The following is a 72089-nucleotide window of genomic DNA, read 5'->3' on the forward strand; positions in this document are numbered from 1 at the left end:
CAAGGGTGAGAGAGACAGGCGGGGCAAGGGTGAGAGAGACAGGCGGGGCAAGGGTGAGAGAGACAGGCGGGGCAAGGGGAGAGACTGTGGGAGAGCTGCAGGGCCCACAGCTAGTGAACAGGGGGGTAGAAGCAGACCATGAGAGCAGTGACTCACCACACACTGTTTCACATGCAATAAGCCGCTCTGCCGGAGATGGACACACACACACACACACACACACGGGCGTGCACGTACACACACAACATCATAAATAGACTCCCTGACACGCACACCCTTACAGACATTTACTCTCTTGTCCTCTCCTCTCGGTTTCTATATTTAATAGTGGTGAGGTTGAGGAGGAAGAGGGGGTGGATGCTGATGCTCCAGTGCTGTTCTGACTGACCCCCTGAGGGTTCAAGCCAGGGCTGTGTCAGGTGACGTCTCCCCTCCCTCGCTCTACTTTCCCCTTGACTGACTAACGCCTAGCCTGTCGGCCCCAGGCTCACTGAGCAGCACGAGACAGAGAAGCATCGCTGAAGACGTGTGTCATAGACTAACCATCTCTACCATTCCACTGTACTACACCCCTACTACCGTCCAGTTCCTCTGCTGTCTGAACCTGCCACACACACACACACCTTTAACAGGCCCCATGTAGACACACCTTCCAGCCAGCCTCACCCTGTGGAAGCAGGAGAGACATGAAACAGAATGGTGAGAGTACCCACACGATGCAGCGTGTTCTCTCTTAGCAGCAGCAGCATCACAGAGCTGAGCTGAGCATGGAGACGAGCTGCTTTGATGCTGCCACGATCAAATGGTGTTTGGTGATGTTAAGCTGCTGTTCAGACGTGATGTCTGTATGCATGTGTATACATGTGTGTGTGATGGAGGGTGTATATTCAGTATTCAGACCCCTTGTATTTCTTCACATTTTATTGTGTTACAAAGTGGGATTAAAATAGATTTGTCATGTTTTGTCAACAACACACACAATACTCTTATGTCAAAGTGGGAAAAACATAGCTGACAGTGACCGACTTAGCAAGAGGAAAACTGATGCACAACCACATTCAGAAAGGTCACCTTGTGTATGATTCTATTCTAACTCTGAACAGTAAGTGGAGGTCTTGACTGAGTTCCTACACAAGGGTCCCATCCCTGGTCTAGTTAAGAATGATGACCTACATTATGTATTAAAGCACCCAGACATCTCAAAGATACACTTCTGAACTGAGCTGCAGGACAGGAATGAAACCGCTCAGGGATGTTACCATTAGGGCGGCAGGTAGCCTAGTGGTTAGAGCGTTGGACTAGTAACCGGAAGGTTGTAAGATCAAATCCCCGAGCTGACAAGGTAAGAATCTGTTGTTCTTAACTGACTTGCCTAGTTAAAAAGGTCAAATAAAAATAAGTGAAGCCATTGGGGATTTTAAAACAGCGTTCAATGGCTGTGATGGGAGAAAACTGAGGATGGATCAACAACACAATAATGACCTAAATGACAAGAACACAAATATACTAAATAATAACAAAACATGCATACTGCAATAAAGCAATACTGCAAAAAACATGCATACTGTATGCAATACTGCAAAAAACATGCATACTGTATGCAATACTGCAAAAAACATGCATACTGTATGCAATACTGCAAAAAACATGCATACTGTATGCAATACTGCAAAAAACATGCATACTGTATGCAATACTGCAAAAAACATGGCAAATGAATACAATTGTTGGGCTCAATGCAAAGCCAACAGAAGACATCACTGAGGAGACGATCTGCCTCCAAGCATGGGGGTGGCTGCATCATGGTATACAGTTGAAGTCAGGTTTTACATAAACAACTTTTAATGACTCAAACTTAAGTGTTTCAAACACTCCACAAATTTCTTGCTAAGAAACTATAGTTTTGGCAAGTCGGTTAGGACATCTACTTTGTGCATGACATAAGTAATTTTTCCAACAATTGTTTACAGACAGATTAAATCACTTAATCACAATTCCGGTGGGTCAGAAGTGTACATGCACTAAGTTGACTGTGCCTTTCAACAGCTTGGAAAACTCCAGAAAATTATGTCATGGCTTTAGAAGCTTCTGATAGGATAATTGACATAATTTGAGTCAATTGGAGGTGTACCTGTGGATGTATTTCAAGGCCTACCTTCAAACTCAGTGCCTCTTGGCTTGACATCATGGGAAAATCAAAAGAAAGATATCAGAAAAAACATTTGTAGACCTCCACAAGTCTGGTTCATCCTTGGGAGCAATTTCCAAACACCTGAAGTTACCACGTTCATCTGTACAAACAATAGTACGCATGTATAAACACCATGGGACCATGCAGCCGTCATACCGCTCAGGAAGGAGACACGTTCTGTCTCCTAGAGATGAACGTACTTTGGTGCGAAAAGTGTAAATCAATCCCAGAACAACGACAAAGGACTTTGTGAAGATGCTGGAGGAAACAGGTGGAAAAGTATCTATATCCACAGTAAAACTAGTCCTATATCGACATAACCTGAAAGGCCGCTCAGCAAGGAAGAAGCCACTGCTCCAAAACCGCCATAAAAAAGCCAGACTATGGTTTGCAACTGCACATGGGGACAAAGATTGTACTTTTTGGAGAAATGTCCTCTGGTCTATGAAACAAAAATAGAACGTTTTGGCCATAATGACCATCGTTATGTTTGGAGGAAAAAGGGGGAGGCTTGCAAGCCGAAGAACACCATCCCAACCGTGAAGCACGGGGGTGGCAGCATCATGGCTTAATGAGGAAGGAAAATTATGTGGATATATTGACGCAACATCTCAAGATCAGTCAGGAAGTTCAAGCTTGGTTGCAAATGGGTCTTCCAAATGGACAATGACCCCAAGCATACTTCTAAAGTTGTGGCAAAATGGCTTAAGGACAACAAAGTCAAGGTATTGGAGTGGCCATCACAAAGCCCGGACCTCAATTCCATAGAAAATGTGTGGGCAGAACTGAAAAAGGGTGTGCGACCAAGGAGGCCTTCAAACCTGACTGAGTTACATCAGCTGTCAGGAGGAATGGGCCAAAATCCACCCAACTTATTGTGGGAAGCTTGTGGAAGGCTACCTGAAACGTTTGACCCAAGTTAAACAATTTAAAAGGCAATGCTACCAAATACTAATTGAGTGTATGTAAACTTCTGACCCACTGGGAATGTGATGAAAGAAATAAAAGCTGCAATAAATCATTCTCTCTACTTTTATTCTGACATTTAACATTCTTAAAATAAAGTGGCGATCCTAACTGACCTAAAACAGGGAATTTTTACCAGGATTAAATGTCAGGAATTGTGAAAAACTGAGTTAAAATGTAGTTGGCTAAGGTGTAGGTAAACTTCCGACTTCAACTGTAGGTATGCTTGACATCGACAAATACTGGGACGTTTTTCAGGATAAAAACAAATGGGATAGGGATAAACACAAGCAAAATCCTAGAGGGAAACCTGCGACAGTCTGCTTTACACCAGACACTGGTAGAGGAATTCACCTTTCAGCAGGGCAATAACCTAAAACACAAGGTCACATATACACTGGAGTTGATTACCAAGAAGACAGTGAATGTTCTGGAGTGGCCAATTTACAGTTGACTTCAATCTGCTTGAAATACTATAGCAAGAATTGAACATTGCCATCTACCCATGATCCCTAACATCTTGACAGAGCTTGAAGAATTATGAAAATAATAGTCAAATATTGCACAACCCAGGGGTTTAAAGCGAAACACTAAAGTTGAATCTAACATGTATGGACTCAGGGAGCTGAATACTGATGCAACTACATTTTATTGGTTTAATTTGTATGATTCTTAAAATTAAAAACAAAAATACATTTCCACTTGGACAGAGGATTTTGTGTAGATTGTTTATATAAAAAAAGACTTAAGGGATAAACTAACATTCTGTACATTACCTTGAAAATAACGGACGACGCTGGGCAGCCATGCGGAGCAAAGTACCTTTGCGGAGTACATTTTTTTTCCAAGGTAATGTACAGAACAGAGGCCTTTATCCTGCTTATACCACAGTTGCCAAAGAAAACAATATGATAGCACACATATACCACAGTTGCCAAATAAAACAATATGATAGCACACATATACCAGTTGCCAAAGAAAACAATATGATAGCACACATATACCACAGTTGCCAAATAAAACAATATGATAGCACACATATACCACAGTTGCCAAAGAAAACAATATGATAGCACACATTTACCACAGTTGCCAAAGAAAACAATATGATAGCACACATATACCACAGTTGCCAAAGAAAACAATATGATAGCACACATTTACCGGTATAATCAAATGTATACTCTCTCATCGTTTGGTTGCTAGAGACACTACCCAGTCCTTCGTTCTTTATGTTTTGTTGCCATGCTTCACACACTGGTGTAACTCTGCCTTAGAGAGCTGTGGAGGATAGACATCATGTTGTGCTTTCTATGAACCAGATCAGTGGTGTAGAGCCCAGATCATAGATCAGAGGGCAAACCTCCGAGAGGCAGCCAGCACCATCATGATCATTACCCAGACACACATACTACTGGAGTACAGGCATTAACTCTCTTTCACTCACACACAGAAGAGCACAGAAACTCACTAGAATAGGCCTAGATCATGCACTGCATCCCTCCACACGCTTAGGCCTAACAAGCTAACACACAGATTAGGCCTACCATGGTCTAGCTAACTAGCCTCTCCATAATACACACACCTATACTGTCTGTCTACTACTGCCCCTGCACAATCTAGCCTCTCTGTCTCTAGTCATGGTTGATGGTTGTTATTAGTGCAGCCGTGTTTCTCTCGGCGTGTACACAGAGCACTGGAGGGTTTTTCTCCTCTCACACACACACAGGATAAATGTAGGTTTGGGCTCTGGTCTGCTTTGATGGGCTTTCCCCTGCCTATTCCCGACTCTTTACCAGCTAACACAGAGGGCACATTAATCCTGTGTGTGCGTGTGTGTACTACAGATGGTGAATGGCCCTGCCTAGACGAACAAAGGAAGGACTGCATGGTCATCTGTCATGCCTCTGAGCCAACAGATGCCCAGCAGAGTGTGAGAGTGGTCCCTCGGATTAGAACCACCAAGCCAATCAGAGAACAGAACCTCCTCGGTAGAATCCCCAAGGCACCAATCAGAAGGCCTGAAGCCCAGATGAGGTCTCTGAGGACATGTAAAATAATCCACCATCCATAGCTCAGATGAGTGACATATGATGACACCAAATTGCTTTTAAAGCAATAAAGTTCATGAAACCAAGAACTAAAAGGTTGCCTGCCTGTGTGTCGTGTGATGGAACAATGGGGAGTAAGTGCCCACAGTAAAAGTGATGGATGGGAGAGTTTTGAGCCTGTCCCCGCCCAGTGATTGACAGGTCATTAGCCAGATGGAGGCACTGGCTGGCTCAGAGCCTGCTGATTGGCTGGGTAATATCCCAGGATGTTTTGTGATATGGTGGGCAGATTCAAGACTCTGCCTCTGGTCAGCAGAGAGAGCGAGAGAAGAGAGAACATGGGCCAGACAGAGAGGCAAAGACTGATGCCTCGACACACTACTCCAAGTCAGACAGACACAGACGAAGTGAGAGGGAAAGGGATGGGCAGGGGAACTAGTCTGTTTAATTGGACAGTTTAAACATAGCTTCAGTAGAGCATCAACAAAAGGGAGCCTGGTACCTCTTGAAAGATGCACGGACAAAGTTCACGGGACAGGAGACTGGCATTTTGGGTTACAACCAGCTGCTAGCTGGGTCTAGTGTGTGTGTGTGTGCAGTGTCTTATCCACTTGACCAGTGATGCCCTCGCCTATAAAGCACTGAGGTGATACACCAGCCCAGAGGCGATAGAGAAACGCACACTCACACAGAGTACATTTACAGAGCAAGATGTAGACCTGCACACAAATCTGACAGGCCAGCACGATACAGCTAGAAGCAGCAGAATGTCAGGCTACAGGACAGTACATATCTAGAACAGGCTAAAGACAAGCCTGGAAGAGAGGCTGGGTGAGGATGGTTAGAGGGGCCTGTGGGAGGGGATCTTGATCTGTGTGAAGATGGATGGCCTTAGTTGTCCCTTTGTTTGGGCTGGATAGAGCAGCCAGCCAGCCGCAGACATGCTGACAGAAAGCTATGCCCCATCAGACAGCTCTTTGCCTTGGAGGGGAGGGTGGCTGGTTCTGGGAGGTATGGTTTGAGGGGAGAGAGAGGGAGGGAAGGCTTGGGTAGCGGCCAGAAACTAAGCCTGTCAGTTCACAACAACCCACACAGATAATCTGCCTGGACTGTTTGGGCGGGGTGGTGTGGAAGAAGAGTGAATGAGATGTGGTGGGGACCCATCATAGACGGAAGGATCTGAGAGGGAGAGAGGGAACGAATGAGAGAAGAAAGTATGGGAGACGAGAGGAAATGAACGTGTCATCTTGACAGAAATACATTCACTCAGTCCTTCATCCTGTTCTCCACAGGCCACAACTGCTTTCTCTCTCCCTCTCTTACTTTATTTTTCATCAAAGAGCAAGACAAGTATGGGGTGGGTGAGGGGGGAAACTGTTCCTCTGATCATGCAAGAGGATTTATTCAATCAAAAACAGTTAGTCGGGCTCTGCCGCCTTTCGCTCGTCGTCACAACCCTTTCTCCTAAAATCAAAGGAACCACTGACTTCTTGAAAGCTGCAGAGACTGAAACACTGTCATTATCCCCCCTTTCTTGTCTTTCATCATGCCGTCTGTCATTTCCACTCATCTCAGGTTATTGGCTGTGGGTTAACATTTCAGGAAGATTCCCTAAAGTGGAAATGTTTCTAGGCCTATCTGGCCTATCTGCTGATAGCTAAGTCGTTGTAACAGGGCCATGTTCATTACAGCACACAACGTAAAACATTTGATAACATTTTGCAAAAGGAAACAAAAATGTGCATTTCTTATTGGTCTCGTCCAGGTAGTCCCGCCCTGTCTGTTTTCTTCCGTTTGGTGTCCAATGAACATGACCCCCCGATAAATATAATTGAAATGGGCCTTGTTTTCACACTCTATTAGATCAAGATACATGGGAACATAAATAATCATGACCAGTGATGGGGAAATAACACAAATCAATAAAGTTACTATTGTGATGTGTATTTTAAACAATATCATACAGATACCTTGATGAAGTATTGATATGTACTTTAACTTCACTAGGGTAGGGGGCAGCATTCGGTATTTTGGTGAAAAGCGTGCCAAAATTAAACTGCCTGCTACTCAGGCCCAGAAGATAGGATGTGCATATAATTAGTAGATTTGGATAGAAAACACTCTAAAGTTTCCAAAAACTGTTAAAATAATGTCTGTGATTATAACAGAACTGATATGGCAGGCGAAAACCAGAGGAAAATCCATCCAGGAAGTACTATTATTTTGAAAGGCTGTTTTTCATTGAAAGCCTATCCACCATACAAAGACTTAGGACCCAGTTCACGAGCTCTGTGGCTTCTTCTACATGTGGCCAGTCTTTGGGCATTGTTTCAGGCTTTTACTCTGAAAAATGAGGGAGATACAGCACTTTCAAATCAGTGGTCAGTGGAAATTTCCATTCATCAGCCATGCGCCTGATCGGGAACGCGCCTTTGTTTCTCCTTTCCTATTGACGAAGCTTTTGTCCGGTTTAAATATTGATTATTTATGACAAAAACAACCAGAGGATTTATTTTAAACTTCGTTTGGCATGTTTCTACTAACTTTTATTGTACTTTTAAAAAACTTTGTTTGGACTTAGTGCACGCGAGAGAGATTAAAGTAGATGTCACGTGTCAAAATTTTGATTGATGACCCTATGTGAACCTATGTGAACGCTATGTGAACCCTATGTAGTGATGACGTGTGCATGTCTTCTGGTCAGGCAAGCCTGGTTAGGTGGGGGCTATGGGGTGAGTAAGGGTCCATTTGACAGGCCGTTAATGATTGATGACCCAAGCCTGATAGGCAAGCCTGGTTAGGTGGGGGCTATGGGGTGAGTAAGGGTCCATTTGACAGGCCGTTAATGATTGATGACCCAAGCCTGATTTATGACCCTATGTAATGATTTATGACCCTATGTCATGTAGAAGGGTGCATGCCCAGGGTTGAGTAAGTGACCATGTGTCAGGTCAACCTGTTACTGTTTCTCACGGTTTGGGTTGGTTAATGCCCCTTATAAAGCGCCTGAACAATTCCTGTTTAAGAGTGCACATGATAACCCCCCTGAATATTAAACAAAAATGACACCTATGCCAATTTTAGGGATGTTATGCTCGGCTTGTCATGAACCCAGTGACCAAAGCCTTGAAGAAGTTCTGTGTGAAGCTCCAGAATGTTTTAAAGGATTTTTGGGTACGAGTGAGGGCCACATGTCTTACATATTCCACCCGGAGGATTCTACGGTAAAGATATTCACAGACCGTGGACCCAAACCCCTTTATCCTGCAAAACCTGGGAGTTTTCCCCCGGCTCTGGGGATGAGAGAATGGCTAAACATCAGGCTGGCTCTTTGTAAAATTGAACAGGTCCTGAGTGTTACAAATGTGCCAGGATATGCGTTGGAAGAACAGGTCTGCGGCCGCAGTGATCTCAAGGCTCTAAGAATTGCTTCAATGGACTATAGCCCTGACAACAAAGTGACAATTTTAGCCTGTGACCTTTACGATAAGTCTAATGCTACAAAGTCTGTCAATTCTCCTGTAGCTTCCAGAGCACGCAAACATGTAAACTTTTTTATTCCTGTGTTTAGTTTTAAATGGGTGGATTATCCAATTTTCATAACACTTATGAATAAGCTGGACATTCTCTTCCAAAATGGGGAACAGTTAAAGCGCTGGGCGAGGCTTTCCTTGAGACAGAGTCAAGACCAAAAGGCCCGACGGAGGATCTACCCCTGGAGTGAAAACTTACCAAGTGTTGATGGACCTAGCAAGAGAGCCTTGCCTTTTGAGGGCGAACTCGACACGGACAAAGGCGGTTGGTTGCATAAGCTCCCAGGATCTGTAAGAAAGGCATCGTAAAATACCTTAAGAATGTAAGGATATAAAATGTATGTACTAAATATTTTGAATGAAATAAATGGTTTTAAAATCAGAATCTCACCACGTTATGAACTCTCGCGTTTGTTCACTCTTAGCGCCGTCTGTCCCTGAGAAAAAACTTGCGGAAAAAGCCATGTGCGCGCGTATGTGCGTGAGGGAGTTTTCTGTAGTGGCTGTGTGTGTGTGTGTGTGTGTGTGTGTGTGTTTCAAAAACAGAAAAAGGGGGGGCGGGTTGTTTGTTAAAAAAATACCCTTGCATGCCTGGTGGGTCGTTTGAAACCAAGGTTTACACTAGCCTGCAAAACAGATGCCTACCCCCCAACAATAATATTGTGTCTTACGACTCCTAATCTTAAAGGCCTTTCATAAAACTATTTTTTTAGGTGGGCTAAAAAGTCATTCATCCCAGCGATGTCGAGACCAACCCACCCCCCATGCATCTAGGTGCTAGCACCCCGGAGATTTTAGAAGATCCAAAAGGATCCTAATGTTTAGACACACCCAATACCATGTGTTTGAAATGTGTCAAATATACCATGGGCGGGGGTATAGCCCGAAAAAAACGACAAACCCCAAATGCTATGTAAAAATCATTCAGGGGTTTTTCTCTAGGTCGTAGGGTACAAAAGCGCTAGAAACCATGGGCAATGTTAGCAGCGTTTTAGTTCCGATGCAAACAGCACCTCCAGAAACTCCAAGAATCGTTATCGGACTGAAGCGTTAAAAAAGATAATCGGGGAAAACAGTCTAATGGATCTATCGCAAGGTGAGTTCTTGAAATAAATCTTTATTAGATTTGGTTGTTGTGGGGAATTGTTTGAAAAGCGTGGGATGTTATAGAAATATTAAACAATCATTAGGATCAGTATGCTTACCGTATAACAAGGCAATATTAGCTAAAGTGATTATAGCTTTAATATTGTCGAATGTTTTATAGATTCTGAAGCATTCACGCAGATACTCCGAGGTATAACTGAGCTCGAACCATCCAATGGGGCTCCGGAACAAAGTGCAGACAAACAAACGCCTGCCCTGAATTGTAAACGTAAGTAAGCTCCAAGAATTCCATACATAAAAATATTTATACCTTAAAAACAAAAAGTGTGGGCGTTTGTTTGTCTGCACTTTGTTCCGGAGCCCCATTGGATGGTTCGAGCTCAGTTATACCTCGGAGTATCTGCGTGAATGCTTCAGAATCTATAAAACATTCGACAATATTAAAGCTATAATCACTTTAGCTAATATTGCCTTGTTATACGGTAAGCATACTGATCCTAATGATTGTTTAATATTTCTATAACATCCCACGCTTTTCAAACAATTCCCCACAACAACCAAATCTAATAAAGATTTATTTCAAGAACTCACCTTGCGATAGATCCATTAGACTGTTTTCCCCGATTATCTTTTTTAACGCTTCAGTCCGATAACGATTCTTGGAGTTTCTGGAGGTGCTGTTTGCATCGGAACTAAAACGCTGCTAACATTGCCCATGGTTTCTAGCGCTTTTGTACCCTACGACCTAGAGAAAAACCCCTGAATGATTTTTACATAGCATTTGGGGTTTGTCGTTTTTTTCGGGCTATACCCCCGCCCATGGTATATTTGACACATTTCAAACACATGGTATTGGGTGTGTCTAAACATTAGGATCCTTTTGGATCTTCTAAAATCTCCGGGGTGCTAGCACCTAGATGCATGGGGGGTGGGTTGGTCTCGACATCGCTGGGATGAATGACTTTTTAGCCCACCTAAAAAAATAGTTTTATGAAAGGCCTTTAAGATTAGGAGTCGTAAGACACAATATTATTGTTGGGGGGTAGGCATCTGTTTTGCAGGCTAGTGTAAACCTTGGTTTCAAACGACCCACCAGGCATGCAAGGGTATTTTTTTAACAAACAACCCGCCCCCCCTTTTTCTGTTTTTGAAACACACACACACACACACACACACACACACACAGCCACTACAGAAAACTCCCTCACGCACATACGCGCGCACATGGCTTTTTCCGCAAGTTTTTTCTCAGGGACAGACGGCGCTAAGAGTGAACAAACGCGAGAGTTCATAACGTGGTGAGATTCTGATTTTAAAACCATTTATTTCATTCAAAATATTTAGTACATACATTTTATATCCTTACATTCTTAAGGTATTTTACGATGCCTTTCTTACAGATCCTGGGAGCTTATGCAACCAACCGCCTTTGTCCGTGTCGAGTTCGCCCTCAAAAGGCAAGGCTCTCTTGCTAGGTCCATCAACACTTGGTAAGTTTTCACTCCAGGGGTAGATCCTCCGTCGGGCCTTTTGGTCTTGACTCTGTCTCAAGGAAAGCCTCGCCCAGCGCTTTAACTGTTCCCCATTTTGGAAGAGAATGTCCAGCTTATTCATAAGTGTTATGAAAATTGGATAATCCACCCATTTAAAACTAAACACAGGAATAAAAAAGTTTACATGTTTGCGTGCTCTGGAAGCTACAGGAGAATTGACAGACTTTGTAGCATTAGACTTATCGTAAAGGTCACAGGCTAAAATTGTCACTTTGTTGTCAGGGCTATAGTCCATTGAAGCAATTCTTAGAGCCTTGAGATCACTGCGGCCGCAGACCTGTTCTTCCAACGCATATCCTGGCACATTTGTAACACTCAGGACCTGTTCAATTTTACAAAGAGCCAGCCTGATGTTTAGCCATTCTCTCATCCCCAGAGCCGGGGGAAAACTCCCAGGTTTTGCAGGATAAAGGGGTTTGGGTCCACGGTCTGTGAATATCTTTACCGTAGAATCCTCCGGGTGGAATATGTAAGACATGTGGCCCTCACTCGTACCCAAAAATCCTTTAAAACATTCTGGAGCTTCACACAGAACTTCTTCAAGGCTTTGGTCACTGGGTTCATGACAAGCCGAGCATAACATCCCTAAAATTGGCATAGGTGTCATTTTTGTTTAATATTCAGGGGGGTTATCATGTGCACTCTTAAACAGGAATTGTTCAGGCGCTTTATAAGGGGCATTAACCAACCCAAACCGTGAGAAACAGTAACAGGTTGACCTGACACATGGTCACTTACTCAACCCTGGGCATGCACCCTTCTACATGACATAGGGTCATAAATCATTACATAGGGTCATAAATCAGGCTTGGGTCATCAATCATTAACGGCCTGTCAAATGGACCCTTACTCACCCCATAGCCCCCACCTAACCAGGCTTGCCTATCAGGCTTGGGTCATCAATCATTAACGGCCTGTCAAATGGACCCTTACTCACCCCATAGCCCCCACCTAACCAGGCTTGCCTGACCAGAAGACATGCACACGTCATCACTACATAGGGTTCACATAGGTTCACATAGGGTCATCAATCAAAATTTTGACACGTGACATCTACTTTAATCTCTCTCACGCGCCTTAAGCATTCGGATTACTGGACAAAACGCGTGAACAAAAAGGAGGTATTTGGTCATAAAGAGGGACATTATCGAACAAAATGAACATTTATTGTCTAACATGTAGACTTGGGAGTGCCACCAGATGAAGATCATCAAAGGTAAGTGATTAATTTTAATTATATTTCTGACTTTTGTGACACTCTCCTTGGCTGGAAAATGGCTGTATGGGTTTCTGTGGCTAGGTGCAGACCTAACAATCGCAAAGTGTGCTTCCTCCGCAAAGCCTTTTTGAAATCTGACACAGCGGTTGCATTAAGGAGAAGTTTATCTTTATTCGTATGTTTAACACTTGTATCTTTTATCAATGTTTATGATGAGTATTTCTGTAATTTGATGTGGCTCTCTGCACTTCCACTGGATGTTTGTTTGAGACAATGCATTTCTGAACATAACGCTCTGATGTAAACTGAGATTTTTGGATATAAATATGAACTTTATCGAACAAAACATACATGTATTGTGTAACATGAATTCCAATAAGTGCCATCTGATGATGGCACATATTCAAAGGTTAGTGATGAATTTTCTCTCTATTTCTGCATTTCGTGACTCCTCTCTTTGGCTGGAAAAATGTCTGTATGGTTTTCTGTGACGAGGTGCTGACTTAACATAATCGCATGGTGTGCATTCGCAGTAACGCCTTTTTTGAAATCGGACACTGTGGTTGGATTTACAAGAAGCTTCTTTAAAATGGTGGATAATACTTGTATGTTTGAGGAATTTTAATTATGGGATTTCTGTTGTTTTGAATTTGGCGCCATGCAATTTCACTGGCTGTTGTCAAGGTGGGACGCTAGCTTGAATTGCTTGGTAGCGTTAGCTAGCGCTAGACTGGCGCCAAAACTGCACTGTATTTCATCCTATAGCTTGTTCTCCATCTTCTTTTTAAATGGTAAACCAACATGTTTTCAGAGCTATTATTTCCCTGACTGATCAGAACTCATTTTCTCATGCCTCATCTCTCTGCAGCAGACATAGTGAGCAATATCTTCGGAACATCAAATCAATAAATATAGAATTGTGACAATTGTGAGAATCGCAATACATATAGCATCGGCACCTAAGTATCGTGCCAGCCCTATCCACGACCTTCATGAATATTCAGTCCCACCTCAGCCTCCTCCTGACCTTCATTAGCCATTCATAAACTATCAATTATAAATCCATCCATAGGTGGGTGAGGAACAGCAAAGAGCCAGACAGCCAACCTCTGAAAGCAGGGGCAGGCTTCCACAATATGCTAGTTGACAGTTTTCCTCCTTCACTCTTAATTTACTTTACCAGTAACTGTTTAAGTGGTAGAATTACTTCCAGACTGATGCAGTTAAATGCAGCAATCTTCTGGAAAACAACCTTCAATTAATTAAGAGAGAAAACATTACTTAACAGTCTGATGCACACACGCAACACACACACTTTGGGCTGTGGCATATATACGCAAACAAACATGCACGTAGACACACACTGTGGCACACAGATGCGTATACACATTAAAAACCAAAAACACAGTCCCAGAGAGTGAACAGAAAGAGTAAGGAACTCAAGACAGAAGAAACTAGAAAAACTGGACAGCACCTAGTTCCTTCTTTAGCCAACTAAAAGTGGAAGAGCTTTTAACAATTTAGTAATACAAGGAAATACAGTAGGGTTAGTACGGTACAAAGCCATCCAACCACAGTATAATTCTGCCAGAAGGCACCATGGCATGGGCCAATCCAAACCGAGCCACTAACTGACAGAATTGCCAATCAAACGCCCCGGCTAAAGAAGGAAAGGAGAGCCGGGGAGAGATGGGAGAGATGGGGCGAGAGAGATGGGGATGTAGAGAGAGAAATAGGCCTAAAGAGAGAAGAGTGCGAGAGAGGACACAGAAGAATCAGAGAGAGAATGGATAGAAACAGAGGAGATCGACCAGGTAGACTTAAAAAAATAAATATGTATTGTCACATACACCGGATAGGTACAGTGAAGTGTTATTTTACAGTGTAGGCCATAGTAGGTCAAAACCCCTGGAGTAAATTAGGGTTAAGTGTCTTGCTCAAGTGCAAATCTGTTTCACCTTGTTGGGTCGGATATTCGAACCAGCGACCTTTCGGTTACTGGCCCAGTGCTCTAACTGCTAGGCCCTTGTCATTTAGCTCTCATTAGCAAAACCAAGGATGGAAATGCTCCGTCTTTTTGTTTATTCCCACTCTTCTTCCTTTAATGGCCAATCTTTTATGTATAGCTTAACTTCTTTGGGATAGAGGGCGGTATTTTGACGTCCGGATGATAAGTTTGCCCAAAGTAAACTGCCTGCTACTCAGGCCCAGAAGCTAGGTTATGCATATAATTGCTAGATTTGGATAGAAATCACTCTAAAGTTTCTAAAACTGTTAAAATAATGTCTGTGAGTATAACAGAACTGAAATGGCAGGCAAAACCCCAAGGACAACCCCCCCACCCCCCACAAAAAAAATCATCCTACCACTGATTTCAAAGGCGGGCACTTTCATAATTGGCCGAAATCGTGCCTGATTGCAGTTCCTCGGGCTTCCACTAGATGTCAACAGTCTTTAGAAAGAGTTTCAGGCTGTTTTTTGGAAAAAAGAGCCAGAAATTGTAGTTTTTCTTGGTGGCTCCCATTTTGGCTGTAGTGCATTCTTTGGTATTTTTCTCCGGTAAAGACAATAACGACTCTCCGTCTTAAATTTGATCGTTTATTTGCGTATTAGGGTACCTAACATTTGATTATAAACGTTGACTGACTTGTTTGGATAAGTTTATTGTTAACGTTTGGGATTCATTTTGTATGCATTTTGAAGGAAGGAAACAGAGTGGATTATTGACTGAAGCGCACCAGCTAAACTGAGTTATGGATATAAAGGAGGAGTTTATCAAACAAAAGGACCATTTGTAACGTAACTGGGACCTTTCGGAGAGCCAACAGAATCTTCAAAAGGTAAGGCATATATTATATTGCTATTTCTGACTTTAGTGTCGCAACTCCCTGGTTGAAAAGGATTTGTTATGCATGTGTGTGCTGGGCGCTGTCCTCAGATAATTGCATGGTTTGCTTTCCCCGTAAAGCCTTTTTGAAATCAGACACGGTGCCTGGATTAACAAGTTAAGCTTTATTTTTGATGTATTACACTTGTGATTTCATGAAAGTTTAATATTTATAGTAATTTAATTTGAATTTGGCGCTCTACAATTTCACCGGAAGTTGTCGAAATGGGATGCTAGCGTCCCACTGATCCACAAGAAGAACTCCTTGGGGATAGGGCTGATTGCTGCCCCCTTTGGGGTGATTGCGTGCCCATAGTAAACAGAAAACAAATCTGTCAAAAATTGCTAATATATGCAATTATTATTGAATAGAAAACACTCTAAAGCTTCTAAAACCGTTTAAATTATGTCTGTAAGTAAAGCAGAACTCTCAGGGTACTCATTCTCCCAAACTCTCTCGTCATCATAAAAGTTGGCCCAACTTTGACGTCATCGCCCCCACCCTTCCCAAGCACCTACAGTCCTGGGAACAGTTTCTGTGCCTTCAGTGCGGTGTCCGCTTTCAATGGGGCTTCTCATTGTGTGAATCGCGCGCTCACGAGACTTTTGGCGGGCCGAAACCTTTCGGTCACGCGAGAAAACAGGTTACTCTCATGCGCTTTCTGCTCCGGTGATGTCTTTCTTCCAAGATTGATTAAACGATGCGTGTGTTTCTCTTCGTCCTGAGAATTGCTGTGAAGCTATATAACATGTTAACGCTGTGTTCTGAACATAGTTTGACAAGTTTAGTCCACATATAATATGTAATTTCGACGTTTTGGTGCGCACCCACTTTACTTTTTGGCTGCATTTCAACCGAAATATGTCGTGTTTGATAACCGAAAGACACAGACTTCAAAACTAAAGCTGTTTTTGGTAAGTATAAACCCTTCCAGGTCTTCTGATGGAAGAACAGCAAAGGTAAGGGAATATTTATGTGTTAAATTTGGGTTTCTGTGGACTCCGAGATAGAGGAGCCAAAATGCTAATTCCTGAGCGCCGACTCATATTATAGCTTAGTGAACGAAATCTGTAACGTTAAAAATAAATGTAACACAGCGATTGCATTTAGAAGAAGTGTATCTTTCTATATATATGTAGAACATGCATATTTAGTCAAAGTTTATGTTGTGTATTCCATGTTAGCTGACGGCATCTGCCGACACAATCGTCATTTCTCCGGACATTTGAGTAGCATTTTTTTAACATGGCGTCATTGTAAACAGAGATTTATGGATATTTATAGCATATTATTGAAAAAAACATAAATGTACTGTGTAACATGTTATATTACTGTCATCTGATGAAGATTTCAAAAGGTTAGTGAAATTATTTTTCTTTTAATCCTGCGTTTGGTGATTGCATATTTTGTTCAATTTGGCTATGGAAATTAGCTGTGTCTTCGGTGTGTCTTCGGTGGTGGTTTGACATAAATATGTGCTATGTTTTCACCGTAAAACATTTTAGAAATCTGACTTGCTGGCTAGATAAACAAGTTGTTTATCTTTCATTTGAGCTATTGGACTTGTTAATGTGTGGAGGTTGAATGGTGCGGCTATTCAAAAATCACTCTATGTTTTTGGAACTAGTGAATGTAACGCGCCAATGTAAACTCAAAAAAATTGCTGTGTTTTTCTGTGGCAATATGTGGTGACCTAACAATCGTTTGTGGTGCTTTTGCTGTAAAGCATATTTGAAATCGGACACTGTGGTGAGATTAAGAAAAAGAATAGCTTTACAATGGTATGAGATACATGTATGTTTGAGGAATGTTAATTATGATATTTTTGATGGTTTGAAAATGGCGCCCTACACTTTGACTGGCTGTTGACATATCGCTCCCGTTAAGGGATTGCAGCCATAAGAAGTTAATCAGCTTCTTGATATGCCACACCTGTCAGGTGGATGGAGTATCTTGGCAAAGGAGAAACTCACTAACGGGGATGTAAACTAATTTGTACACCAAATTTGAGAGAAATAAGCAGTGTGTGTGTGTGTACAGTGGTTCTTCCTGTAAAAGTTGCATCATACTGCACACACCTTGTGTGCTACCGCAGATTTTCTATGGCACGCTATTTAATTGTCAGCCATTCTTGTCATTAATGTTAATTAGTGCTAGTTTGACCACCAGAGGGCATTTTTGAGAAGCATTTGATAGTCTTCAATATTGGCTGTACTAGAGAATTTAAAACCTTCTTGTGTAAGAACATAGTATATGGGATTGATTTAAAATACATTTTGCAGAATTAATTTGATTAATATTATGGTGTTTCTATTCCCCCAAAAACCTCAGGGTTTCCATTAGGAAAATATGGCACTGTACAACCTGACGGTCAGAAGTAGGCTACAGTACTAAGAGCATAACATTTCCACACCCCAATTGTAGTCTAACCAATACCCAGTGAATATAAAAAAATCTCATTAATTTATCCAGACCAGTCCCCATGCTTGTCTCATAGCAATGTGAAACGGTGCGGAAATAGTTGACCACAAGCGGGCAGGCTATTCTTGAACACGGGGTGAGACATTCTTACTAATAAATAAATAAAGCCAGTTTGTTATATAGAATTATTTATTTCTGTTTTTAGAGGGAGAGAAACCAAAAGCCCACTCTAGCCTCATGGGTCTCCCAGTAACGGCCGGCATGGGTATTGAACCAGCATCTGTAGCAATGCAGTTTGAATAGCGATGCAGTGTCTTAGACCGCTGTGCCACTCGGGAGGCCCCATCCACAAAGTTTTTAATGCTGATCAACTGCCTTGCACAAAGTATCTATTGTCCTGCTAATAGCCCATATTGGCGCTGTACAACGTGACTGGTCGGGAGTAGGCAACAGTACTGGATTAAGAACAAAATAATCCTAACATTAACACAGCCTAATTGTAGTCTAACCAATACCAAAACAGAGAAAATAAAAATATCATTGCCTCTTCCATTAATTTTGAAAGAGTATTTTCCAGTAAGCATAATCAGTGCTCTAACTCCCCCTTGCGCAGGTCTGGAGCAGTGACGCAGGGTACCGTACTAAACCACAAATTACCTCAGTCTCGCAGCATAACCTCCAACCTTTTAGTTGAGCAACCACTGTATGGAACATTTCTGGGATCTTTTATTTCTGCTCATGAAACATTGGTCCAACACTTTACATGTTGCGTTTATATTTTTGTTCAGCATATATATATATATTTTTTTAAATAACACCATATTTGAGAACAAACAATCAAATAAAAGCTAGAAAGTCAGGGAGAATCGAAGGCAGATGCCCATTAATTTTGTTATGTTTGAGCAGAGGAACAATAGCCATGGCAACATGCATAGAACAGCAGGACATTTTCTCTAAGCTCAAGGGTAAAGTGTGTACAATTGCAGAAAAGTTGCTTTACAACAGCAACATTTTCTCTATGCCACCAAGATACTTGTACAGCTTTCTACAGTTTACACTTCCACTTCCAATGAACTGTGGGGATCAAAATACTCACTGTCCACCAAATCTATTCATTTAAAAAGTTTGACATTCACCTGAAAAGAGGTGATTTTATTTTTACGACACCATTCATACAAATCTAACTATAGCCTATACTGGTGGTGTTTCCTTCACCATATACACTACATAGTGTGCTAATGTTTAACCAGAGCCATATTATCCCTGGAAAAACAGTGCACAACATAGGGCATAGGGTGCCATTTGGGACACAGCTGTTGAGCCTGTATGCAGGGCAGGTGACAGAGGTTATGTGAAAGATTCAGTCACGTATTGAGGGGGAATTGATTTTCGCTGGCAGTAGCTTGAGGATGACCGATCTCACAGAGAAAGAGAGAGAGAGCAAGAGACCGACAGACAGAGAAAGAGAGACGGACAGAGAGAAAGAGAGACGGACAGAGAGACAGAAAGAGAGACAGAAAGACAGACAGACAGAGAGAAAGAGAGACAGACAGAGACAGACACAGACAGAGACATACACAGACAGAGACATACAGAGACACACAGAGACAGACAGACGAGACAGACAGACGAGACAGAGAGACGAGACAGAGAGACGAAACAGAGAGACGAGACAGAGAGACGAGACGAGACAGACGAGACGAGACAGACGAGACGAGACAGAGAGAGAGACAGAGAGAGAGACAGGGCGACAGAGACCAAGTGAATACAAAGCCACTATCACTCAAGAGCGCACATATGTTCCCTTTCCTGCTCTGAATGACAACATCCCCCAATGTCCTGGTGCTGCTAAGCATCTCTGCAAGCAGCAAACACGGCCACTATGTGTTAGCGTCAACACGGCCGAGGCCAACCATAAGGAGGAAAACAAGGTTCTGGTGCAGAGGTAGAGACAGCGGATTCCTTTCCTCAGTGATGGTTCTCCTTTCACCTGCCTATGCTAACATTGACACAAAACAAACACAGACACACAAACTTCATAGAGAAAAATATTGTGACCGGTAAAATGAAGAAGGCCATCTTTATCTCCTAACGAATTGACTGCAGAAACATAGATTCTTAAAAAAGTATTAAATATTCAAATGTAATAAATAAACTTCAAATGAAATAGTTAACTATATTGACAGTAATGAAAAAGCATCCTGAGCTATTTCCAAAAATTGTATTTATTTAACCTTTAACTAGCCAAGTGAGTGAAGAACAAATTCTTATTTTCAATGACGGCCTAGGAAAAGTGGCTTCAGGGGCAGAACAGATTTTTACCTTGTCAGCTCGGGGATTCGATCTAGCCACCTTCCGGTTACTTGTCCAACGCACTAACCGCTAGGCTACCCTGCCTCTAACCGCTAGGCTACCCTGCCTCTAACCGCTAGGCTACCCTGCCTCTAACCGCTAGGCTACCCTGCCTCTAACCGCTAGGCTACCCTGCCTCTAACCGCTAGGCTACCCTGCCTCTAACCGCTAGGCTACCCTGCCTCTAACCGCTAGGCTACCCTGCCTCTAACCGCTAGGCTACCCTGCCTCTAACCGCTAGGCTACCCTGCCTCTAACCGCTAGGCTACCCTGCCTCTAACCGCTAGGCTACCCTGCCTCAAACCGCTAGGCTACCCTGCCTCTAACCGCTAGGCTACCCTGCCGCCCAAAATACCCCGGTGTACTTCCCAAGCCTAACCTGAGCAGCTGGAGATAATAATTTCTCCTGCCTTCACTGCCTCCATCCATCTCCCAGTCATTCTGCATCAGTAATCCCAGCCTGTGCGTGTGTGTTAAGCAGCCAGTCGGGCTCAGCAGGCAAGCCAGATGTACCTTGTAACAGGTGTTAGACAGCTGTTTAACAGAAAAAAAGGCTTGTCCCAGTCCTAATCCCAGACAGACACACACCCCCGAGCTACAACTGCTGCACGAGACAGATAGGGGAGATAAGTAGTAGCCTTCACCTGTTGTTAGGGCGATCGTTTGTCATGGTGGAGATTGGACAGTGGAGATTGTAGAACTATAGCTGTAAGCTATGGCGGGTTGATCAGATAACACACATTGGCACTATATAATATACCACTATCTGAATAACTATTGTTTTTCCCCCCGTTATTTTACCAGGTAAGTTGACTGAGAACACGTTCTCATTTACAGCAATGACCTGGGGAATAGTTACAGGGAAGAGGGGGGATGAATGAGCCAATTGGAATCTGGGGATGATTAGGTGGACATGATGGTATGAAGGCCAGATTATGAATTTAGCCAGGACACCGGGGTTGACACCCCTACTCTTACAATAAGTGCCATGGGATCTTTAGTGACCACAGAGAGTCAGGACACCTGTTTAATGTCCCATCCGACAGACAGCCCCCTACACAGGGCAATGTCCCCAATCACTACCCAGGGACATCCGAATATAAATTGTATTATTAGACCAGGGCAAAGCATGCCTTCTACTGGCCCTCCAACACCACTTCCATCCAGGGAGCGACCAGGACCAACCCTGATGATGGCCACTAGAACAGATGCTTTGGCATAGATTGTTGACAAAGTGTAAACTATATATAGTCTCCAATGTTTATCGAAAACATAAATACATTGGCACAATTGTTGTTAGCTAGCTAGCAAATTTTGCCAGTCAAAACAAGACATGGTATCAAGAACAAGAGAAAACGAATCACCGATGAATCCCCACATTGCAGCTTCTTGTCATCGTTGCCATGTGACCGTTCAGAATCGTAACGTCACACAGCCTTCAGACCCATCGATGCGCGTGCATCATTTTTGTGATGTTGTCAGCCAGCCCGGCTAATATCTCAGCCTAGAAAAATAATGTTCACTGCACAGCTTTTTTTTCAAGGGAAGTAGCCTACGCTTCATGGTTCCTACGGGGGCAGCAAAACGACAGAAATAGGCTACACAATTCATATGCCCATGACTGTGTGCAGTGAAGATGGCTTAGAATCCGCCAGCCCTCAGGCTGTCGCCTCGGGGGGGTGTCGTGCTCAGCAGGCTGTTAGAAGCTGGGTGAACAGAGCAGAGAGGCTGAGGGCACCGACTGACTGACTGGACAGTGAGTGACAGGACAAACCATCTGCCGATAACCACATTACTGGTAAAACCATTCGTGTAAAACATTGATGAAACGTTCTAGGAATGAACAGCCTCATAACGTTACGGCTGCTGGATCCACACAGTGGAGGAAACCCTTTAACAGTTGTGACGGACAAATAGAGCTTCTGGATCCCACAACGAGCAGCGCTGCTTTACCTTCATGCTCTTGGATGGAGAGCTTCCATTGAGAAACAGATGACAGCCATTGACTAGGCCTGGTAACTAGGCCTGCACCCATTCCCTCCAACTCTAGCCATCCCAAACAGACAGCCATTGACTAGGCCTGGTAACTAGGCCTGCACCCATTCCCTCCAACTCTAGCCATCCCAAACAGACAGCCATCTTGGACAAGAGACAGCCCATAGAACTGGGGAGGTAGAAATTAAATAAATGATGAAGATAGATGTGACTGTGGAGGTGCTTTAAAAATAAAATATGGTGGGAACTAAGGCAGGAGGTGCTTATAAGAGCACTCTCACTGGAGGTTAATATTCGTTAATGTAGCTTTATTTTTCAGTTGCACAGACTGAGGGTCGTCTCCTGACATACTGTAGTGTAGCCTACTGCATCTTCAGCTTCTACACAGATAGACGGAGAGCAATGGATGTTTGTGTAGGTACTGAGATGGTTTACAATTGTGTGATTTCTCATCTGCTGATGTGAGCTTCAAGGCAGGAGGTATCTATTCACAATACCAAGGCCAGGGACACAATGTCAGTGACCTTCTCGCTGTTATAACAGCCACCCTATTACTCATTAGACTGAGTGGCATGTTACCTACACATTAAAGACACACAGTATGAGGGACGTTATAGGAGTCTCTTTGTCCTACAACCTGGTCAGGAAATATCCTCCCTGTATACTGGAGGCAACATTACTGCTGACAGACCAGGACGCAGACCAAAGAGATTGGGGCTGGGCTACGAGTGAGAGAGAGACTTGAGGGATCCACAACAAAGTACAAAGAAGAAAGAACATAACTGGGCAACTATCCAGGCCGAAAAAGCTGGAAAATATGACGTATGCCGAGCCATATGGTAAAAGGAAGTTCCTGTGAATGACTTCATTAACTATAACTTTGTCTTGAAGATATTCAGCCTTTACAGACAAAGGTAAGAGTAAAAAAGGTGGTGGATTTGACCTTAAACCCAGCGCCCACATTCAGGTTCCAGCTCTGCAGCTGAGGGACCTTTAAACCCTCAGGTCACCGACACATTTGCCTACCTTTGTTGCTTTGTCCTGTTTGCAGAACAGGCGGCTACATAGTTCCACGAATCATGATGATGAAACAACAGAAACAGTCACTAGTGTTTGGTTGGGGAAAAGCAGTGCTGACAAATGGGGAATAGTGTACTCGACAAACCTGGGTTCAAATACTATTTGATAGAAATAATTTCAAAAGACTCTGCTTGATTGAGCTTGTCTGGCTTAACGTACCAATAGAATTGTCCCTACAAGTTAAACCCAGTCTATTTGGCACTCTAGGCAGGCTGCGCAAACGCTCAAAGTATTTGAAAGATTTCAAATCGTATTTGAAGCCAAGACTGCGGAGAAAGGCGACTTCATTCCGATAATGAATGTGAATTCCTGTAACTGTCTGCACACAAAAACACAATAACTGAGTTGACCTGATTGATGCTCTGGGCAAACTCAGTAGCGACTGGGAGTGAGTGCCAAAAGCTAATAGCCTCTTTCATACCCACAGAGAAGCCAGCAGACCCACACTGGGGCTCAATAATAAGGACATCGAGACAACATAAAAAAAGTCCACAACTACCTATCAGGGTTGAGTGGAGGACGGCTCATAATAATGGCTGGAACGGAGCCAATGGAATGGCATCAAACACATCAAAAAAGGGTTTGAAGTATTAGATGCAATTCCACCTATTCTGCTCCAGTCATTACAATGAGCCTGTCCTCCCCAATTAAGGTGCCACCAACCTCCTGTGGTGTTCAATAGGCACAAAACGGAGTGAAACGAAGTACTATCAGACCTTGTCCAATAAGAAAAGCTTTTTTTCATTTTCCATTACAAAACATTTTGCTTTGGTGTGCCCTAGTGAACAGGACCCTGGTAAGAAATAAGCTAAACGTCCATAGTCTCCATTCAAACATCTAATGATGCTGATTACCTGCCTTGAATAGAGAGAGCTTTGACTTAGCAGAGCTCTTGGAACACACACAGAGATTCAAATATGCTGCATCTGGGACCAAGTGGGGCCCTAAACACCCAGCCGGCCAAGGCGCAGCAATCCCATTTCAACATGCTCCTCCTGGGGCTTTAGGGAGCTAGCTGCAGAGTTGTGGTTACTGGTGGTTACCTCTGGGAGTGTCGATCGTAGCTGTGAGCAGTGAGCACACAGTGAGGCTTCAGAGGATGCGCTCGGTTAATTAATTTGAAAAGAGAGGGCTCTGAGACTGAGGGGCAAAAAGAAAAGTTAATCATGATGATGTACTACTATACAGGAGAGCCTGGACAAGAGAGGGAGGGAGAGCCTGGACAAGAGAGGGAGGGAGAGCCTGGACAAGAGAGGGAGGGAGAGCCTGGACAAGAGAGGGAGGGAGAGCCTGGACAAGAGAGGGAGAGAGAGCCTGGACAAGAGAGGGAGAGAGAGCCTGGACAAGAGAGGGAGAGAGAGCCTGGACAAGAGAGGGAGAGAGAGCCTGGACAAGAGAGGGAGGGAGAGGAGGCGAGGGAGAGCCTGGACAAGAGAGGGAGGGAGAGGAGCGAAGGAGAGCCTGGACAAGAGAGGGAGGGAGAGGAGCGAGGGAGAGCCTGGACAAGAGAGGGAGGGAGAGGAGCGAGGGAGAGCCTGGACGGGAGGGGAGGGAGAGCCTGGACGGGAAAGGGAGGGGAGGGAGGGAGAGCCTGGACGGGAGAGGGAGGGGAGGGAGGGAGAGCCTGGGCGGGAGAGGGAGGGGAGGGAGGGAGAGCCTGGACGGGAGAGGGAGGGGAGGGAGGGAGAGCCTGGACAAGAGAGGGAGGGAGAGGAGCGAGGGAGAGCCTGGACAAGAGAGGGAGGGAGAGGAGCGAGGGAGAGCCTGGACAAGAGAGGGAGGGAGAGGAGCGAGGGAGAGCCTGGACAAGAGAGGGAGGGAGAGGAGCGAGGGAGAGCCTGGACAAGAGAGGGAGGGAGAGGAGCGAGGGAGAGCCTGGACGGAAGAGGGAGAGCCTGGACGGGAGGGGAGGGAGAGCCTGGACGGGAGAGGGAGGGGAGGGGAGGGAGAGCCTGGACGGGAGAGGGAGGGGAGGGGAGGGAGAGCCTGGACGGGAGAGGGAGAGCCTGGACGGGAGAGGGAGAGCCTGGACGGGAGAGGGAGAGCCTGGACGGGAGAGGGAGAGCCTGGACGGGAGAGGGAGAGCCTGGACGGGAGAGGGAGAGCCTGGACGGGAGAGGGAGAGCCTGGACGGGAGAGGGAGAGCCTGGACGGGACAGGGAGAGCCTGGACGGGACAGGAAAAGGAGGGAGAGCCTGGACGGGACAGGAAAAGGAGGGAGAGCCTGGACGGGACAGGAAAAGGAGGGAGATCCTGGACGGGACAGGAGAGGGAGGGCCTGGACGGGACAGGACAGGAGAGGGAGGGACAGGACAGGAGAGGGAGGGAGAGTCTGGACAGGAGAGGGAGGGAGAGTCTGGACAGGAGAGGGAGGGAGAGCCTTGACAGGAGAGGGAGGGAGAGCCTGAACGGAGTGTTAACAACCATCAAGTTCTAGTGAACTGCTGTAGCGCTGTACAAACAAAGGGTCATCGACCCTCTGGCGACAGCTCTTTGTTCTAGAGACAGACCTGTGCCTGTCATCGTACAGTACTCATCGTGTCTCATCAAATATAGTAGTTGAACTAAAGCTTCAGCAGTTAGAAACACATCAATTGTTGCAGGACAATGCGCTAGGCTATCAACCATCCAGATAGATAGATGATAGCTTTTCCGTCAGAGGAGGCTGGTGGGGGAGCTTTAGAAGGACGGGCTCATTGTGTTTGCTGGAATGGAATCAATGGAATGGAGTCAAACATGTTACCATGTGTTTGGTACCATTCCAGCCATTACAATGAGCCCATCCTATAGCTCTTCCCACCAGCCTCCACTGCTATCCATCTGCAGCAGGGTTTTCCTAACTCAGTCCTGGGTAATGAATGGCCATAGCACGAGTATGAAGGATGTGTGTGGGAAAGTAAAAAGGGGAGAAAGCAAGCCAGCATTTGGTTTACAGTACCTACTCTACTAATGTTAGTGCAAGGAGGAAGGAGAAGTTTGTCGACTCACCAATGCTGTCCATCTCACATCATTCTGAAGCACCTAGTTCAACAACAACGAAATAAAACATGTAATGTGTGTTGTGACTGCCAGTGGAAAACAAACACATAGGTTGTAGTCAAAAGCAATCAAACCATTCATTCAGTACAGGACACTAACAACAAAGCTTTGAGAAACAAACAGGACCGAAAAGCAAAAGTTGACATAATTTAGGCTAGCTAGACTAATATTTGCTAAAATGGGGAGGGGGGGGGGGGGAATCATTGCTATCAGTCACCTATAGGGTCGAGATATTTTGAGACACTGACTGAATTGAAATGCCAAGACCCTAATTTATAGTTATACGGCAAGTAATTTGGGAGGGTGGGGGGGGTGAGAGCAGATGGTCGAACGAAATGGTTCAGTGTGCGGGGCTTGCGCTTTGCTGGCCTGAATGAGGAGTGGGAGGGAGCATGCTTCACTGAACAATGCACAACTGTGGTGTTGCTAGTGACAATAGGTGGATCTGGTCAAAACAGCCAACCACATTCACATAAATAAATTATGTAACGTAAGGACAGTCACGTTGGCATGCAAATATATTGCATCATTTTAAGAAAGGGATTCAATAGCAAGCTACAGTAAAAGCTCAGTTGATACCCTCCAATAAAATGTTATTTGCTGATAAGCTAGATTCTTGGTAACGTTAGCTAACCAACCAGTAACACCAGGCTAGATGTCAACTAGCGCACAACCTACGCTAGCTATATACTAGTTATCTAAACACGATTCGTTTTGCTCAGGAGAGTTTCTCGCGTTATCATTGTTGGCGTTTATTTCCCTGCAGTAGGACACCGTATCAAGCTAATTTAACTGGCAGTGATGATCAAGTCTAGACTGGTGTTAGCTAGCTATTGTAGGATAACGTTAGTTCTGCTGTGTCAATTAGCCAGCTAGACATGATCTAATGACTGATTGATGCAATGTAGTCTCTGAGATTGATGCGCCTTGAATATTCCCAGGTAGCATGATGGGGTAACTTTATGCCCTGCGTTTCCAGTCACAACGAACGAGCTGTGGTGTGTTAACTGGCGCAATGTGTCTGCATTAAACCACCACACTCAAACAGTGTAACGTTACGTGGGTGTACATGTGTGTGCTTGAAACTGTGTGGGGCGTTTATGCATAACGTTAGCCCTTCTGTCTGTGCGTAGTTATATGCCGTTTGTGCTTCAGTTTCTCAATGGCATTCCTGTTTTACCTTTCGTCTCCTGGCTTCAGCACTCCCGCTCCAAACAAAGCATTGATATATGACTCGTAGGTTTTGCCTCCAATTGTCCACCTTATAAGCGTTCACATGTGAGCACCCGGCTGGACTCATGACTGAAACAACATTCAGTTTTGTATTTTAAATTAAGAGACGTGTCCTGGAATCGAGAATAAGCTAACTAGCTAGCGGGTGTTGCTGTGCAGTACAGAAGCTAGCTGTGGTTTCCGTTTGGAAATGGACAGCCGCGACAATACCCAAAATCAGATTCGGCATCTGACAAATACGTCCTTTGTTGACATTTTTGTACAGTTATCCGTCTTCGTGAATCTATTGACGTCTCAGACTGACAGTTGCCTCTATCCTCATGTCAAACACTTCCACTCAGGATGTATTTTTCTAATGGTATGTTGCGCGTCGAGCCCGCCCAAAGCGAAACATGATTAGCGGATACAGAGAGAGGCGACTTCATGTTGGATGAAGAGTGCGCTGGTGCGTTGTTTCCCGTTGAAGTCACGCCCCTTTGCAGTAAGGATAGGATTCTGATTGGTGAAAAAATATGTCCTTTCATAAAGTAGGCGGACTCACTGGTCTAAAATAACCAATAGGCTGAGATTAAATCAAACCTGCGTCGCTTACTGGTTTTGTCAAATTGTCAAAAATTGTTTTATTTAATTGACAATACCAAGTACTGCCCTTTCAACTGGACTACAGCGGTCGCCCGCCTGCCTCTGTACTAGTTAGAGGCCCTCATACATAAAAATTGAAATACATGTATTTTTATTATGTACTGAATCACATGGCCAGAGTATAATGCACATATTCTGCACCAGTTGTATTATTTTGTGTGCAAGTCTATTTCAGAATCTGTGAACAGAGGCTACCACTTATTGCATTATCTATAAGATGCTGACATCTACTGATTAAAAATTATATTGCACATTGACATCTGTATCACTTTCTGGTTGTGTCAGAGTTGTCATTTAATTGACAGCACGAAGTACCGCCCTCACCTGTCTGCCTGTGCTGTCGCAGTGCGATGCCCTCCCCTCATTCAATGAAAATTAATAAAATAAATATGATTTGCTGAAACACTAAAGGAAGCCTACACTGTTAAAATACAACAATTCAAAACACCAACATTATTTAATGAAACCATGAAAAGTAGTACACCTAAGAGTAACAAGCGTTAATAAGAACGTAGTTTAAACTCACCCACTCAAGACGGTTGAGGAAGGCAAGCTGTTTACTGGTGTTTGGACGAAAACACATTGTACGTGTTATGATACACATAATGGAAACACCCAAAGTGGTTCTTCAATCTGAATATTGGCCTTCTTAATAGAAGGATATCTAAACCCCTTTGGGGGAATAAAAATGATTTACAGCCTAAATAACGATTGATGATCAATTGTCATTAATATTTGACAACTTATTGTAGGCTATTACAGTTCACATATTAATTTACATTACCTCATTTTAGAAATTTACTGAGATAGAAAAAGAGCTGTCATATTTTCCCACAATTTGCTGAAATATGCCCAGTGCAGTCAAACATGTAATAATCCTATGCTTTATATATATACGGGCTATAGTGGGCATCGAGCCAGGCGCTATGAAGCCGGTGGATCGTGTTTCGGAGGACGCATGGCTCTCGACCTTCGCTTCTCCCGAGTCCGCACGGAAGTTGCAGCGAGACAAGAATGTAACTACCAATTGGATATCACAAAATTGGGGAGAAAAGGGAGTAAAATAAATAAATAAACAAAGTTGTAACCATAAACATCTACCTCATTTACTTGTCTAAACAGTGAGATAATATAACAGACTTGACTGCAGAGGCTTTGTGTTCATCGTGATGGTGCATTTGTGCTCAGATGCCACAAGAGTGAGGCATTGCTTTACAATGAAGGCCATGGATGAAGAAATATGTCCACTAGGTTTGTTTGAGTAATGTGGTCAAATCAAATCAAAAGTATTTATATAGCCCTTCTTATATCAGCTGATATATCAAAGTGCTGTACAGAAACCCAGCCTAAAACCACAAACAGCAAGCAATGCAGGTGTAGAAGCACGGTGGCTAGGAAAAACTCCCTAGAAAGGCCAAAACCTAGGAAGAAACCTAGAGAGGAACCAGGCTATGAGGGGTGGCCAGTCCTCTTCTGGCTGTGCCGGGTGGAGATTTTAACAGAACATGGCCAAGATGTTCAAATGTTCATAAATGACCACCATGGTCAAACAATAATAATCATAGTAGTTGTCGAGGGTGCAACAAGTCAGCACCTCAGGAGTAAATGTCAGTTGGCTTTTCATAGCCAATCATTGAGAGTATCTCTACCGCTCCTGCTGTCTCTAGAGAGTTGAAACCAGCAGGTCTGGGACAGATAGCACGTCCGGTGAACAGGTCAGGGTTCCATAGCCGCAGGCAAAACAGTTGAAACTGTAGCAGCAGCACTGCCAGGTGGACAGGGGACAGCAAGGAGTCATCATGCCAGGTAGTCCTGAGGAATGGTCCTAGGGCTCAGGTCCTCCGAGAGAGAGAAAGAAAGAGAGAGAGAGAATTAGAGAGAGCACACTTAAATTCACACAGGACACCGGATAAGACAGGATAAATACTCCAGATATAACAGACTGACCCTAGCCCCCAGACACATAAACTACTGCAGCATAAATACTGGAGGCTGAGACAGGAGGAGTCAGGAGACACTGTGGCCCCATCCGATGACAACCCTGGGAAGGGCCAAACAAGGGCAGTTCGTTGCTCCAGAGCCTTTCCGTTCACCTTCACACTCCTGGGCCAGACTATACTCAATCATATGACCCACTGAAGAGATTAGTCTTCAGTAAAGACTTAAAGGTTGAGACCGAGTTTGCGTCTCTCACATGGGTAGGCAGACCGTTCCATAAAAATTGAGCTCTATAGGAGAAAGCCCTGCCTCCAGCTGTTTGCTTCTAAATTCTAGGTACAATTAGGAGGCCTGCGTCTTGTAACCGCAGCATACGTGGAGGTATGTACGGCAGGACCAAATCGGAAAGATAGGTAGGAGCAAGCCCATGTAATGCTTTGTAGGTTAGCAGTAAAACCTTGAAATCAGCCCTTGCCTTGACAGGAAGTCAGTGTAGGGAGGCTAGCACTGGAGTAATATGATACATTTTTGTGGTTCTAGTCAGGATTCTAGCAGCCGTATTTAGCACTAACTGAAGTTTATTTAGTGCTTTATCCGGGTAGCCGGAAAGTAGAGCATTGCAGTAGTCCAACCTAGAAGTAACAAAAGCATGGATTAATTTTTTTGCATAATTTTTGGCCAAAATGTTTCTGATTATTGCAATGTTACGTAGATGGAAAAAAGCTGTCCTTGAAATAGTCTTGATATGTTCGTCAAAAGAGAGATCAGGGTCCAGAGTAACGCAGAGGTCCTTCACAGTTTTATTTGAGACGACTGTACAACCATCAAGATTAATTGTCAGATTCAACAGAAGATCTCTTTGTTTCTTGGGACCTAGAACAAGCATCTCTGTTTTGTCCGAGTTTAAAAGTACAAAGTTTGCAGCCATCCACTTCCTTATGTCTGAAACACAGGCTTCTAGGGAGGGCAATTTTGGGGCTTCACCATGTTTCATTGAAATGTACAGCTGTGTAGCAGTGAAAGTTAACATTATGTTTTCGAATGACATCCCCAAGAGGTAAAATATATAGTGAAAACAATAGCGGTCCTAAAACGTAAGCTTAAGGAACACCGAAATTTACAGTTGATTTGTCAGAGGAGAAATCATTCACAGAGACAAATTGATATCTTTCCGACAGACAAGATCTAAACCAGGGCAGAACTTGTCCATGTAGACCAATTTGGGTTTCCAATCTCTCCAAAAGAATGTGGTGATCGATGGTATCAAAAGCAGCACTAAGGTCTAGGAGCATGAGGACAGATGCAGAGCCTCGGTCTGACGCCATGAAAAGGTCATTTACCACCTTCACAAGTGCAGTCTCAGTGCTCTGATGGGGTCTAAAACCAGACTGAAGCATTTCGTATACATTGTTTGTCTTCAGGAAGGCAGTGAGTTGCTGCGCAATAGCTTTTTCTAAAATTGTAGAGAGGAGTGGAAGATTCGATATAGGCCGATAGTTTTTTATATTTTCTGGGTCAAGGTTTGGCTTTTTCAAGAGAGGCTTTCTTACTGCCACTTTTAGTGAGTTTGGTACAAATCTGGTGGCTAGAGAGACATTTATTATGTTCAACATAGGAGGGCCAAGCACAGGAAGCAGCTCTTTCAGTAGTTTAGTTGGAATAGGGTCCAGTATGTAGCTTGAAGGTTTAGAGGCCATGATTATTTTCATCATTGTGTCAAGAGATATAGTACTAAAACACTTGAGTGTCTCCCTTGATCCTAGGTTCTGGCAGAGTTGTGCAGACTCAGGACAACTGAGCTTTGGAGGAATACACAGATTTAAAGAGGATTCCGTCATTTGCTTTCTAATGATCATTATCTTTTCCTCAAAGAAGTTCATGAATTTATTACTGCTGAAGTGAAAGCCATCCTCACTTGGGGAATGCTGCTTTTTAGTTAGCTTTGCGACAGTATCAAAAATACATTTCGGATTGTTCTTATTTTCCTCAAATAAGTTGGAAAAATAGGATGATCGAGCAGCAGTGAGGGCTCTTCAATACTGCATGGTACTGTCTTTCCAAGCTAGTCGGCAGACTTCCAGTTTGGTGTGGCGCCATTTCCGCTCCAATTTTCTGGAAGCTTGCTTCAGAGCTCGGGTATTTTCTGTATACCAGGGAGTTAGTTTCTTATGACAAATGTTTTTAGTTTTTAGGGGTACAACTGCATCTAGGATATTGCGTAAGGTTAAATTGAGTTCTTCAGTTAGATGGTTAACTGATTTTTGTTCTCTGACGTCCTTGGGTAGGCGACTGTGCTGGTGGCAGATTCCACTAAGTTTGCAGGCTGACTATCTCATTGTGAGCTAGGGGAGTTAGAGCCCTGTCTATGTTCGTACATAAGATGAGAGCACCCCTCCAGCAAGGATGGAGTCCGTCACTCCTCAGCAGGCCAGGCTTGGTCTTGTTTGTGGGTGAGTCCCAGAAAGAGTGCCAATTATCTACCAATTCTGTCTTTTGGGAGGGGCAGGAAACAGTTTCCAACCAGCGATTGAGTTGTGAGACTCTGCTGTAGAGCTCATCACTCCCCCTAACTGGGAGGGGGCCAGAGACAATTACTCGATGCCGACACATCTTTCTAGCTGATTTACACGCTGAAGCTATGTTGCACTTGGTGACCTCTGACTTTTTCATCCTAACATCGTTGGTGCCGACGTGGATAACAATATCCCTATACTCTCTACAGTTTTAGCTTTAGCCAGCAACATCTTCAGATTAGCCTTAACATCGCTAGCCCTGCCCCCTGGTAAACAGTGTATGATCGCTGGATGATTCGTCTTAAGTCTAATACTGCAGGTAATGGAGTCGCCAATGACTAGGGTTTTCAATTTGTTAGAGCTAATGGTGGGAGGCTTCGGTGTCTCAGACCCCGTAACGGGAGGAGTAGAGACAAGAGAAGGCTCAGCCTGCTTAATGGGGAAAACCGGTTGAAAGTTTCTGTCAGCTGAATGAGCGACACCGGTTGAGCATTCCTACAGCATTTCCTTCCAGAAGCCATGAGAAAATTGTCCGGCTGCGGGGACTGTGCGAGGGGATTTATACTACTATCTGTACTTATTGGTGGCACAGACGCTGTTTTATCCTTTCCTACACTTAAATTACCCCTGCCTAACGATTGCATCTGAAGCTGGGCTTGCAGCACAGCTATCCTCACCGTAAGGTGATCGTTGTATATTATGAGTACAGCGACTGCAATTAGAAGGCATCATGTTAATGTTACTACTTAGCTTCGGCTGTTGGAGGTCCTGACGAACCATGTCCAGATAAAACGTCCGGGGTGAAAAAGTTGAGTGAGGGAAAAACAAAAAATCTAAACGGTAATTAATAAGTAAAAACCGTAACGATGTCAGGTAGCAAAGTAAGGTTGGCAACAAAACGCGCAGGAGCACTACTACAGTGTGTCCAAAGTCCACACACACACTGTAGTAGTCCACACACACTGTAGTAGTCCACACACACACTGTAGTAGTCCACACACACTGTAGTAGTCCACACACACACTGTAGTAGTCCACACACACACTGTAGTAGTCCACACACACACTGTAGTAGTCCACACACACACTGTAGTAGTCCACACACACTGTAGTAGTCCACACACACTGTAGTAGTCCACACACACACTGTAGTAGTCCACACACACACTGTAGTAGTCCACACACACTGTAGTAGTCCACACACACTGTAGTAGTCCACACACACACTGTAGTAGTCCACACACACACTGTAGTAGTCCACACACACACTGTAGTAGTCCACACACACACTGTAGTAGTTCACACACACACTGTAGTAGTCCACACACACACTGTAGTAGTTCACACACACACTGTAGTAGTCCACACACAGACTGTAGTAGTCCACACACACTGTAGTAGTCCACACACACACTGTAGTAGTCCACACACACACTGTAGTAGTCCACACACACACTGTAGTAGTCCACACACACACTGTAGTAGTCCACACACACTGTAGTAGTCCACACACACTGTAGTAGTCCACACACACACTGTAGTAGTCCACACACACACTGTAGTAGTCCACACACACACTGTAGTAGTCCACACACACACTGTAGTAGTCCACACACACACTGTAGGAGTCCACACACACACTGTAGTAGTCCACACACACACTGTAGTAGTCCACACACACACTGTAGTAGTCCACACACACACTGTAGTAGTCCACACACATTGTAGTAGTCCACACACACTGTAGTAGTCCACACACACTGTAGTAGTCCACACACACTGTAGTAGACCACACACACTGTAGTAGTCCACACACACTGTAGTAGTCCACACACACTGTAGTAGTCCACACACACGGTAGTAGTCCACACACACTGTAGTAGTACACACACACTGTAGTAGTCCACACACACTGTAGTAGTCCACACACACTGTAGTAGTACACACACGCTGTAGTAGTCCACACACACTGTAGTAGTCCACACACACTGTAGTAGTTCACACACACTGTAGTAGTTCACACACACTGTAGTAGTCCACACACACTGTAGTAGTACACACACGCTGTAGTAGTCCACACACACTGTAGTAGTCCACACACACTGTAGTAGTCCACACACACTGTAGTAGTCCACACACACTGTAGTAGTTCACACACACACTGTAGTAGTCCACACACACTGTAGTAGTCCACACACACTGTAGTAGTTCACACACACTGTAGTAGTTCACACACACTGTAGTAGTTCACACACACTGTAGTAGTCCACACACACTGTAGTAGTCCACACACACTGTAGTAGTCCACACACGCTGTAGTAGTCCACACACACTGTAGTAGTCCACACACACTGTAGTAGTCCACACACACTGTAGTAGTCCACACACACTGTAGTAGTTCACACACACACTGTAGTAGTCCACACACACTGTAGTAGTCCACACACACTGTAGTAGTTCACACACACTGTAGTAGTTCACACACACTGTAGTAGTCCACACACACTGTAGTAGTCCACACACACTGTAGTAGTCCACACACACTGTAGTAGTACACAGGGTTCCTGTTCACTGGGACAGCTTTTCTACTGAAAAGAACATGGCTTTCTATGGTGGTAGGTTGAAGTTAGTATAACACATGCATTGGGACATTTTTGAGTCATGTTTAATTGAATGAATTTAATAAATTCTGGGAAAATCCCTGGGGAAGGTTGCTGTCTCTGTGAATACATTCCAATATGTTACAATGGGCTTCTACCACTTTCTTCTATAAAATCTCCTTTTCAGAAAAGTGCTTGACATGCCAATGAAATTGGGGTAATTTTTAGGGCACTGATAGATCAATGTTAAGGAAGGACCCATCGTTTGTGCTGGCTTGTTTTGATATAAATACATCCACTTGGGGGCACTAAATGTACTGTAATGGAAACGATCACACAGAGGAGGGTTTGAGTGCTGGAAAGCATGTCTGATATCTTCTGCATACATCTCAGCTGGCCAGCACATGTTGTGATTTGATTCTGCTACTGAAATAGCCGTGTCTCTAAATTAATGCAATGCAGTCTTGGGAATAGTGTAACATTCATTTATGTATTAGCTTAATACATGAAATCATTGTATTTTATTCAAGAAAAATAGCATAAATAAAGCTAAACATAATCTATCACACATCCGTTTAAATGTTTAAACTATGTTTTGCAGGGGGAAAATACAGAAACAATAATTTGTGTAATTTTTAGCATACAATATTACTCCTCCAGCATTCCTCGGCATACTGGTTCAACGGTTGGAGGTTTGCACTGACATGCCGTCCAGTCCTGTCAGCATACAGTAAGATTGCTGAACTATGGATACTACTTCCGATCTGTGAAAACGCCTTTCAGTAAGTCATTAGGTTACAGTTAATGGACCCTTGTCCAGAACTTTTCGTTTCTGATTACGCTTCAATGGCCACCGTTCTTAAAGATGGCCACCGTTCTTAAAGATGGCCACCGTTCTTAAAGATGGCCACCGTTCTTAAAGATGGCCACCGTTCTTAAAGATGGCCACCGTTCTTAAAGATGGCCACCGTTCTTAAAGATGGCCACTGTGGACAGGGCATTAATAATAACGGACGGAAAACAACGCTTTACTTAGTAAATTAGTCCAACTGAATGTTTTTAATCAAGCAATTTGGAGACATGATATCTGAAATGGCTTTGTTCATATTGCTACTTAATGTCAGAGATAGCTTTGTGTTGGTGAATGATTACCTGATCCAAGTTTGGTTGAATTGCAGTTGTCAAAAGAAAGCAGCCGCTATGGAGTAAACATTTCTCTCTTCACACACCTGCCCTTTCCCCCGAATTCATCTCCTCTTCTTTTTGATGCATGGGTTGGATTAAGTGGTTTACATCAGCTGCTCCACTAGGCATGTCTATGGTGTTTACTAATTAACTAGGCCAGCAGTAGGGTTTTGTTCTGTCATTGAGTGGCTGTATTTCCATTAGCAGAATTACATAATGATACAGGAAACGTTTTAGTGTTATTGCAGTAGTTAACATGAAGATCTGTTCCAGATTCCCTCTGCCCTGTATACAGAGGTCAATATACAGATGCCCTGTATACAGAGGTCAATATACAGATGCCCTGTATACAGAGGTCAATATACAGATGCCCTGTATACAGAGGTCAATATACAGATGCCCTGTATACAGAGGTCAATATACAGATGCCCTGTATACAGAGGTCAATATACAGATGCCCTGTATACAGAGGTCAATACACAGATGCCCTGTATACAGAGGTCAATATACAGATGCCCTGTATACAGAGGTCAATATACAGATGCCCTGTATACAGAGGTCAATATACAGATGCCCTGTATACAGAGGTCAATATACAGATGCCCTGTATACAGAGGTCAATACACAGATGCCCTGTATACAGAGGTCAATATACAGATGCCCTGTATACAGAGGTCAATATACAGATGCCCTGTATACAAAGGTCAATATACAGATGCCCTGTATACCAGGCATGGATTAAATCCACCTACTAAAGACTTACTGTACATCAACACACATTTGTCTAGTTTTTTACATCGTTTAGCAGATGCTCTTATCCAGAGCTACTTACAGAAGCAATTAAGGTTAAGTGCCTTGCTCAAGAGCACATCAACAGATGTTTCACCTAGTCGGCTCGGGGACTCAAACCAGCAACTTTTAGGTTGCTGGTCCAACACTTAACCACTAGGCTACCTGCCGCCCGTCACCACTCACGTCTTCCCCTCTTCCTGTTTATCCTCGACTTTTAGGTTCCTGGTCCAACACTTAACCACTAGGCTACCTGCAGCCAGTCACCACATGACTCACGTCTTCCCCTCTTCCTCTTTATCCTCAACTTTTAGGTTGCTGGTCCAACACTTAACCACTAGGCTACCTGCCGCCCGTCACCACTCACGTCTTCCCCTCTTCCTGTTTATCCTCGACTTTTAGGTTCCTGGTCCAACACTTAACCACTAGGCTACCTGCAGCCAGTCACCACATGACTCACGTCTTCCCCTCTTCCTCTTTATCCTCAACTTTTAGGTTGCTGGTCCAACACTTAACCACTAGGCTACCTGCCGCCCTTCACCACTCACGTCTTCCCCTCTACCTGTTTATCCTCGACTTTTAGGTTCCTGGTCCAACACTTAACCACTAGGCTACCTGCCGCCAGTCACCACATGACTCACGTCTTCCCCTCTTCCTCTTTATCCTCAACTTTAAGGTTGCTGGTCCAACACTTAACCACTAGGCTACCTGCCGCAAGTCACCACATGACTCACGTCTTCCCCTCTTCCTGTTTATCCTCAACTTTTAGGTTGCTGGTCCAACACTTAACCACTAGGCTACCTGCCGCCCGTCACCACTCACGTCTTCCCCTCTTCCTGTTTATCCTCAACTTTTAGGTTGCTGGTCCAACACTTAACCACTAGGCTACCTGCCGCAAGTCACCACATGACTCACGTCTTCCCCTCTTCCTGTTTATCCTCAACTTTTAGGTTGCTGGTCCAACACTTAACCACTAGGCTACCTGCCGCCCGTCACCACTCACGTCTTCCCCTCTTCCTGTTTATCCTCAACTTTTAGGTTGCTGGTCCAACACTTAACCACTAGGCTACCTGCCGCCCGTCACCACTCACGTCTTCCCCTCTTCCTGTTTATCCTCAACTTTTAGGTTGCTGGTCCAACACCTAACCACTAGGCTACCTGCCACCAGTCACCACATGACTCACGTCTTCCCCTCTTCCTGTTTATCCTCACTTTTTTCACTTTAGTCATTGACAAACAAACCAGAGATGTTGTGTAAAACAGCGGTGCAACTGTTCAAGTCAAACGTTAATTGTAAATGTTAATCCAGACTTAAATGAGTTGAATGAATGACTTTATACATTAGTTAAATAGGTAACCTTCGGAGTGGCCACAATCTCTGGACAAAGTCCTAAGTCTAAGATAAACTTTTACAATATATTCTTCTGAATGTCTTTGTTCTGTAGAATTCAACTACAAGTTCAATATCAAATACATGATGGTATTATGTGTACTTCACATATATTATTTGCATTGACCATTTGCACTTCTAAAGTGTGATGTGGTGTCCCATCTGATATAATCTCGGCACCCAGAACTGGAATTTATGAGAGACATCTGATTTGATATATCAGTTTACTTGCAGTCTTGCAACATGAGCCACAATAACAATTTTTTCATAAAATGCTTTATGTCTATTTCTGTCTTATCTTGATGTCAATCTATAATACGTTGGATATACGCATGCCCAAACATTTCCTAAATGGCACCCTAATCCCTATACAGTGCACTACTTTAGACCAGAGCCCTATGGGGGCCTGTTCCCTATACAGTGCACTACTTTAGACCAGAGCCCTATGGGGCCCTGTCCCCTATACAGTGCACTACTTTCGACCAGAGCCCTATGGGGCCCTGTTCCCTATACAGTGCACTACTTTAGACCAGAGCCCTATGGGGCCCTGTTCCCTATACAGTGCACTACTTTAGACCAGAGCCCTATGGGGCCCTGTCCCCTATACAGTGCACTACTTTCGACCAGAGCCCTATGGGGGCCTGTTCCCTATACAGTGCACTACTTTAGACCAGAGCCCTATGGGGCCCTGTCCCCTATACAGTGCACTACTTTCGACCAGAGCCCTATGGGGCCCTGTTCCCTATACAGTGCACTACTTTAGACCAGAGCCCTATGGGGCCCTGTTCCCTATACAGTGCACTACTTTAGACCAGAGCCCTATGGGGCCCTGTCCCCTATACAGTGCACTACTTTCGACCAGAGCCCTATGGGGGCCTGTTCCCTATACAGTGCACTACTTTAGACCAGAGCCCTATGGGGCCCTGTCCCCTATACAGTGCACTACTTTCGACCAGAGCCCTATGGGGCCCTGTTCCCTATACAGTGCACTACTTTAGACCAGAGCCCTATGGGGCCCTGTTCCCTATACAGTGCACTACTTTAGACCAGAGCCCTATGGGGCCCTGTCCCCTATACAGTGCACTACTTTCGACCAGAGCCCTATGGGGCCCTGTTCCCTATACAGTGCACTACTTTAGACCAGAGCCCTATGGGGCCCTGTTCCCTATACAGTGCACTACTTTAGACCAGAGCCCTATGGGGCCCTGTTCCCTATACAGTGCACTACTTTCGACCAGAGCCCTATGGGGCCCTGTTCCCTATACAGTGCACTACTTTAGACCAGAGCCCTATGGGGCCCTGTTCCCTATACAGTGCACTACTTTAGACCAGAGCCCTATGGGGCCCTGTTCCCTATACAGTGCACTACTTTAGACCATAGCCCTATGGGGCCCTGTTCCCTATACAGTGCACTACTTTAGACCAGAGCGCACAATTGGTCCAGTGTCGTTTGGGTTAGGGTTAGGGGTAGGCCATCATTGTAAATAAGAATTTGTTCTTAACTGACTTGCCTAGTTAAATACAATACAAAATTATTCCTGCTTTGCTTCGTCATTCATTATCATTCACAAATAATACAGCTCAGACTGAGTGTATAAGTTGTCTAACATTTGCTTCCTGGGTGGTTCTATCCAACATGATCGTTCCATCACATTGAATGAAGACAGGAGAGAGGGAATGTACCATGTATAGGTTTGTACAAGGTTTGCAAAATGTGATAATGTTATGAGCTGAGTCTTTTCCTTCGTCATCATGAGATCTAGATGTTCTGTCTTCTATAACGGAATATGTTGTTAGTAAACATCTTAATTGCCTCTCTCTCCCTCTCTCTCTCCCTCTCTCTGTGGGTCCATCTGAGCTCACTCTGTGCTGTTCTCTGATTGTCATCTGTTTGCTTTTGATGTGATGCTGTGGGGGAACAGTGTAGACTTTCCTCTGTTTAGTGAGATCGATTTAGCTCAAGCTTTTCTGTAGCCTGGTGCGAGATCTGTTTGTGCTCTTGCCAACTCCAATGCAGTCATTGTTTGGCATGATGAGGGAAAACGACTTGGCATGTTGGCAGAAACAGATGGGCACTCAGGCTAGCTTTCCTATCTGTAGTGAGTAAGATTCAACTTTCCTATCTGTAGTGAGTAAGATTCAACTTTCCTATCTGTAGTGAGTAAGATTCAACTTTCCTATCTGTAGTGAGTAAGATTCAACTTTCCTATCTGTACTGAGTAAGATTCAACTTTCCTATCTGTGGTGAGTAAGATTCAACTTACCTATCTGTAGTGAGTAAGATTCAACTTTCCTATCTGTAGTGAGTAAGATTCAACTTTCCTATCTGTAGTGAGTAAGATTCAACTTTCCTATATGTAGTAAGATTCAACTTTCCTATCTGTAGTGAGTAAGATTCAACTTTCCTATCTGTAGTGAGTAAGATTCAACTTTCCTATCTGTAGTGAGTAAGATTCAACTTTCCTATATGTAGTGAGTAAGATTCAACTTTCCTATCTGTAGTGAGTAAGATTCAACTTTCCTATATGTAGTGAGTAAGATTCAACTTTCCTATCTGTAGTGAGTAAGATTCAACTTTCCTATCTGTAGTGAGTAAGATTCAACTTTCCTATCTGTACTGAGTAAGATTCAACTTTCCTATCTGTAGTATCACGACTCAGGATATGACCCAGATGCAGACACAGGAGGAGGATGGTTTGGTTCTCAGAATATTTATTATCTCAAACGGGCAGGCTGAGGGCAAGCAGAGGTTTATAAATCCAAGGCAGAGTCACCAAGGAACAAAACTGCAGGCAGGCTCAGGGTCAGGCAGAGGTTCATAATCCAAGGCAGAGTCACCAAGGAACAAAACTGCAGGCAGGCTCAGGGTCAGGCAGAGGTTCATAATCCAAGGCAGAGTCACCAAGGAACAAAACTGCAGGCAGGCTCATGGTCAGGCAGAGGTTCATAATCCAAGGCAGAGTCATCAACGAACAAAACTGCAGGCAGGGTCAGGTAGAGGTTCATAATCCAAGGCAGAGTCACCAAGGAACAACACTGCAGGCAGGCTCAGGGTCAGGCAGAGGTTCATAATCCAAGGCAGAGTCACCAAGGAACAAAACTTCAGGCAGGCTCATGGTCAGGCAGAGGTTCATAATCCAAGGCAGAGTCATCAACGAACAAAACTGCAGGCAGGCTCAGGGTCAGGTAGAGGTTCATAATCCAAGGCAGAGTCACCAAGGAACAACACTGCAGGCAGGCTCAGGGTCAGGCAGAGGTTCATAATCCAAGGCAGAGTCACCAAGGAACAAAACTTCAGGCAGGCTCAGGGTCAGGCAGAGGTTCATAATCCAAGGCAGAGTCACCAAGGAACAAAACTTCAGGCAGGCTCAGGGTCAGGCAGAGGTTCATAATCCAAGGCAGAGTCACCAAGGAACACAACTTCAGGCAGGCTCAGGGTCAGGCAGGAAGGTTGGAACTGGGAAGACTAGAAAACAAAACTAGCGCGAAGGTAACACACGGAAAACACACTGGGATGACTATATGTAGTGATTTATATGCATTTGGAGCTTTCCTCAGTTTGGTGAGTAGCAGTAAATTGGAGCTTTTCTGTCTATTGGTCCTACACACACTCAGGATCCACAACTGATGTACAGCACAAGCCTTGTAGAGAGACTTCACAATGGTTGTGTAAACATCTTAGTGCAGACAAGCTATCCTATCTCAACAATATCAGTTGTATCACAACCATTGTGTCAAATGCGTTGTACATCAGTTGTTCAACCTGAGTGTATACGGGGACTCATATCTGTAGTGAGTAAGATTCAGCTGAGCAGCATTGGTCAAAACCAAACAAATCAATGTTGATTGGTCACGTGCACCGTTATAGCGTGTGCAGATGTTATAGTATGTGCAGATGTTATAGCGTGTGCAGATGTTATAGCGTGTGCAGATGTTATAGCGTGTGCAGATGTTATAGTATGTGCAGATGTTATAGCGTGTGCAGATGTTATAGCGTGTGCAGATGTTATAGCGTGTGCAGATGTTATAGTATGTGCAGATGTTATAGCGTCTGCAGATGTTATAGTATGTGCAGATGTTATAGCGTGTGCAGATGTTATAGTATGTGCAGATGTTATAGCGTGTGCAGATGTTATAGCGTGTGCAGATGTTATAGCGTGTGCAGATGTTATAGCGTGTGCAGATGTTATAGTATGTGCAGATGTTATAGCGTGTGCAGATGTTATAGTATGTGCAGATGTTATAGCGTGTGCAGATGTTATAGTATGTGCAGATGTTATAGCGTGTGCAGATGTTATAGTATGTGCAGATGTTATAGCGTGTGCAGATGTTATAGCGTGTGCAGATGTTATAGCGTGTGCAGATGTTATAGTATGTGCAGATGTTATAGCGTGTGCAGATGTTATAGTATGTGCAGATGTTATAGCGTGTGCAGATGTTATAGTATGTGCAGATGTTATAGCGTGTGCAGATGTTATAGTATGTGCAGATGTTATAGCGTGTGCAGATGTTATAGCGTGTGCAGATGTTATAGTATGTGCAGATGTTATAGCGTGTGCAGATGTTATAGTGTGTGCAGATGTTATAGTATGTGCAGATGTTATAGCGTGTGCAGATGTTATAGTATGTGCAGATGTTATAGCGTGTGCAGATGTTATAGCGTGTGCAGATGTTATAGTATGTGCAGATGTTATAGCGTGTGCAGATGTTATAGTATGTGCAGATGTTATAGCGTGTGCAGATGTTATAGTATGTGCAGATGTTATAGCGTGTGCAGATGTTATAGTATGTGCAGATGTTATAGTATGTGCAGATGTTATAGCGTGTGCAGATGTTATAGTATGTGCAGATGTTATAGCGTGTGCAGATGTTATAGCGTGTGCAGATGTTATAGTATGTGCAGATGTTATAGCGTGTGCAGATGTTATAGTATGTGCAGTGAAATGCTTTTATTGCTAGCTCCTAACAATGTAGTTAAATGTCAAACAAGTACACAAATATGAATATAGAAAAACAACAAGAAATCAGGACATTTCAGAACCTATCCAATTAACAGATACCACTGTAACAGTAATCCAAATGCAATCTATACATATACACCAGTTGAATTTACACCAGATATACTCACAATGATATGTACAGCAGTAAATACATTAGAGTGAGATATATCAATAACCCAGTATTTAAATAAATATGCAGTGTGTATAAACAGTGTAACTAAAATGCAATGTACAGTAGTAGAAATATTAGAATGAGCCATGTTGAGAATACAGAATTGAAATACACATATAGACAGTATGGACAGTATGTGAATGGTGTGTATAGACAGTATGTGAATGGTGTGTATAGACAGTATAGACAGTATGTGAATGGTGTGTATAGACAGTATGGACAGTATGTGAATAGTGTGTATAGACAGTATGGACAGTATGTGAATGGTGTGTATAGACAGTATGTGAATGGTGTGTATAGACAGTATGTGAATGGTGTGTATAGACAGTATGTGAATGGTGTGTATAGACAGTATGTGAATGGTGTGTATAGACAGTATGTGAATGGTGTGTATAGACAGTATGGACAGTATGTGAATGGTGTGTATAGACGGTATGGACAGTATGTGAATGGTGTTTATAGACAGTATGTGAATGGTGTGTATAGACAGTATGGGCAGTATGTGAATGGTGTGTGTATGGATAGTATGTGAATGGTGTGTATAGACAGTATGGACAGTATGTTAATGGTGTGTATAGACAGTATGTTCAGTATGTGAATGGTGTGTGTATAGACAGTATGGATAGTATGTGAATGGTGTGTATAGACAGTATGTGAATTGTGTGTATAGACAGTATGTGAATGGTGTGTATAGACCGTATTGATAGTATGTGAATGGTGTGTATAGACAGTATGGATAGTATGTGAATGGTGTGTATAGACAGTATGTGAATGGTGTGTATAGACAGTATGGACAGTATGTGAATGGTGTGTATAGACGGTATGGACAGTATGTGAATGGTGTGTATAGACAGTATTTGAATGGTGTGTATAGACAGTATGTGAATGGTGTGTATAGACAGTATGTGAATGGTGTGTATAGACAGTATGTGAATGGTGTGTATAGACAGTATGTGAATGGTGTGTATAGACCGTATTGATAGTATGTGAATGGTGTGTGTATAGACAGTATGGATAGTATGTGAATGGTGTGTATAGACAGTATGTGAATGATGTGTATGGACAGTATGTGAATGGTGTGTATAGACAGTATGGACAGTATGTGAATGGTGTGTCCAGACAGTATGGACAGTATGTGAATGGTGTGTGTATAGACAGTATGGACAGCATGTGAATGGTGTGTATAGACAGTATGGACAGTATGTGAATGGTGTGTATAGACGGTATGGACAGTATGTGTATGGTGTGTATAGACAGTATGTGAATGGTGTGTCTAGACAGTATGGATAGTATGTGAATGGTGTGTATAGACAGTATGTGAATGGTGTGTGTATAGACAGTATGGACAGTATGTGAATGGTGTGTCTAGACAGTATGGATAGTATGTGAATGGTGTGTATAGACGGTATGGACAGTATGTGAATGGTGTGTATAGACAGTATGTGAATGGTGTGTCTAGACAGTATGTGAATGGTGTGTATAGACAGTATAGACAGTATGTGAATGGTGTGTATAGACGGTATGGACAGTATGTGAATGGTGTGTCTAGACAGTATGGACAGTATGTGAATGGTGTGTATAGACAGTATGGACAGTATGTGAATGGTGTGTCCAGACAGTATGGACAGTATGTGAATGGTGTGTGTATAGACAGTATGGACAGCATGTGAATGGTGTGTCTAGACAGTATGGACAGTATGTGAATGGTGTGTATAGACGGTATGGACAGTATGTGTATGGTGTGTATAGACAGTATGTGAATGGTGTGTCTAGACAGTATGGATAGTATGTGAATGGTGTGTATAGACGGTATGGACAGTATGTGAATGGTGTGTATAGACAGTATGTGAATGGTGTGTGTATAGACAGTATGGACAGTATGTGAATGGTGTGTCTAGACAGTATGGATAGTATGTGAATGGTGTGTATAGACGGTATGGACAGTATGTGAATGGTGTGTATAGACAGTATGTGAATGGTGTGTCTAGACAGTATGTGAATGGTGTGTATAGACAGTATAGACAGTATGTGAATGGTGTGTATAGACGGTATGGACAGTATGTGAATGGTGTGTCTAGACAGTATGGACAGTATGTGAATGGTGTGTATAGACAGTATGTGAATGGTGTGTCTAGACAGTATGGACAGTATGTGAATGGTGTGTATAGACAGTATGGACAGTATGTGAATGGTGTGTATAGACGGTATGGACAGTATGTGAATGGTGTGTATAGACAGTATGGACAGTATGTGAATGGTGTGTATAGACGGTATGGACAGTATGTGAATGGTGTGTATAGACAGTATGTGAATGATGTGTATAGACAGTATGTGAATGGTGTGTGTCTAGACAGTATGGATAGTATGTGAATGGTGTGTATATACAGTATAGACAGTATGTGAATGGTGTGTATAGACAGTATTTGAATGGTGTGTATAGACAGTATGTGAATGGTGTGTATAGACAGTATGTGAATGGTGTGTATAGACAGTATGTGAATGGTGTGTATAGACAGTATGTGAATGGTGTGTATAGACAGTATGGATAGTATGTGAATGGTGTGTGTATAGACAGTATGGATAGTATGTGAATGGTGTGTCTAGACAGTATGGACAGTATGTGAATGGTGTGTCTAGACAGTATGGATAGTATGTGAATGGTGTGTCTAGACAGTATGGATAGTATGTGAATGGTGTGTATAGACAGTATGGACAGTATGTGAATGGTGTGTATAGACGGTATGGACAGTATGTGAATGGTGTGTATAGACAGTATGTGAATGGTGTGTCTAGACAGTATGGATAGTATGTGAATGGTGTGTATAGACGGTATGGACAGTATGTGAATGGTGTGTATAGACAGTATGTGAATGGTGTGTCTAGACAGTATGGATAGTATGTGAATGGTGTGTATAGACGGTATGGACAGTATGTGAATGGTGTGTGTATAGACAGTATGGACAGTATGTGAATGGTGTGTCTAGACAGTATGGATAGTATGTGAATGGTGTGTATAGACGGTATGGACAGTATGTGAATGGTGTGTATAGACAGTATGTGAATGGTGTGTCTAGACAGTATGTGAATGGTGTGTATAGACAGTATAGACAGTATGTGAATGGTGTGTATAGACGGTATGAACAGTATGTGAATGGTGTGTCTAGACAGTATGGACAGTATGTGAATGGTGTGTCTAGACAGTATGGACAGTATGTGAATGGTGTGTATAGACAGTATGGACAGTATGTGAATGGTGTGTATAGACGGTATGGACAGTATGTGAATGGTGTGTATAGACAGTATGGACAGTATGTGAATGGTGTGTATAGACGGTATGGACAGTATGTGAATGGTGTGTATAGACAGTATGTGAATGGTGTGTATAGACAGTATGTGAATGGTGTGTGTCTAGACAGTATGGATAGTATGTGAATGGTGTGTATATACAGTATAGACAGTATGTGAATGGTGTGTATAGACAGTATTTGAATGGTGTGTATAGACAGTATGTGAATGGTGTGTATAGACAGTATGTGAATGGTGTGTATAGACAGTATGTGAATGGTGTGTATAGACAGTATGTGAATGGTGTGTCTAGACAGTATGGATAGTATGTGAATGGTGTGTCTAGACAGTATGGATAGTATGTGAATGGTGTGTATAGACAGTATGGACAGTATGTGAATGGTGTGTATAGACGGTATGGACAGTATGTGAATGGTGTGTATAGACAGTATGTGAATGGTGTGTCTAGACAGTATGGATAGTATGTGAATGGTGTGTATAGACGGTATGGACAGTATGTGAATGGTGTGTATAGACAGTATGTGAATGGTGTGTCTAGACAGTATGGATAGTATGTGAATGGTGTGTATAGACGGTATGGACAGTATGTGAATAGTGTGTGTATAGACAGTATGGACAATATGTGAATGGTGTGTGTATAGACAGTATGTGAAATGAAAACGCATGTACAGCGGGTAGTTATGTAGGATGAACCATGATTAGAATACAGTATATACATATAAAGTGGATAAAAATGTGTGTAAACATTAAAATGACCAGTGTTCAATGACTTAGTTCACAGGGCAGCAGTCTCTAAGGTGCATGGTAGAGTACAGTGTGGTAGCCGTCTAGTGACAGTGTCTAATGTTCAGGGCGGGGTACTGGGCGGAGGCCCTGCTGAGGATGACTGATGGCCTGGAGATGGAAGCTGTTTATCAGTCTCTTGGTTCCAGTTTTGATGCACCTGTACTGTTGTCACCTTCTAGATGGTAGCGGGCTGAACAGCTGAGATCCCTGATGATCTTCTTGGCCTTCCTGTGACACCGGGTGCTGTAGATGTCCTGGAGGGCAGGCAGTGTGCCCCCGATGATGCATTAGGCTGACTGCACTATCTTTTGGAAAGTCCTGCGGTTGTGGGCGGTGCAGTTGCCGTACCAGGACAGTCACATATGAGCAAGGAGTACAGGAGGGGGCTGAGCATGCACCTTTTGAGGCCGCCGTATTGAGGATCAGCGTGGCGGAGTTGTTGTTGCCTACCTCCACCACCATCTGTTCCGGGGCATATATAGTTCATTGTAGAATAATCGTGAAGACATCAAAACTATAATATAACATATGGAATCATGTAGTAACCAAAAAAAGTGTTAAACAAATGAAGTGGTATACAGAAGATAGCCCTATTTGGTAAAAGACCAAGTCCATATTATGGCAAGAATATCTCAAATAAGCAAACGACAGTCCATCTTTACTTTAAGACGTGAAGGTCAGTCAATGCGGAAAAGGTCAAGAACTTTGATAGTATCTTCAGGTGAAGTTGCAAAAAAAAACATCAAGCGCTATGATGAAACTGTCTCTCATGAGGACCACCACAGGAAATGAAGACCCAGAGTTACCTCTGCTGCCGTGGATAAGTTCATTAGAGTTACCAGCCTCAGAAATTGCAGCCCAAATAAATGCTTCACAGAGTTCAACAGACACATCTCAACATCAACTGTTCAGAGGAGGATGCGTGAATGAGGCCTTCAGGGTCAAATTGCTGCAAAGAAACAACTACCAAAGGACACCAATACGAAGAAGAGACTTGCTTGGGGCAAGAAATAAAAGCAATGGACATTAGACTGGTGGAAAGTACTTTGTGAGATCAGAGTAGTCGAACGAATGATCTACGCATGTGTGATTCCCACCGTGAAGCATGGAGGAAGAGGTGTGGTGGTGTGGGGGTGCTTTGCTGGTGACACTGTTAGTGATTTATTTAGAATTCAATGCACTCTTAACCAGCATGGCTACCATAGCATTCTTCAGTGATACGCCATCCCATCTGGTTTGCGCACAGTGGAACTAAGCTATTTGTTTTTCAACAGAACAATGACCAAAAACACACGTCCAGCCTGTGTAGGGGCAATTTGACCAAGGAGAGTGATAGAGTGCTGCATCAGATGACCTGGCCTCCACAGGTCATCTGTACACGGTGACAATAACCAAAGAAAAGTATCTCGGGAGGTAATGCGGTCGCCATTTGATGGTGAGGCATTCCAGGTCGGGAGAACAAAGGACTTGAGTTCCTGTACGTTCCCAAGTCACACCATACCCCTCCACCACAGACATATCCCTCCACCTCAGACTTACCCCTCCACCACAGACATACCCCTCCACCTCAGACTTAACCCTCCACCTCAGACATACCCCTCCACCACAGACATATCCCTCCAACTCAGACTTACCCCTCCACCTCAGACTTACCCCTCCACCACAGACATATCCCTCCAACTCAGACTTACCCCTCCACCTCAGACATACCCCTCCACCTCAGACATACCCCTCCACCTCAGACATACCCCTCCACCTCAGACATACCCCTCCACCTCAGACATACCCCTCCACCACAGACATATCCCTCCACCACAGACATATCCCTCCACCACAGACATATCCCTCCACCACAGACATATCCCTCCACCACAGACATATCCCTCCACCACAGACATACCCCTCCACCACAGACAAACCCCTCCAACACAGACATACCCCTCCACCACAGACATCTCTCCACCACAGACATACCCCTCCACCACAGACATATCCCTCCACCACAGACATACCCCTCCACCACAGACATATCCCTCCACCACAGACATACCCCTCCACCACAGACATATCCCTCCACCACAGACATATCCCTCCACCACAGACATATCCCTCCAACTCAGACTTACCCCTCCACATCTGTTTTTTGCAGAAAGTTCTTTTTTTCCTGTCCTGTCCGCGTGATGAGTGGAGAACCCTTCTGCACAATATATCCAGAGAGAGCCCTGATTCCGTAAAACAGAGTAATTTACACTCCCTTATGTATCTTTGAAAGGAGATCCTCGACCTGAGCTCGTCAACTTTATTGTCCAGGGACTGAACCTCAGCGAGTAATATACTCAGAAGTGGTGGATGGTTTGCTTGCTGCCTGAGCATAACTAGAACACCACCTCTCCTCCCTTTTTTCCGGCGTCAATGTTTTGAATGGGGGAGTCCAAACAAAGCATCCAGTTCAGGGAAGTCAAATTTCTGGTCAAATTTCTGTTGAGTGACTGCCAATCTAATGTCCTAAAGTTATTTTCGCTGTAGGTAATACTACTAGAAACTCTCTACACAAGTACTGCAAAGTTGCCTAGGAGCTGTCGGCCCATCTTGGTGGTGAGAAGAATAGACAGTCATGGAGGGAGGGGAATCATGAATCCTCGTGACCTATGTTTGTATGGTTTGTTTATAAAGATGAAAGAGAGCAGTCAGAACCCTGAGAACCAATTAGTACATACCTGTCATCTGTCCTGGAACATTTTCACACGCCACACACATACACGCGCACACATACACACACAAGCACACTTGGCACATCCACAGAAACAACCTGCTTATCCTATGAACAGCCTTCCTTTTCTCCCATCGTCTGGGGCCTAATTGATTCATCTGAACAGTCAGTGACTAGAACATTGTTGGTTCCCTCAGCCTGCCTCTCATCCTCACAACAATAACACTAGCAGTGATACAGTAATAACACCACAGAGCAGCCTGTAACCAACAACAGGTTTACCCATGATAAAATACAGATGGCTGAGGTATTATGTCTTTGGTAATACTACCCCAAATCTACAAATGGATTGACTGGAAAGTCTAGCATTGTCATTGAGCAGTGTGTTTGTTTGAGTGTTTGCCCTCAACCGTCTGGAGTGATTTTACTTTAGTTAAAAAAACATGTATTTAACCTTTATTTAACGAGGCAAGTCAATTAAGAACAAATTCTTATTTACAATGACGACCTACCCTGGTCAAACCCTAACCCTGGTCAAACCCTACCCCTGGTCAAACCCTAACCCTGGTCAAACCCTACCCCTGGTCAAACCCTAACCCTGGTCAAACCCTAACCCTGGTCAAACCCTAACCCTGGTCAAACCCTACCCCTGGTCAAACCCTAACCCTGGTCAAACCCTAACCCTCGTCAAACCCTAACCCTGGTCAAACCCTAACCCTGGTCAAACCCTACCCCTGGTCAAACCCTAACCCTGGCCAAACCTTAACCCTGGTCAAACCCTAACCCTGGTCAAACCCTAACCCTGGCCAAACCCTAACCCTGGCCAAACCCTAACCCTGGCCAAACCCTAACCCTGGTCAAACCCTAACCCTGGTCAAACCCTAACCCTGGCCAAACCCTAACCCTGGTCAAACCCTAACCCTGGTCAAACCCTAACCCTGGTCAAACCCTAACCCTGGCCAAACCCTAACCCTGGCCAAACCATAACCCTGGTCAAACCCTAACCCTGGTCAAACCCTAACCCTGGCCAAACCCTAACCCTGGTCAAACCCTAACCCTAGTCAAACCCTAACCCGGACGATGACGATCTACCCTGGCCAAACCATAACCCAGCCAAACCCTAACCCAGCCAAACCCTAACCCTGGCCAAACCCTAACCCAGCCAAACCCTAACCCCGGCCAAACCCTAACCTGGGGTTATGCTGGGCCAATTGTGCACCACCCTATGGGACTCCCAATCACGTCCGGTTGTGATACAGTCTGGAATCAAACCAGGGTCAGTAGTGACGCCTCTAGCACTGAGATGCAGTGCCTTAGACCAATGCACCACTTGGGAGCCCCAAAGATGGACGGGATTAACAATTTTGCCACTCTTCTGATTAGTTCCATTACACCAGGCAAACTCGGTCAAGCACAGATACATTTTGAAGCCAGGTCTATCACTGAGCATATCATTCAAGTGAGCGTACAACCTGTTCATAACCAAATTTAATCTGCTGTATTTTAACATTGACATTATTCTCTTCCCTGGGGTTAGCTCTTGAAGCAGGAAGTCCACGTGCATAACAGGATGTTATATGTGTACTTAGAGTGGTTCTACGAAATAGAGGAAATGGAGGGAATAGAATGGGGATTTCAGGCAATGCCAAGTATATACTCTATTCACAATGTCAATCATGTTAAGCTCCAGTGGAGAGTGCTTGAGAGAACTGAATGGCACCACCATAGCCTTGGAAAGCCATGGTGGGGATAGACAAAATACCCAGGAACTAGCGGCAGATCAATCAGCCAGACTCATTTTAAACCTTTGCTGTGGTCTCGAGTCTGCGCCATCATTTTGGGGATAGACAAAATACCCAGGAACTAGCAGCAGATCAATCAGCCAGACTCATTTTAAACCTTTGCTGTGGTCTCGAGTCTGCGCCATCATGGCTTTGTGCAAAGGGGCAAAGAGCATTGAGCAGTCAACCTGATTTTATATGTTAACTAGTTTCTCTGACAGGTTGAAGCTATACCACAGGCAGGGTGGTACCGGGATTGATAGGAGATCGGCACACTTCAAAGCGGCACTCTTCCAAGCTAAAGCCCAGGTCTACGGAGCCTTGTTATTTTGTAGGAAACATTCATTTCATGCCACAAAATACCCCCCAAATATTTTGTTGATCCATCATATGTAATAACATGATAATGATCCATTTTATTTGTAGAGATCTTTCCCTGACATTCTAACACACAAAGAGACATCAATTGTTTTACCCAAAGGAATATGTGCAGCTTGTGTGTTGTCATTTTAGTAGGCTGAGTACAATGATTCAGATGCTAGGTGACACAACACCTTGTGGGTGGTAAGTAGGCCTAAGTAAGTCAATTTAGAGGCCACAGTACCATCTGGATAGTGTAGTAGTCACACCTTTCATAAAAGGGTGGATTACAGCAACTCTAGAATGGTGCCCTCTGATATAGCAGATTACCCAATCAAAGCCCTGCTCAACTCAAATATTCCATTCACATGGACCTGTCCTGGCTTGTGTATCAGGGTGTCAACAGAAAAAACATGAAAAAAAAATGTTTTGCAGCTTAAAATAAAAATGTGTGTTTCTTATTGGACAAGTCCCTCCCTGTTTCAGTCTGTTTCCTCCTGTTTGGTGCATAACCATGCCTAGTTGTGATTTTGTGGGCCGGTGGGTGGAGGCAGGAGGAGATGAGTCAGACTGATGGTGAGGATGCAGGGCAGACAGACTGCTCCAGGAGGGCCATGTGTACATGGGGGCTGCGCGGGGGATAAGACTCCATGAACAACAAACATAATCCATTTTCCTCCGTAAGGGACTTCGTCAGGTGACCAACCACAAGGCCCGTGTGTGACTCAGATTGTGTTGTTGATTCGATGAGGGATGACAGAAGGAATGTTTACCGTGTATACCGATGTTTCTAAAGGGTGCAGGCACTCAGAGAGTGGACAATACCCGTGGGGGCCCTGTCAAATTAGTTTGATCAAAGTTCTATTCCAAGGGAAATCTTTTTTTCTCACAGAGGATAGTGACTTATATTTCTGTGTACAAGTTGTTCAAGGTTTTGTAAAGCGGGAAAAACCCTTGACGTTGGGGAATAGCTGTCGCCCTTTGGCTGTGCAAAGCAGAGCTGGGAGTCCTTGTGCGTATCTTGTAAGTTCGCCAATAGGAAAGGTTACTTAGCCGGAAGAGATTTCAGATCTTCAATCAGCATCAGCTTCAATCACATAGGCCTACCCACCCTGTGTAGAAAAGGTGAGATTCCTTTACTTTAAATGTGTGCTAAGTGCTAAAATTAGATCCAACCCAGATAGCTGGACAATTATATAGTCCTACCCAGGGAACAGCATGAGACCCACAGTGATGACGCATCAAGTGTCAGCCCAAACTGCACAAGTACGTCATCGGGGAGGCGGGAGCCAGAGAGAGTCAACCCACTTAGGGAGTGTAGCAGAGGGGCTCAGGGACACTGGAAAGAACCAAACCTCGGTTTAAATACTATTTGAAATTAGCGTTTTAGCGTTGGCTCTAGTCTGTCTGGAGTGCGAGATGAGTGGGGTTTGCAGTTTTGAGATTATTCTATTGGTTTCATTGTGCCAGACAAGCTCAATTAAGCCCAGATAAAGTATTTGAAATGATTTCAAATAGTATTTGAACCCAGGTCTGGCTTGGAGCGGAGGAAAGCAAGGTCACCAAAACCTCCCATGGATCACTATTCCCAGAATACTAGTGATGGGGATGTCCATTGGGAATGTTGTTTAGTGACATGAGATGGAAACCACTGGGTCAGTGGCCTTTGGGATGAGTCTGGGTTCTCCATAGTTCTGATATTCTCCTGTTAGGCCGTAGGATGATTGTATACAGTGAATGCAGATGTGGCAACCTTGGTTCTGCAACCATGAGGTTAGAAGTATGCACTTTCTAACAATCGATTATTGTTCTTCTTTGTAAAAAAGTATATTTCCTTCCTCTTCAACTGTCAGCTGTCTTCTCTACTAAAACTAGATTTTCAGTCAACAGATGAGGTTGATGGTGAAATAACTCCAGTCCTCTGTAACAGTTCCAGGCAGTTCAATTCAACAGGACTGGATTTCCTTGTTACCATTACATCAAGGATACCATGTAAAAAAAAACAACAATCTAAATCGACATCAATGTTTTTCTAGGACACAGACAAATAGTGTGTCCAATTTGTAGTTAATACTTTGTAAATATCAAATGATGAAGCAACTGTCCGAATAATCAGCTTAGACTTGTCGTGCCTTTTGACTCCTTCTGTTAAATAAGAGCACTTGGATCTCACATTCCATGCTTTATGACAGATGGTATGTTTGTTTTCTCTTACTTCCCTCTATAAGCAGGTGTGTGCGCGCACACACTTATCCTCTTGATCATTGTTTTCAATAACTACATAGCCTCTACCTCAGGCTTTGACATCTGTGAAAACAGAGAAAAACTCAAGCCGCCCAGTACTGCAGCTACAATACAATATGCCTCTAAATTCAGAGCGTCCAGCCAAGTCTGGAAAGTACCCTACTGCAACACTCACGTTTGGAAAGGAATCTGGCCAACACAGCTTGTTAGTAATGGACTCGCAGCTCCAAGGAAAGATTTTTTTCTACAGCGGTGTGCATCTTCAGCTGTGTGCATTAAGTGTGTGCTGGAGAAACTTCCTAGCTGGTAGACTGTGAATGGAGAAAATAATCATGGGTGTGTGTTGTCCAGCACACATTTGCTTGAAATGAAATCAACAGTGAGTCTATTTTGTCCGTTCTGGACCCGCTGTAGAAGGCAGGCCAGGCAGCCTATAGAGAAGGCCACTTTACTAACCAGCTGTGTTGGCCAGCTTTGTTTCCTAACGTGAGTGTAGTAGTAGGGTAGCTTCCAACCTTGGGAGATCTGACTAGAGGTGTATTCTTCGAAGTGTGTCACATTGTGATGTCAGAGTCAGACCGACTTCAGCAGAATCTGTTTGGATAGAAGCTAAAGTACTGTGAGGCTTGAGTTTTTCTCTGTTTACAGATATCAGAGTCTGAGGTAGCTGCGAGGCCTTTGTATTGCTGAACCATAAACACTGCAGTAATTTACAGGTAACTGTTGATGTATTATTACAACTGGAGTTAAGCCACAATTTGACATTTTTATATTTTTGTGTGAATCAGAACTGGTTTAAGGGATTTTACTCTCACCACCCTCCATCCCTCCATTCTCTCAGCCATCAGGCTCGTCCCTCCATTCTCTCAGCCATCAGGTTCATCCCTCCTCTCAACCTCCATCCCTCCATTCTCTCAGCCATCAGGTTCATCCCTCCATTCTCTCACTCATCATGTTCATCCCTCCATTCTCTCAGCCATCAGGTTCATCCCTCCTCTCATCCTCCATCTCTCCATTCTCTCAGCCATCAGGTTCATCCCTCCTCCCTCTCTTCCACCCATCCATTCTCTCAGCCATCAGGTTCATCCCTCCATTCGCTCAGCCATCAGGTTCATCCCTCCATTCTCTCAGCCATTAAGTTCATCCCTCCTCCCTCTCTTCCATCCCAACTTACGTAGGCTAATGTGATTAGCATGAGGTTGTAAGTAACAAGAATATTTCCCAGGACATAGACATATCTGATATTGGCAGAAAGCTTAAATGATTGTTAATCTAACTGCACTGTCCAATTTACAGTAGCTATTACAGTGAAAGAAAACATTGCTATTGTTTGAGGAGAGTGCACATTTATGAACTTAAAGTTATTAATAAACCAATTAGGCATATTTGAGCAGTCTTGATACACCATTTTGAAAAGAAATCCAATGGTTCATTGGATCAGTCTAAAACTTTGCACATGCACTGCTGCCATCTAGTGGCCAAATGCTTGTGACTGAGCTGGATTAATACATTATGGCCTTTCTCTTGCATTTCAAAGATGGTACAAAAAAAAGCGCATGTTTTTTCTTTGTATTATCTTTACCAGATCTAATGTGTTATATTCTCCTACATTAATTTAACATTTCACAAATGTGAAAGTTTTTCCTTTCAAATGGTATCAAGAATATGAATATCCTTGCTTCAGGTCCTGAGCTACAGGCAGTTGGATTTGGGTATGTCATTTTAGGTGAAATTGAAAAAAAGGGTCTGATCCTTAGCTAAACTCCCATTAGCATGACCCTGCCCTTTGTCCACTCAGACTACCATGGAAGCCATTCGTCACAGTATGGGCAGCTTCAGGCTTACATAAAGATAAATAATGATCTTATACAAACAAAGAGAATGATGACATAAACTATTCCTTGTACCTTCTATGCTACTCTATACATTTATAGAAATCAGTATTTTCTTCAAGACACCCCTTTCTCTGAACAGGGCCAACTTGACCATAAGCCCCAGCAAATAACAGCTGGCTGCGGTTCCTTTCCTGTCCTCCATCCTCCATCCTCCCTTATTCAGACAGGCAGCTGTCTGGAGGGCCAGGGATCTGAGAGGAGCTCAGGAGATCAGTCCCAGACACAAGGCTCAGAGCCTGGGGGTGTGGAGGCACATGCAGGGCATGGGAATGTTTTTTTGGGGAAGGAACCTGGAGGATCTGCATGTAGGTGGGGGTGGGCCGAGGGTGGACAAGATGGTAGGGGAGAGAGGACCCCCCCACCCTCCGGCCTGATCTCTGTCTTGGTCCTGAACCAAACAGAAGCATCCCACTGGACAAAAATGGGTCAACTAGACGTTGAACTGACGTCTGTGTCGAATGGGATGGGTGTTAAATATTGCAAATGTCTGGTTTTTACAAAGGCAGAGAGTAGAAAACCCCAATAAGACAAATATCTATTAATGTATCAATATCACATTATTACAAAACATGGCAGCCATGACTAACTCAATTTACTCACTAAGAATACAATTCTGTAACTTCATAAACTGTGAAGCAAAAGGAAATGTGATATCTTTGCTGAGGAATCTATTATATGGTTTTCCACGAAACAGCTTCTGGTGGAACAATACATTATCCACAGCAGGAAAGAATGTCTTCAATACTAATGTTCTAGTTGTTAGCTCGTTATGAGCCTCGCTATGTTAGCTACATACATATTAGGCATTTACCAGATGCTCTTATCCAGAGCGACTTCCAGGAGCAATTAGGGTTAATTGTCTTGCTCAAGGGCACATCGACAGATTTTTCACCTAGTTGGCTTGGAGATTCTAACCAGCGACCTTTCGGTGACTGGCCCAACACTCTTCACCACTAGGCGACCTGCCGCTACATCGAAACGTAGAGATGCAGATTGATTCTATAAAGACAGGAGCATAACCTCTCATTCCAGAGCAAATAAGCTCATCCTAACAGAGAACAGGCTTTCTAAGAATGATATATTCAGCTCTTTTCTCTGAATGACACGGCAAAGATACTAGGGCAGAAAATACAATGATACAATTGAAACAGATTCAAAGAAGGCTTTATAAATGACGATGAAATGAGGGTTTGTAAATGAAACCTGATGAACATTTCTCTTATGGGAGGGATTGATACAGAATCAGAAGACCGTGAAGTTCAGGGTTAGTCAAGGGTGGAGGGTAAACACACATACACAACGTTAACACACACGTATATATTTTGCGCTAGTGTTAACCCACCTATCGTGAAAAAAATGCATAGAAAATATAGGTAGCATTACTTTATTCATTGCGAATGGCAATCAGCGTTTACCCATCTATTTTTTACCACTACATGGTTACCCACTGGGCACAGATGTCAATTCAACGTCTATTCAACGTTGGTTCATCATAATTATATTGAAATTACGTGGAAACAACATTGATTCAACCAGTGTGCGCCCATATAGTGTGGTGCAATGAATATATACGCACCTTGTTGTCTTCGCATGGCACAGATAGCTATAGATGTTTTTTGAAAAAAGAATGAGAAAAAGAATGTTGACAGATTACGGTGCAATATTAGCAACCAATAAGTTCATTTTAGTTGTATTTTAATTGCTGAATTGAAGTATACAACAGCACATTTAACAACAAAAGATTTCAGAAAGTTGAGTGAAGGGATCATGGATCAGGGAGTTGTTGAAGCAGTTCGCATGGTTTCACTGGAAGAAGCCTTGTTGGTCTGAACGGATGAGGGGTCATCACGGTCACAGCCAGGGGGAATAGCTGGTCAGAGCCAGGGGGAATAGCTGGTCAGAGCCAGGGGGAATAGCTGGTCAGAGCCAGGGGGAATAGCTGGTCAGAGCCAGGGGGAATAGCTGGTCAGAGCCAGAAATTAAGTCAACAATGCAAATCTGACATGTTCCTCCTCTGCAATGCCTTCCCTGGATAGATAGTGATATATTCAGCACAATGTCCATAACTGAGATCTGACATGTTCCTCCTCTGCAATGCCTTCCCTGGATAGATAGTGATATATTCAGCACAATGTCCATAACTGAGATCTGACATGTTCCTCCTCTGCAATGCCTTCCCTGAATAGATAGTGATATATTCAGCACAATGTCCATAACTGAGATCTGACATGTTCCTCCTCTGCAATGCCTTCCCTGGATAGATAGTGATATATTCAGCACAATGTCCATAACTGAGATCTGACATGTTCCTCCTCTGCAATGCCTTCTCTGGATAGATAGTGATATATTCAGCACAATGTCCATAACTGAGATCTGACATGTTCCTCCTCTGCAATGCCTTCTCTGGATAGATAGTGATATATTCAGCACAATGTCCATAACTGAGATCTGACATGTTCCTCCTCTGCAATGCCTTCTCTGGATAGATAGTGATATATTCAGCACAATGTCCATAACTGAGATCTGACATGTTCCTCCTCTGCAATGCCTTCTCTGGATAGATAGTGATATTGTCACGTTCTGACCTTTATTTCCTGTGTTTTGTATTTAGTTAGTATGGTCAGGGCGTGAGTTGGGTGGGCAGTCTATGTTTGATTTTCTATGATTTTGGGTTTTCTATGTTTCAGCCTAGTATGGTTCTCAATCAGAGGCAGGTGTCATTAGTTGTCTCTGATTGAGAATCATACTTAGGTAGCCTGGGTGTCACTGTGTGTTGGTGGGTGATTGTTCCTGTCGTTGTGTTTTGCACCAGATAGGGCTGTTGAGGGTTTTCACACGTTTCTTGTTTTGTTGTATCAGTTGTTCATGTGTAAATTTACATATTAACAGAACCATGGACACTTACCACGCCGCATATTGGTCCTCTGATCCGTTTCGCCTCTCCTCTTCGGAAGAAGAGGAGGAAATCCCTTACAGAATCACCCACCCAACACGGACCAAGCGGCGTGGTAAACAGCAGCGACGACAGCAGCAGCAGCAGAAACAACAGCAACAACAGCGGCCAGCATCACAGGACTCCTGGACATGGGAGGAGATACTGAATGGAGAGGGACCCTGGGCAAAGGCTGGGGAACATCACCGCCCGAAAGCTGAGCGGGGGCGATATGAGGAGGCAGCACGGCAGTGCGACAGGTACGAGAGGCAGCCCCCAATTTTTTTTGGGGGGGGGCAGACGAGGTGTGGTACTAAGCCAGGTAGCAGACCTGAGCTCACTCCTCGTGCTTATGATAAGCAGCGCATTACTGGTCAGGCACCGTGTTATGCGGTTAAGCGCACGGTGTCGCCAGTGCGTGTCCATAGCCCGGTGCGCTATAGGGCAGCCCCCCGAAAGTGCCATGCGAGTGTGGGCATTGAGCCAGGGCGTATGGTGCCTGCTCAGCGGGTCTGGTCGCCGGTACGCAGTTTTGGTCCAGGTTATCCTGCGCCGGCTCTATGTGCTGTGTCTCCGGGGCGCTGGGAGGGTGCAGTGCGTGCGGGCAAATGTGGGAGTGGAGCCTAGGGGAGAGGTGCGTGTAGTGAGCACTAGATCTCCCGTGCTTATCCACAGCCCGGTTCAACCTGTGCCTGCACTCTGGAGGGTCCGGGCTAGAGTAGTTGTCCAGCCTGGGGAAGTGGTGCCAAGGTTGCGCACCAGAGCTCCAGTGCTCCCCCACAGCCCGGTCCTTCAGGTGCCTCCTCCTAACACCAAGCCTCCTGAAGGTCTCCCCAGCCTGGTGGTTCCTGTGGCAGCCCCACGCACCAGGCTGTCTCTCCGTCTCCTCCCTGCAGGTGGTCCCGCCTGTCCGGCGCCGCTGCCGGAGCCTCCCGCCTGTCCGGAGCCTCCCGCCTGTCCGGCGCTGCTGCCGGAGTCTCCCGCCTGTCCGGCGCTGCTGCCGGAGTCTCCCGCCTGTCCGGCGCTGCTGCCGGAGTCTCCCGCCTGTCCGGCGCCGCTGCCGGAGTCTGAGGCGCCAGAGCCCCTCAGCCCAGAGGCGCCAGAGCTTCTGCCCCTCTGTCCAGAGCTTCTGCCCCTCTGTCCAGTTCCGCCCCTCTGTCCCGAGCTGCCCCTCTGTCCCGAGCTGCCCCTCTGTCCAGTGGGGTCATTGAGAGGGGTGGCCATGGTGAGAAAGCCACGGAGGCGGACAATAAGGCGGACTAAGACAATGGTGAAGTGGGGTCCGCGTCCTGCGCCAGAGCCGCCACCGCGGACAGACGCCCACCCAGACCCTCCCCTATAGGTCAAGGTTTTGCGGCCGGAGTCCGCACCTTTGGGGGGGGGGTACTGTCACGTTCTGACCTTTATTTCCTGTGTTTTGTATTTAGTTAGTATGGTCAGGGCGTGAGTTGGGTGGGCAGTCTATGTTTGATTTTCTATGATTTGGGGTTTTCTATGTTTCAGCCTAGTATGGTTCTCAATCAGAGGCAGGTGTCATTAGTTGTCTCTGATTGAGAATCATACTTAGGTAGCCTGGGTGTCACTGTGTGTTGGTGGGTGATTGTTCCTGTCGTTGTGTTTTGCACCAGATAGGGCTGTTGAGGGTTTTCACACGTTTCTTGTTTTGTTGTATCAGTTGTTCATGAGTAAATTTACATATTAACAGAACCATGGACACTTACCACGCCGCATATTGGTCCTCTGATCCGTTTCGCCTCTCCTCTTCGGAAGAAGAGGAGGAAATCCCTTACAGATATATTCAGCACAATGTCCATAACTGAGATCTGACATGTTCCTCCTCTGCAATGCCTTCTCTGGATAGATAGTGATATATTCAGCACAATGTCCGTAACTGAGATCTGGCATGGCTGGCCCTTATGGCGCGTGACTCCGTCTGTGCCACGCCACGCCATCACTTCACCTTTTCAATTCTGCCTTGACAGCACATAATCCACTCATGTTTGGGTGGATATATTGCACTATTCTATTGGACTCCTAGTACCTCAGTCACCATATGGTGGATCCGGCAGTTCCAAGTCCCTACAAGGGCCACTGTGACATGATACTGATGTAGTTTGGGGTTGTGAAGGCCCCATAGGAATTCTATTTCTGGTGCCTGCCAGCACTGCTGTCATACACCCAACTGAATATGCAGACAATCTGGACCCAAACACAGCCCTGTGTGTGTATGTGTACATGTGTGTGTGTGTGTTTCCACCCCCCCTCCCCCCCAATAAACTAACACAGAGGGGATTATACCATCTGCATGCAAAATGCACCAAGTTTCAGTCTGACGCACAAGAGTGAGCTAGGCAAGGTGAGTCATTTTCTAGGAGAAGAAATTAGATGTGAGGAGAGACCAGAAGAGAGGATAAAACTAGAGGGAAGAGAGGAGAGGATGAAACACAAGAGGAGAGAAGAGAGGGCAGAGAAAAGAGAGGAGAGCTAATACACATACGCATACACATATTTAGCAGATGTTATTGCGGGTGTAGCGAAATGCTTGTGTTCCTAGCTCCAACAGTGCAGTAGTATCGAATGATGCGCAACATTTCACACAAATCTAAAAAGTAAAAGAAAAAATTGAAATAATAGAATGATAAATGTCCGGAGAATTCATATATATTGGATGTATAGACATTATGGACAGTATGTGGATACAATATATATAGTATATCTGAAGAATACATACAGTAGGATAGAATATATATAATATATATACACTATATATATATATATATATATATATATATATATATATATATATATATATAGTGTATACACTATATTCTAGTGTATACACATATTCTATCCTACAGTACGTATTCTTCAGATATGCTATATATATCTGAAGAATACGTACATTAGGATAGAATATATAGTTTATCTGAAGAATATGTACAGTAGGATAGAATATATAGTTTATCTGAAGAATATGTACAGTAGGATAGAATATGTAGTATATCTGAAGAATACGTACAGTAGGATAGAATATATAGTATATCTGAAGAATACGTACTGTAGGATAGAATATATAGTATATCTGAAGATTACGTACAGTAGGATAGAATATATAGTATATCTGAAGAATACGTACTGTAGGATAGAATATGTAGTATATCTGAAGAATACGTACAGTAGGATAGAATATATAGTATATCTGAAGAATACGTAGGATAGAATAGTATATGTACAGTAATAGTTGAAAAGGATGGACTTGACTAGAACACAATAGATACATATGAAATGGGTAAACCTTATGTAAACATTAAAGTGACTAGAGTTCCCTTATTAAAGTGACCAGAGTTCCATTCCATTTAAGTGATAATGCCCTCCAAGCCGGTGTTTGAATGATATATTGGCACCGTATCCTCCAAACACCGGCTTCGTGGGCATTATCACTTTTATACAATGGATTACCAACATATTCGAACAATGATTGTCTGCCTGTCTGCCTGTATCGTCCCGACTGATGACACTATGGGACAGCATGAGATCGAATTTGAATATTGAAACAATGTTGCAAATGTCAGAGAGACAGACAAGGTTTTTACAAATCTACACTGTTGAAAACTAAATGTTAGTCTTAAAGAAATGTGAGATAATGTCTAGATGCTTTTTATAGTGGAGATCAAGTAGATACATTTTTTGGCTGGGCTGATGAGACAGTGGATTGCGCAGTCAGATAGAACAGAGTAAATAGGCATTTTAACGTCAGATTTAGCCGGTAGTAACTTGTGGAATAGACACTAGAATGCGGTTTTAACCAATCAGCATTCAGGATTAGACCCACCCGTTGTATAATATTTAAGTGACCAGTGTTCCATGTCTTGTCGCCCCTCCTGATCTCGTCGTCTCCTCTCCTGATCTCGTCATCTCCTCGTCTCCCCTCCTGATCTCGTCGTCTCCTCTCCTGATCTCGTCGTCTCCTCTCCTGATCTCGTCGTCTCCTCTTCTGATCACCTCGTCTCCTCTCCTGATCTCGTCATCTCCTCGTCTCCTCTCCTGATCTCCTCATCTCCTCGTCTCCTCTCCTGATCTCGTCCTCTCGTCATCTCCTCTCGTCATCTCCTCGTCTCCTCTCCTCATCTCCTCATCTCCTCATCTCCTCTCGTCATCTCCTCGTCTCCTCTCCTGATCTCGTCATCTCCCCTCCTCTCGTCATCTCCTCTCCTGATCTCGTCATCTCCTTGTCTCCTCTCCTGATCTCCTCGTTTCCTCTCCTGATCTCGTCATCTCCTCATCTGATCTCATCATCTCCTCTCGTCATCTCCTCGTCTCCTCTCCTGATCTCCTGATCTCCTCTCGTCATCTCCTCGTCTCTTCTCCTGATCTCGTCATCTCCTCCTTTCATCTCCTCATCTCCTCTCCTGATCTCGTCATCTCTTTGTACTTTTCACATCATTGAGGGACTCATATCATTGCCAACCAATACTTATGCAGTAGAGAAGTGACTGTACAGTAATTATAGTTCACATTGCCTGGGTGTGAAGGTTAGGTGACAGGTTTCCTGTGGAGTGAACAATATAACTGAAGACATCCTAGGAAGTGACACAGTTTACAGTGTGTGTAATCTCTCTCTCTCTCTCTCTCTCTCTCTGTATATGCGATAGCATTTGAGCCTGGGGACAAGGTTGCATTGCGTGAGGGAGCACGGGAGGCCAAGATGTGACTGGAATACTGCAACTCTGTGGTTCCGTTCCAATATCCACAGCAACATAACATACCGGGTTTACTGGCATCATTTCCCCAGGTGCTACCTACAGCACTGGCATTGTGCCGTTAAGCAAGGCATGTTAGCAAACTTTCTGTACAAATGGATAAATAAAACATACATTCTATTCTAGTTTGGAGCAGATCTTGTACCTCTATGTTGCTGTTTTGTATGTAGACAGTAGGAGGCATAAGGGACCCAGGGGTATGGTGAGAGAAGGCTGCTCTCGGAGACCTCGACGGCCCAGAATGAACTCACACTCTGGGGTTTTCACAGAGAGACGAGAGCCTAGGGGAGCTGGTGTGAGCACCAGCACTCCCAACATTCTTCCAGGCATGAATGCACATTCACCCCCTGTGGAACACCAGCGCATATCTGCCCCTCTCTCTGGCACAGTAAAAGTGTACAGTCGAGAATGACATAAATATCAATTTCCACAAAGTTTGCTGCTTCAGTGTCTTTAGATATTTTTGTCAGATGTTACTATGGAATACTGAAGTATAATTACAAGCATTTCATAAGTGTCAAAGGCTTTTATTGACAATTTACATGAAGTAAATATTTGCAGTGTTGACACTTCTTTTACAAGACCTCTGCAATCTGCCCGGGCATGCAGTCAATTAACTTCTGGGTCACATCCTGACTGATGGCAGTCCATTCTTGCATAATCAATGTTTGGGGTTTGTCAGAATTTGTGGGTTTTTGTTTTTCCACCCGCCTCTTGAGGATTGACCACAAGTTCTCAATGGGATTAAGGTCTGGGGAGTATCCTGGCCATGGACCCAAAATATCGATGATTTGTTCCCCGAGCCACTTAGTTATCACTTTGCCTTCTGGCAAGGTGCTCCATCATGCTGGAAAAGGCATTGTTCGTCACCAAACTGTTCCTGGATGGTTGGGAGAAGTTGCTCTCGGAGGATGTGTTGGTACCATTCTTTATTCATGGCTGTGTTCTTAGGCAAAATTGTGAGTGAGCCCACTCCCCTGGCTGAGAAGCAACCCCACACATGAATGGTCTCAGGATGCTGTACTGGTGGCATGACACAGGACTGATGGTAGCGCTCACCTTGTCTCCTCCGGACAAGCTATTTCCGGATGCCCCAAACAATCGGAAAGGGGATTCATCCAAGAAAATGGCTTTACCCCAGTCCTCAGCAGTCCAATCTCTGTACCTTTTGCAGAATATCAGTCTGTCCTTGATGTTTTTCCTGGAGAGAAGTGGCTTCTTTGCTGCCCTTTTTGACACCAAGCCATCTTCCATAAGTCTTCGCCTCACTGTGTGTGCAGATGCGCTCACACCTGCCTGCTGCCATTCCTGAGCAAGCTCTGTACTGGTGGTGCCCCGATCCTGCAGCTGAATCAACTTTAGGAGACGGTCCTGGCGCTTGCTGGACTTTCTTGGGCGCCCTGAAGCCTTCTTCACAACAATTGAACCGCTCTCCTTGAAGTTCTTGATGATCCGATAAATGGTTGATTTAGGTGCAATCTTACTGGCAGCAATATCCTTGCCTGTGAAGCCCTTTTTGTGCAAAGCAATGATGACCGGCACGTGTTTCTTTGCAGGTAAACATGGTTGACAGAGGAAGAACAATGATTCCAAGCACCACCCTCCGTTTGAAGCTTCCAGTCTGTTATTCAAACTCAATCAGAATGACAGAGTGATCTCCAGCCTTGTTCTCGTCAACACTCACACCTGTGTTAACGAGAGAATCACTGACATGATGTCAGCTGGTCCTTTTGTGGCAGGGCTGAAATACAGTGGAAATGTTTTTGGGGGATTCAGTTTATTTGCATGGCAAATAGGGACTTTGCAATAAATTGCAATTCATCTGATCACTCTTCATAACATTCTGGAGTATATGCAAATTGCCATCATACAAACTGAGGCAGCAGACTTTGTGAAAATTAATATTTGTGTCATTCTCAAAACTTTTGGCTACGACTGTAGAAGCATGGAGATAATTCCGTAGAGTTCTGGCATCCAACATGTGTGTGGGTATGTGTTTGCTTGTGTGCGTGTTTGTGTCTGTAACTGTGTATTGTGCCTCTTATATAACACAGATAAATTATACTGTTGCAACAGGTCATGCTCTGCCGGAGAGGGACTTAGACCGACACGGGCAACAGCTACTAGAGCACGGTGCATCTCCCACTAATACGTCAGCACAAGTGCAAAAGCCAGACAAAACTTCCTGTGTTCGCTAACTATTAACATGAAACATTTGGGTTGCAGGCTGAATTTTAACCCAGAATGCAATGGACTGCAGCCCTTAAGCACTTTCTACTGTAAGAAAATACCTGTCTCTCTCTCTTTATATACTGAATATCTCTCTCTTCCATAGGAGGTTTGTCTGAAACCACCTGAAGCAGCTCAGCAACTACTCCAGATAGAAACACAACCTGGACTTCATCCTCTATTGTTAAAAGCTGAACCTAATAGCATGTCACATTATCCAGAACACAAAGGATCATGCATTTCTACAGTCATTCAGTTCATTAATGCAATCCAGTCTTTAAAGTACTGTGTTAGCTGGAGTCGTTCATTGTTTTCCAGCATAAACGATCTGTATGAGTATCTGTTTGAGTGTCTGTATTATATACAGTACCCATCATCTAAGGTTAATGACAGAAACCTTTTGTTTCAGTGTGCTACCTACCCAGATCCACAGGACCTACTCTCCAGACTACAGCATTTTGAATGAATCATTGTACCCACAGTCTGAATTCCCTTGTCAATAGTAATGCACTTCAAAATCCTCATGTGCTCACGACACAAAGAAACTGACAGAACAACAGTCATGATAGTCTAGAATCGTGTCCTGGGGGTCAATTTCCACACCGTAGAGGGTTGGGTCATGGGCTAACGGCAGGCATCATTGTTGATGTCTTTGTGTCTATTGGATAACCTTAATAAACCTCCTTGTCTGTCCTTCTGTTCTCTATCATTGCATTTATGCTGTAATAAAAATAGATTTCATCCATATCAATGAAGTGACTGAATTGAGAGTGGAATGTTGACATTTTATATAATGGCTTGATCATAGAATTCAAATTGGACACATGATACTCAAATGAATTATTTAGGCTATATTATTTGACTTATTTCAAGGCTACAGCCTACAAAGAAATACATTGTGAAGCATTTGGGAGTGTGACAATAGGCTGGTAGAACAACAACTAAAGCTCTCAGCATTTAAACAACATTTAATTGTATTAAATCATTATAGTCTATAAAATTGTGCATATAGGCTGTGACTTACTTAGAATTAAATACAAAAGAAAAGAGGGGAATGTTGACATTATATACAGTGGGGCAAAAAAGTATTTAGTCAGCCACCAATTGTGCAAGTTCTCCCACTTCCTATAACAGGAAGATAAACACAGTGTTGGGGAGACTGTACCTACAGCTATAACAGGAAGATAAACACAGGGTTGGGGAGACTGCACCTACAGCTATAACAGGAAGATAAACACAGGGTTGGGGAGACTGCACCTACATCTATAACAGGAAGATAAACACAGGGTTGGGGAGACTGTACCTACAGCTATAACAGGAAGATAAACACAGGGTTGGGGAGACTGTACCTACAGCTATAACAGGAAGATAAACACAGGGTTGGGGAGACTGTACCTACAGCTATAACAGGAAGATAAACACAGGGTTGGGGAGACTACCTACAGCTATAACAGGAAGATAAACACAGGGTTGGGGAGACTACCTACAGCTATAACAGGACGATAAAAACAGGGTTTGGTCTGACCACAAGTCAGAGACCACTATTATTGCGTTTGATGGTCCTGTTTGTCTTCTTCTAATGCCGCTTAAGGGGGAAGTAATCCAAAAGTAACTGAAAGTGATAAGAGTCTCTGAGTTCTGGTTCTAAACAAATATAAAATGTTGGGAGGTAATCAAGGTGCGTGTTGCAAAAACATCCTCTTTCTAGTGCGGAAGTGCTTATAGGTCATCATTTAACAAAAACATCCTCTTTCTAGAGCGGAGGTGCTTATAGGTCATCATTTAACAAAAACATCCTCTTTCTAGAGCGGAGGTGCTTATAGGTCATCATTTAACAAAAACATCCTCTTTCTAGAGCGGAGGTGCTTATAGGTCATCATTTAACAAAAACATCCTCTTTCTAGAGCGGAGGTGCTTATAGGTCATCATTTAACAAAAACATCCTCTTTCTAGAGCGGAGGTGCTTATAGGTCATCATTTAACAAAAACATCCTCTTTCTAGAGCGGAGGTGCTTATAGGTCATCATTTAACAAAAACATCCTCTTTCTAGAGCGGAGGTGCTTATAGGTCATCATTTAACAACAATACATGACTTAACAAAAATACATGACCTATTAGCACCTTGGCACTGGGAAGGGGATGTTTTTGTTAAATGATGACCTATTAGCACCTTGGCACTGGGAAGGGGATGTTTTTGTTAAATGATGACCTATTAGCACCTTGGCACTGGGAAGGGGATGTTTTTGTTAAATGATGACCTATTAGCACCTTGGCACTGGGAAGGGGATGTTTTTGTTAAATGATGACCTATTAGCACCTTGGCACTGGGAAGGGGATGTTTTTGCAACACGCCTCTTGCTTGTTTCGCACTATTTTATTTTTTGTTTAGAACCAAAACTGATATCCTACTGGGCACAGATGTCATTTCAACATCTAGTTTTACATTTGGTTGAGTTGTAAACTAACTTGAATTCAATGTGAAATCAACAAAAACTGTCACCATGTCATTAAATTCTCTTGCGTTGTTAACTTTTTTTCATATTGATTCAACGTCATCACATATCTTTTTGGTTGAAATGACGTGGAGAAAAAACCATTGATTCAACCAGTTTCTTGCCCAGTGGGATTGATATGTCATGTATTAACTCAAACTGTATTTGTCTTGTGTTTTAACTTTCACAACTTCACCCAGATCATTAACATCCTATGGTCAGCTGACTAAGGACATGTGCCGAATGAGACCTTATTACCCATATAGTGCACTACTTCTGACTACATCCCCATGGGCCCTGGCCAAGAGTTAAAGGTCATCCCAGCTTACTTAAAGCATTGGATGCAGTGAAGCCACTAGATTCAGCTGTCTGGTTTTTACTACCTGCCTGACAACATCTATTTACATATTCTATACTTTACTATACTGAATGTGAGGTACAGTGTGTGCTCCCAAAAATGGCACCCTATTCCCTATGTAGTGCATTACTTTTGCCTAGTGTCCTATGGGCCCTGGTCAAAAGTAGAGCACGGCATAGGGAAGTGGGTGCCGTTTTAGATGCAACCAGTGTGTTCTGTACTGTGCAACACGCCTCAGGAGAAGTTAGTGGTGGTTTGTGTCCGATTTTAATTCTGTGATCAAGCATTATATACAGTGGGGCAAAAAAGTATTTAGTCAGCCACCAATTGTGCAAGTTCTCCCACTCAAACAGGAGTGTGACTGTTTGAGGTTGTGGACAGGTGTCTTTTATACTGATAACAAGTTCAAGCAGGTGCCATTAATACAGGTAACAAGTGGAGGACAGAGGAGCCTCTTTTAAAAGAAAATTCAGCCAGATGATGGGTACTGTATATAATACAGGTCTGTGAGAGCCAGAAATCTTGCTTGTTTGTAGGTGACCAAATACTTCTTTTCCACCTTAATTTGCAAATAAATTCATTAAAAATCCTACAATGCGATTTTCTGGATTTTTTTTCTCATTTTGTCTGTCATAGTTGAAGTGTACCTATGATGAAAATAGGGTGCCATTTGGGACACATTCTTACAGTGGGTAAACTGTCGACTTGGGCAAAGTCTGATATCTGAGTTGGAAATCATGGGCTGTCTGAGGACAACACATCATAGAGCACAACACTTCTCGCTCCCTTAGACGGGAAATATTTAGTTGGTAATATGCAATCATCATTAACCTACATTTCTGTGTTGATAATAATGCAGAATGGAGAGAGGGGTAGAGAGTGAGTAGACATTGTTTTTCTATCTAACAGTGATGTGTGTGTTACTAAGGTGTAATTTCATTTGACCTTTATTTAACTAGGCAAGTTAGTTAAGAACAAATTCTTATTTTCAATGACAGCCTAGGAACCATGGGTTAACTGCCTGTTCAGGGGCAGAAGGACATATCTGTTCCTTGTCAGCTCAGGGGTTTGAACTTGCAACCTTCTGGTTACTAGTCCAACACTCTAACCACTAGGCTAACCTGCCTGCAGCTATGTTTTTTTTAAAGGCAGTAAATGAGGCTGAATGAACTGTTTCACTGCCAGAAAAGGCTCCGCTGATAGCCAGGTGTAGCAGTGGTAAGAAGTTGGGACAGCTTTATGTAGGCCCTTACAGTTTGTGGGCACCGTTTGTCATAGTTATAGTGCAAATCATGTATTGTGTAGTGGCTCTGCTGGAGTTCATCCCACTTTTCTTTTTTTTGTCCCACCAAGATTTACAAATAATTGCCACTGGATACAGAGCCAATGATTCTTGAAGAATATAACCTTTAAAAGGCCTTATGAGCTTAATTCAACTGTCTTAACCAATCAGAACACCAAAATATAAGCTTGTTTACCTCCATTGTGAGTAGGCTAATGTTGGCATACAAATAAACTCAGCAAAAAAAGAAATGTCCTCTCACTGTCAACTGCATTTATTTTCAGCAAACTTAACATGTGTAAATATTTGTATGAACATAAGATTCATCAACTGACACATAAGCTGAACAAGTTTACAGACATGTGACTAACAGAAATGGAATAATGTGTCCCTGAACAAAGGGGGGTCAAAAATAACAGTCAGTGTCTGGTGTGGCCACCAGCTGCATTAAGTACTGCAGGGCATCTCCTCCTCATGGACTGCACCAGATTTGCCAGTTCTTGCAGTGAGATGTTACCCCACTCTTCCACCAAGGTACCTGCAAGTTCCCAGACATTTCTGGGGGGAATGGCCCTAGCCCTCTCCATCTGATCCAACAGGTCCCAGACGTGGGATTGAGATCTGGGCTTTTTGCTGGCAATGGCAGAACCCTGACATTCCTGTCTTGCAGGAAATCACACACAGAACGAGCAGTATGGCTGGTGGCATTGTCATACTGGAGGGTCATGTCAGGATGAGCCTGCAGGAAGGGTACCATAAAACCGCGACTCCTCAGTGAAGAGCACTTTTTGCCAGTCCTGTCTGGTCCAGCGACTGTGGCTTTGTCCCAATAGGCAACGTTGTTGCCAGTCCTGTCTGGTTCAGCAACGGTGGGTTTGTACCTATAGGTGACGTTGTTGCCAGTCCTGTCTGGTTCAGGGACGGGGGGTTTGTACCCATAGGTGACGTTGTTGCCAGTCCTGTCTGGTTCAGCAACGGTGGGTTTGTACCTATAGGCGACGTTGTTGCCAGTCCTGTCTGTTTCAGCAACGGTGGGTTTGTACCTATAAGCAACGTTGTTGCCAGTGATGTCTGGGGAGGACCTGCCTTACAACAGG

This window comes from Oncorhynchus kisutch, unplaced genomic scaffold (assembly GCF_002021735.2).
Source record: "Oncorhynchus kisutch isolate 150728-3 unplaced genomic scaffold, Okis_V2 scaffold4060, whole genome shotgun sequence".
Classification (NCBI taxonomy): domain Eukaryota; kingdom Metazoa; phylum Chordata; class Actinopteri; order Salmoniformes; family Salmonidae; genus Oncorhynchus; species Oncorhynchus kisutch.